At 40.6% G+C, this 72,089-nt stretch overlaps 1 protein-coding gene across 3 annotated transcripts; it reads right to left on the reverse strand.

The window, feature by feature from the left end:
- Positions 1-1,295: 1,295 nt before the first annotated feature.
- On the reverse strand, positions 1,296-37,624 carry RAB11FIP2 (RAB11 family interacting protein 2). 3 transcript variants are annotated; one of them, XM_084904520.1, is made up of 5 exons: positions 37,250-37,624; positions 31,385-31,827; positions 29,779-30,247; positions 11,142-11,187; positions 1,296-5,567 (listed from the first exon to the last, which is right to left on the reverse strand). In XM_084904520.1, exons 1-5 carry the CDS (start codon positions 37,597-37,599, stop codon positions 5,340-5,342), a joined length of 1,536 nt encoding a protein of 511 aa, XP_084760646.1. In that variant the 5' UTR covers positions 37,600-37,624; the 3' UTR covers positions 1,296-5,339. The 3 variants fall into 3 exon arrangements, with proteins under 3 accessions (XP_084760646.1, XP_084760648.1, XP_084760647.1); XM_084904521.1 differs by lacking the exons at positions 1,296-5,567; positions 11,142-11,187 and adding an exon at positions 28,954-29,073; XM_084904522.1 differs by lacking the exons at positions 29,779-30,247; positions 31,385-31,827 and having other exon boundaries at positions 37,250-37,620.
- Between the last annotated feature and the right edge of the window lie 34,465 nt (positions 37,625-72,089).

A 72,089-nucleotide genomic window follows, 5' to 3' on the forward strand; every position in this document is an offset into this window, starting at 1 on the left:
GTGTGCGATCCCTGCTCTGAGGTTGCAGCACAGATAAGGTAATTTGCTGGGAACTGCCCATAACCTGTGGTCTGTGTCACACACTTTACGCCCCTCACCAGTGCATAGTAGACTATAACGCTATAACAGCGTCAATCTTCCTCTGTTCTAATTTATTAAATAAATAAATCCTTTGCAAACTTTGGAACTGGAATGAAAACAAACGGGACCATAGCTGCCATGTGTCCACCACACCCCTAATTGAAAAGCTCTGCTAGAGAAATCTGTGTTCATGCCGCCCGGCATAAATTCTAACTTTGGAATATGCCTAACGAAGGATGAAGCCACTGAAACTTTCATTATCGAGTTGTAGGCTGGGAGAAGGAGAAGACAGAATTGAGTACTTCTAATTCACGTCATGAAAGGCATAGAACTCTGTGCCAAGAATGTGAAAGTATGACCCCTGTGCCATCATGGAGCATCATTTGGGGAGGAAATGCAGAATGCTGGGCGTCCAGGCACAGGCCCACTACCATGAAAAGGGCACAGAAAATTTCTGGGGCAGGTCGAGGGTTAAAACAAAACCTACTGAAAATGGTCATTCTCAAAGAACAACTCTCTACTTCCAAACTGTTCCTGATACCTTCGTCTCAGTAGACTGAGGAGAAATAGTCATGTGTGCCAGGGGTAGGGAGGAAAGGAACAATGTGGAGACATACTGAGGAAGTGAAGGGTAAATTGCATGGACCCTCCACATTTGAGAGCAATCAGAGACCAGGAAGGTGTCCAGCCTGCAGAGACACCCCTTGTTCCAAATGCATAGGATTTATGTCCAAGGCTATCACATATGGAGCACACCTCATAATGTAGAACACAACCGCCTAATACACTGCAGCCCCCCCCCCCCCCACACACACACACCCCCACACCCTAGTCCGCGTCCTTAGGTTCCTGTTTCCCTCGGATAGACAGGTGTATATCTAGACGCTTATCAAGAAAACACTGGGCATAGGCCTTCGCCTATATATAAAACTCCAAATGTTACTTTCTGCCAAACTTGAGCTCTATCCCTAGGAGGGGACATTGTATACACAGAGAGCATTCACACTTTTGATGACTGTCCACTCTAAGGTACTCGGACCCTAGGCTCTGAATTTCCAGAACTATCTGTATAGTGAATGGGTGTGTGGGTCTTACACAATACTTGCTGCAATGCGTCCAACAGGAGGCATCCTATCTTTAAAGGACAAGGACGACTGGTGTATAAATGCATACAGCACACTCTTTTATCTGCAATAAGAAATTAGACAACGGGATTAAGATTAAACACTTTAATCAACTATAATAAATCAATATATATTATACAAAAAGTCTGATCCATGCATCAGATTACATAAATTATACAACTGTCACATTATGCAAGGCTGACATACTTTTGAGTGTGTACCGGTAAAAATGTATACAAGTGACTAAGAGCATTTTACTTAACAAGTGTAATACTCTTCTGTGATAAATAATGCTTGTGTCTTTCAAATACCTGCTAAATATACACATTTCTCGATCTGCAGCATTCTTTTGTACCTCAAAATACAAACCATCTGGAAGCTTCAAAGATTTATAGGCCCAATGTATCATTTGTTACAGACTTCAATTCCATGGTAAGAGGGAATTTTTTTTTTTTGACAGAGAAATGAAATAAAATGCCAACTCGAGTTTAATGCTTGAAGAGCTTCTCCACTCCTTATTAAATACATCGGGAGACCCTCCAGATGCAGCTGAATTAGTTAAGGTGCTATCTACTGCATATTAAATACTTCCAATCGCCGCATCTGGATTATGAGTTATAAATCTGTGAAAATGGGGGCTTTCCAATGTGCGCTGACAGACCCTCGCATCTACCGTCACGAACCAGCAGCGCTGTGATCCTTTACCTCTTACTTCAAAGCGGCCAAGTGAGCGAGCATGCTTCATCCTTCACTTACACACGCACAGTGACACCTAGCATATCTACAAGACATATGAGCACACGGACATCAAAAGTTCCAGCCTCGCTCCCGGGCCCGAGGCCGGAGCTCTGCCTGAAAAGCCGGAGGAAGGGAAAAGCTCCAGTGTAACAAGTACGACATATATTAAAGCCGGTTCTTTTGTGTTTTCTTAGATTCTCCTTGAAGAGTAAGCATCCTCACGGGGGTGGTACGGGGGGGAAGGGAGAGGGATGAGGGCAGAGGAGCTGGTGAAGGCAGGAAAGCAGAGCTGTCACTAATGAGCTGGGTTTTACTTAGGTTTCCAGTCCTGAAACCCTTTTCAATACAAGGCAACATTTTCACAGCTGGAAAATTACAACTAAAGCTTCGTTTCCTGCCAAAAGCAATAGATGTAGTTATGTGTAATCTACGGGTAGCGCTACGTGCACGGGAGAATGGCAAAACTAGGCTCAAGGCAGAACAGAGCAGCCAAAAGCAATACTTAGACTCTCTCACGAATGGGTGACACGTCGCTTATATACAATTCTAACATATGGCCCCGCTAGCCAATGAGTGAAACGGAGGCCTAAGTGGAAGGACAGTATGTTCAATATCTTCAGAGCTGAATTTTAAAACTGGGAAACTGGTTATAAAATAAGGCTACTTTAAAAAGAATAAATATTTTAATTATATAACAGAAGTATATTAACTTAATATAGGTTTGAGATAAATATCAATTCTGTGTGTGTGTGTGTGTGTGTGTTTTTAAATCCTCTTATTGGTGGAAATGTTTTTGATCATGCATTCTAAGCATAAATATCCATTTGTAAGTCTATAGTGCTGTGCATTAGTTAATGAGTACATATATTTTATTTCAATTTCTAAGCTACTAACAAAATACACCATTAGAATGCTAAAGGTTACATTTTAGAAAAACAAACTAAGGTGACTTTTGGCCTTTCTACAATGCTAGCAAATAAAACTAATCTGCATGCACTTCTGCCCAAACGCAGGAAACACTGTTATGTTCGCTGGGAAGCTCATTTTCACTTTTTGTTTGTAGTTTATTATATTGACACATTATGAAAACAAATAACTTGCACCCTGGGTCATGAGGAAAACGTCATAAACATTCAAACAGAACACTTTTAGGCAGTGATAAATGCAGGATGTGTTTTCAATAGCATTCTCATCTCAGATTTAAAGATAAAAATATTGAGTCAGTTATAACCAAATTTCTCATGTGTGGATAAACCTAACTCTTAACAAAGAATGTCTCCTTAAAAATGAATCTCCTCATAAAAAGAATAGCAGTTACTTGAATCATACTTTTTACTGATCTCTATTCACATAAAACATATCCCCAATACAAAACTAATATCTTGGTTCATTCTGTAAGGAGCAAATTTGGCCAAAGCATATTAAAATATCTGTAAGTAATTAGTCATAATACTAAAAACACATGGATATTGATATTTTTAAAAAGTGTAAGAGTCTCAATTATACTAAAACACAAAATCAAATGCTAAGAATTTTGTAAATATTTATTAAATGTTAATTAAAATGGCACCATGTTAAAAATAATTATTAAGACTTCAAATGGAAAAGTAAAATTCTACACCAGATTTGGAGGTTTAGGAAAGATATATAAAAGAAGGAAAATGTTGGTAGAGCTATTTTACCTCCTCCGTTTCTTCATTTCAATAATTATTGAATTTTTATATTTGGGGAAAATTTTCACAATGTCAAAATGTATGCTCTTATAGAAAAACTAAAGAAACTCAGGAAATACAAATAACAGGAATTTTAGCTTATGAAATATAAACTTGGCCAAGTATTATCTGATTTAGGATATTAAAATAAGTGAAACAATTATATCTGTTTTGTATTTAACTTTCAAGTAAGTCTTAGACAAAAATGCACTCACTAAAAAAACTGAGAAATGTAGGTCTCCATATATGGTGTGTGTTTTTCATTTTAAACTCAGAAGAAACAGATTCAGTGTTTCGTAGTAAGTATTTTATATTGTAAGGTAAAAAACTAAGCAGTAATTAATATTTTTATAATCATTATTTTTCACTTTACATTTCAGAATAATTTTGTGCAACCATAGAAAGATGATTCATGGAAGTATTCAACATTTTGGGGAAGCAGACATAAAAAACGTGGACATATAATTTGGTGATAAATCAAGTCTTAAAGGGTAGACACAGATTAATGTGTAACGTCATGCTAATAAAGATCTGTTCTAAAAACTCACTCTTTAGTAACTGTTATTTTGGTTCAAGACCCAAATGCAACCATCTGTTCTATTATTTATGGAACTTGAAACCAAGCCTAAATCTTTATTCCGAGAATCTGCCCACTGTTTTGGGTTATCGGGCGTCAGATGATCACCTATTTTCACCCTCCAAGTTATCTTCAGCTTTAACTTCTTACTGTTTTCTTGGCTAGTGTTTTATAGGCATTCAGAATGGCAACAAAACAAATGCCATCAGCTTATCTCCTGCTTAGAGCTTAGACAAAACTTAAACGTTACGCTGAAAAACGAATTCGAGAAATCCATGCTGTTGTGGAGTTAACGGACTTTCCTAAAATGCGTCATTCTTTACAAGGCCTTGGAGCACTGCTTCTGGATAAAGAGCAAAACCAGACGCTGGAGTAACAGAGCAGCAGCTCATTTTGAAACCAAGGCGAAGACTCCATAGTGACTTGGAGCAGCTTCCCTGACACACATGTAATACTGCAGAATACACACATGTAATACTGCAGAAGCGAAGACGCTTCGTTGAGCGCACATATATCTCCCAGTTAAACTGGTATCCTCGCTTTAGAGGAAACCGATTGATTTTAAATGTCCTAAAAACACATGTAGATGTGAGGTATATGCACGTATTTTATATGCAAAGATACATGAACTTACATTCATGTACATACGTGTGTGTGTATAAAATATGGACTGTTGGTGAAATAGTGTTTATGATGAGCAGTATTCCTGCAGCTAAATCGTCTACAAATTGAATGCTCAAGAACCAACCACAGCATCCATTCTCACAATGTCAAAGTCATGAGAAATCTTCCTGAGGAGTGAGCCATGAGCTTCTGAAGACATCCCGGGGCCCCAGGCAGGGGAGGGGCTGGCCAGCACCCGTGAGTCCCCAGGAGCTGCTTACTTATCTGCCATCTGGCCCTTTCCCTTCCAAGTTCTAATTCTTGAACGCCCTTCAAAGGTCACTCTGACACTCCCCGCTCATATTTACAAGGAAAACACCTTTTCCCAAAGGACGAGCACGGACTGAAACCTGAAAGTGCAGGCTCTTCCCGTCACCAGTCTTTCCTTTTCTTCCTCTTTCTCCCCCTTCCTTCCCCAGCCATGCGGGCGGCACCCAGGGCCCGTTAGCTGTCGGAGAACTTGCCAGCCTTCCGCGACGGCTCGTAGGGCACGCGGAGGATGCTGGGCGTCTCCTCCATGACCCGCACGAGGAGGTTGTCGATGTAGTCCTCCAGCTCCCGGACGTGCGTGTCCTTCCGGCGCAGGAGCTCCTTGTGCTTCACCAGCTCCTGCAGGACCTCCTCGTAGCTCAGGCTGCGGTCCCCCGCCGTGGCATCGGAAGGGTTGCTGTCCTGGAACAGGAGAGAGCCGGCACCTTAGTTCTCAGGAACGAAATCACAATCCTTTTGACCTTCAGCTTTTGGTTTTCCTCTGGCGAGAACCGACGTGACAGTCCCCAGAACGGCCAGCCGGCTCTGAGGCCAGCACTGGGCCAGAGGCATCAAAGCCTTATTCTAATTCTAAATTCTTCTACAACGATTTTTTACAGTGTGGACAATGTCCGAATAAAAGAGACAGACATACAACTTAAGACTAAGATAAAATGTTCTATAATAAATATAACTGAAAGAGGTAAAAATTGAAATATCTAAGAATTAACTGGGAGGAACTATAGGAAGCTGTTGAAAACCATACATTTGGACATTAGTTTAATTCTCATCAAATTGCTCCGGCTGAACTGTAGTTTAATGCTATGGCTTTCACCTTATTGAATTTGGGCATAACAACAGCAAGACCAAATCTGCTTCTTGCTATGAAATGAAGGCACTCGGAATTAAATCTTCTAAGATGCTCCTATGGGAGTAACTTCTGATTTTAGAGGCAAACTAAATAACTAGTTCATTTCTATCTCATAGTAGCAATGCCTATATACCTTATTTTATTTCCCTTTGTGCCTCTTTATCAGGAAACTCAGAGTTCAACTATGATCACGTTAATATTTAGTATCAGTGCATCTCATTCTCTTCCATTTCACTATTGATTTACTTGGTGAAAGTTATTCCATTAATGAAAATTCTTTTTACATTAATGTATAAATATAACAAAGAAAAAGGCATTGACCTAATTTTCATTACAAAGCATTCTAATATTAAAAATATATATTTCTCAGGAATTTAATAAAATACGTTGTCATTTATTTATAGTGGATAGTAATTAGATTTTTCATTATGTAAAATATAATTCCCAAACATAAATTAGTATTTTTATGTCTTTTTATACATAGCTCTATCACTAGACTCAACAAATTAAAATGGTTTTCATCACTTTCATTCAAAACATTTCCATTTGGCTTTAAGAAAAAAAAATACTGGGAAATTGGTCTTGCTCTTTCAGACCACAGAATATAAGCTATTCAGTGGGAAACAGAATGGGGGCAATGAATGCAGAAAGGCTTTTTCCTTTTTTAATAGACATTAAATTTGTCTTTGCTCATTTTCAGGATCCGCTTTAACTTGCTATGTGTTAGAAGTTCTCATGAGTAAAGCCAAAGTGTAACTTTTCCCCTCTTCCCACAGGCACCAAGACTGCCAACACCAAAAACCAAGCTGAGTACAGGCATCGATTTGATGGGGATGTTATCCAACCACGCTTTCTCCTCCGGGATAACAACACAAGTCCAGGCAGGAGAAACTCTTCCAGCCCCTCGGGATCTCGGGTTCTGGGGAGAAGATCCAGCTCGCACCAGGTGAAAATGCAAACCGTGCATCTCAAGAGGTGGCTCTTTGTTCCAGGGAAGAAGGCTGGAGGCATGGGGTCAAACAGGCCATCAGTACAGAAGGGCGGGTAAGTAAGGCACAGGACGGGGAGCTGAGAGGCTGAAATGGCAGGTTCCCAGCAGACCATCGAGGATGATCAGTGCTGTCAGTAGGACTTGTAGGTTTACTGCTGCAGGAGCTAGGACGCCTTGGAAGGTTTCCGTAGGCAAGAAAAATATGATGCAAGTCATGTTCGAGGACAATGAAGATGGCAGCAGTGGGAAAACCACTTGGAGGGGCTGAGCTTAGTGATAAAGTATTGAAATATCACGACAAGATACCGATGAGGGCCTCCACCAGATCAACAGAATGAGTAGGGAGGCTGCCCAGGGGAAGTGAGTTTAAGTTCTGTAAGATATATTTAAAGCACCCGATTTTGTTTTAACATTAGAAACTGGGAAGATACAACTTCATGCATTATGTTATATACTAGCTTTGTCTCTAAAAACATTTCATAATGTTACTCTGCAACAGTTAAAGGACAATCTGTTAATCTACTTTTATTCTCTGCTCTCTCAGGTGAATTAATCTTTTTTAAGATTAAGTCTCAATGCACACATCTCTCATGTATTGAATAGTTTATTTAACTGGTCATGAGTAGAGATATAAAACATTATTATAATTTCCTAGCCACATTCTTATTAAATAATTATTATATTAAGCAGGTTTCTATAGGAAAGATACACTGGAGAGGTAAGTATATATCTTTTTAATTTATTAAAAATAAGCTAAAATTCCTCACTTCAGCCTGAATAATTTTGCACAAATGAGACAGAGACCAATCTAGCTCTCACTTTCCTTACTTGACAAATGAGTTGTTCTCCAAGGTCCCTTTTAACTCTAAAATGTTCTAGTTTACATAGTGGCATTTCTGAACTGCATTTTTAAAAAGTAATACCACCCAACTAATGTGATTTCATCTTTCTAATAAAATATTTACTGGAAAATAGGGATTCTGGGGAGAACTGCAGGAATTCATGAAATTAAGCTAAATGGGATTCATTACTGATTGGTTGACTCTTACATTTTTCTTAATTTAACTTAAGAATCACATGTTTGAGTCTCTCTAATCTTAATCAAATTATACTGACTTCTACAAACTAATTAAGCAATGAACATAGTTAGAAAATCACTTATATTGTTACATTGAGCACTATACCAGTAATACCAGATAATATAGCTAATTTTTTTTAATATTTCTCTAAAACAATGATGAAAAATGTCAAAATATTCTTATTTTGACATAGTCTAGATTTTATTCCATGACATAAATCTATCTAACAATTCAGTCTCAAAATAATGAGTTATTATCCTGGAATAGTATTACACTATACAGTCACAATCTAAAATATACAGATCCATTACTCATTTCGTTCCCCTACAGCCTTCTAATACTGTGCACAGGCAGGCTTCCTGCAGATACACTTCTGACCTTTTCCATAAATTTCCCGTTTGTCCTTTTATGTGAAAACGTTACCCCAAGTTTCTGCCTCAGGTTTTCAGGCAGAAAAACATCTTAGAAACATATGTTCTACAAACTATATTCTGAAAAAGAATATAAAATAACTTAAAAGTTTTATGCTTAGTTCCAGATTTTATCCCATATTTGAAAAGCATGTAAATATTTTAATTTTAGGCATAAGATTCTTAAATTGATACACTCAATAAATATGCATCCTTGTTTGTTGATTTAATTCCAACAAAATAATAACAATTCATATTAATTCATATGTACAATAGGAAATTAAAATAAGGAAAAAATTATTTTGCTTGAAGTGGAAAACTCTCATGATAAAATAAATTATTGGTATAGACTCGAATAACCTACACGGGACTCCTAAGTACTCAACATTATTTCCTCCAGCAATCCATACAGACAGCACATATGTTTTTAAGATGTCTTCTTATATTGAAATGTAAATTTTTCTTCCTTCTTCCCCTTTCATGACCAATTCTTTTTCATTCACACCCAACCACTGTTAAAAATTTCCATATGCAGATATAAGAAATTAGGGGTTGGGTGAGAGAATAGAATTATCACATGAAGTCTCCTAATCGAAATCTTAAATAGCATAGTTGTGCAAAAGACTTTGAGAATCACTAGTGATCTATTTTTGCTTTACACAGTCCAGCCTTTTAAACTGGGAAATGTATATATATTTTTTACAATACTTAAATTTGAACAAAAGCAAATTACCAGGACTCAAAATAAACTGCAGATTTAAAGAAAGGTTGTCCTGGTAACCAAATATTGGTGGGGCACTAACTGACATCCAAGGCAACTGGAGGGGAGAGAGAGAGATAAGGGGAAGGCTTGGCATTCTCTGATCATCTCATTATTGTTCTAATGAGGAACTTTGCTCTGGGAATATCATCTCAGCTACTTTCACATCTTTTGTCCTCCTCCCTTCATCTCCCTTTCAGCTCTTAATTAGGACTTAAAGAGCTCACGCTGCCCTTTCAACTGGCTACCGCTCCTGTTTGAACACTGTGCTTTCACAGACAGGTGTTGGCACTAGCATATAAGACATACAAACTTAATTACAAAATACTATGTCCAGAAGGGGGAAAAATAACGTGGCGGATGGCTATTATCGGAGAACTTAATGTAAATTACTTCAAACATCTTCTAATCTTCAACATAAAAATTGTTCAAATACTTTTCATCAAAAAGCGATCAGTCTGAGGATGGGTTCCTTCTCCTAATTGTATCTTGCAGTAAATTAACAACACCTAAGTAATCCTTTAACTGTCCTTCAGAATAGTTAGTATTCCAGAGAAAAATAATCACACATCAAGGATTCTTTTATCACTTTTAAATCCTTTAACTAAAACAATTTTCACATTTTATTCCTTTAAAGTATTCTAAGGATGCTTTTACAGCAATAAATTACAAGATTTGGAGAAATACATTTACAAGCACAGAGAAATTGTAATTAAGGTTACTTAATAAACAATAGCTACACGTGAAATCGATTTTTTGATGTTTGCATTTTGCTTGAGATTAAGTAACTTGCCTGATAGAATTCATTTTACTATTTGATCAAAGGCTCACTTCAAATATTCTGACATTTCTCGCCAGACTGCATCTTATAAAGACTGGAGTATTTATGAAGCATAAAAACTTACAAATCATTTACATAAAATGGCAAGAACACAGCACAAAGCTTCTATAATGTTTTCTATGGTTTTAAAGAAATAACTACACTTAGAATGGTTTGTACACTACCATAGCTATTTCTGGGCATAGATTATCATAGAAAATTGTGATATGTTATTGCTTTAAAAAATTCTTCTTATACATCTGGATCACACACATTAAGGGCAGATGGTTCAAAGAGCAACCACCAGCCTCTTGGAGAAAAGGCTCCGCTTCTGTTATTCAATGAGAACTTAGCTTTCTACCAAGCACACGTGCCCGCATTTTGGTACAGTAACCTCTTCCTTAGGTTTAATATATCAATATTTAGATTTGACTGAAGATGCAATCGGACTCTGAACAGAGAGCCAAAACTGGATTTCAAATAACCGAGCAAGAAGTTAAGACACCTGAATATCTTTGCCGAGCATGTAAGCTGACACAGCTGGTGGCTACACCGCGCCTGCTAGTATGGATGGTTTTGTTCCCTCTGGGAAGGTTAGTGTCTTAACGGTTCTTGCAAATGCACTCCTGGCTAACGGCACTGCCCGCCAGGATGCAAGATTGCTGAACATTAATAAGCGGTATTCTTCTTTCTTCAATATCTGTCCCGACAACAAACCGTTTTCTCCACATGCTCGTATTTCCTAACAATAACGTTGACCTTGCCACACAGCTTTGATATTAATTTTAAAAGTCTGCAAACAAAATATGTATCTTCTAAGCAGGCTTCAATTATTGTACAATTATGTTTATCTGAAGTTCCATTAATTGTATAAAAGTCACACCCTATCATATATTAAAAATAAAGACTGGGTTTTGCTTTTCTTCTTTCTCCCCAAATTATCACACTAAGCTATCATCGGCAGGTAACAGGGATTCGAGGGGACGGAGCCTTTCTGGAAACGTGTGCCTGGCAGAAGGCTGGCTGTGGCTTGCTTTCTGCCTCTCTCACCCCCTCTGCGACTCACCGGGATTTTCCTGAGGTCTTCACTGCTTGTCGGATTCACATGAAAACTGAGCAATAAAAGACAAAACAGAAATGTTAAAAATGTATCATAGTCCACGTGGGAGGAAACATAAAAACAGGACATTTTTAACCAACATTTCAGTAACCGTTTCTAAAGTCCTAAATCACTCGGATGAGTGAAATTTAATCCAGGATGTAGAGGAAAACCAGTATTTAAACAACATCCGAAAGCAGCTACAATTTTAAGCTCTGAAGGAAAACCCTTCAGTCATTATCAGAACTGAAAAACTTCACCTCCAAATATGCAGTTTCTAAACATCTTTAAACACGAACATTTTACCCAGTGAGATATTTTATAAAACTAAATTTCAGAGTATTATTATTCATTTTATATTCACACTCACCTTAGTCCTCCTGATATAGAATGATGGAGAATTAAATAAATTTAGAATGGAAAGATTGTAGCATAGAATAGACAAAGCAAAGTTGGCAAAAAAAAAAAAAAATCTATAGCTATTAAAGCAAGTATCTTTTAAATTTTTAAATATCAGGCTATCAGTAGAATACATTCAGAGTGCTAGGAACCATTTCTATCGTGAATGTGATGTCTAAGGAGCTGATCTTCAAAATTCAAATACCCAAATGGACTCCCCCCCCAAAAAAAGTTTCCTCTATCCAGAGGGTAAGAAAATACAGGCTCAGAGCTATCATCACTTTCTCCTCTGCAACATGTCCATTAGGAAGGGCACTGCACCAAAAAGAAGCCAAACTTCAAAGCCATCTGATGAGTCAATATTTCATCATTGCTATTCAAGTTTAATTTTTACCCGGCACTTAAGAGTATTAGCCTCGCTAACCACTACAAAGCGCGACTGTCCGAGGATCCTTTTTATACCTCCCCCAAAAGACCTTACAGTAAAATATATTTTTCATGTTATCTGTGCTTTATCAGCCAAATCGTTGGGATCCTTTGAAGAAATTCACTTTCGAAACTTTGGACTGTGTGCACGCAGTCTGGACCCTGGATGACACCACCGGAAGAGAATCTGTTATGACAGGTACGCAGCCCCCGCTGGAAAGCTGCAGAGCAGACAGCACGGACAGCCACCTCAAAGGAATCCCTCAGGGCCAAGGTTTCCCTTGTTATGACTAAGGTCCGTATGCTCGCTTCCAGACCTGTGGCTGGCCTTCTCGAGCTGGACTCGTGTGGGTAAATGGAGCGTTTCAGGAGCGCTGGGTGATTTGGTGGAAAGACTGGAATATGTTTTAAATATCTCCAATGCACATGTACAGGCAGAGGCGGCTGACTCATTTCCTGTATCTCCTCACTTTCACTGTGTCCTATATGGTCCCAGGCTACACCAGGGTACCGGCAAAGTCTCAGGAGCCTGGCAAAAAGAGCGGCTTAAAAGAAAACGACAACAAAGCCCAGAAAGACATTACCATGGAGAACTCCTCCGCCCCGGGGCCATGGTAGCAGCTGCTAACACATGGGGTTCCCGTCCTCTCGGATTCTCAACCCAATGTGGTCAACGTCAGGGCTCAGTGGGACGAAGCTCTCCTTTCGCCATTCTCTCACGGCGGCTGTCTTCCAACAGCCTCTCTCCCCATCGGACTGACCATCGCCGGGACAAAACACCCGACACCCAGCTTTCACAGGACAGAGAAGTGGATACAAGTAGAGAAGCGGCGGAGGGCCCTGGGACCAGGAGATGTGGGTTCAAATCCTGCTTCTGCCCTGTAATTGCTGTGTGACCTTGAGCAAGTTTCTTCACTCTGATTGTCTAGGTCCCTCTCTCTGTAAAATGGAGATCTACCATACGAGACCACTGTGAAGACTGATTTAGTTATTAACATGTCATACACTTAGCTCAGTGACTGGCAGACAGGACATGCCCAACACATTATTTTATTTAATGAATATTTACATAGCACTCGAACTGTGTCAACTACTGTTCTAAGCACTTCCCAAAAACTAACTCATTTAATCTGCACAACCCTTAAGGTAGGTTGTACATTCAGAGAAATTGAAGGGCAGTTTCAAGTTCTCGCCAGTTTGTTTTTATATCAATATTTGTTCTACAAAATAAATCAAGAGTGGATGTTAGAGGAGAGATGCTAATGATTCCTTAAGACATATTTCAGTCTAATTTCAAAACTTAAAATTAGTTTACTTAAAAAATTGTTTCAATGTGGAAATACCAGAGTTCACTCAGAAAATAGAAATACGGGTGTTATATCTATTGTGATGTAACGATCTCCATTTTTAAAACGAGGACACGAGCGCTACAAAGAGGTGTGGTGACTTGCGTGTGGTCACAGCTGGCAATGGTGGCGTGTCTGGCGCTGGGGCCTGTCCTCCCTGTGGCACAGGCACGGCTCCGCCCTGCCCACAGTGAGCACGTTACACGGGGAAGCCCTGAACCTACTGGCCACGGGGGCTAACCAGAGAGTGCCCCTCCCATCATTCTGGGCAGGTCATGTCCATCGAGCTGCCCCCGAGGGGGGCTGGGGACAGCACCTGCAAAGTGGCCTTTGCAGACCATGTACCGGGAAGAAGTGCCCTGTGGCAGCACTGGGTGGAGGAAGGCCTGCGTTAACGGAGAAGTAGGATTTTCAGTGGCATGAAAGATGGGGTTGGCAGGCCAGAGAGGGGGGGACTCTCAAAACAGAGGGCACAGCCTGGGGCTGCCGGGAAGAACATCAAAGAGACTGGAACACAAGGCAGCAGGGGGGGAGCCCTTGAAGGGTTTGACACAAAGATGGATCAGGCTCTTAGCCCTGATCCATCGGGCGACAGACAACGTTTCGTACTTTCAGTCTTCTTTGGTAAATGTTATTTAAACATTTCACGGGTAGCAGCATTATCCAACCCATTACACCCTTGAAGAATAAACAACATTGAGACTGTATAAATTGCATTATGCCTCTTGAAGAAATCAGTCAACCAAGAAACAGAAATACTGGTGATAGATTTATCGGGATAAGGGTTTTTAAGAAACAGACATGTAGGACAAAGATTTTCTCAAAAATCACAAAATGTCTGATGACTGTGGCCTCTGGAACTAGAGGGAAACTCAGTGACAGCCCGGAGCACGTCTGAGGATTATTAGATCCAACTGAACAGGTCGCCGCGGGAAGGGAAGAGCGTGCCGGGTGCAGCGAGCCCCGCTCTTTCCCGTCCTACCTGCCTGTAACCGGAGCCCCTGCCCCTCAGCACTCCCATGAGGGTCTGAGCTCAGGGCCATTGTGTGGGGCATTGTCTCACGTCTAAAGGCAGAACCCGTCCCTTGTGGCCGGCTTTGTAGTCACACACTGATGTGTCACACACATGACGGACCAGGGCATTCACGCTGCTTTTTTTGATCCTTCCTTCTGGGGGAAAAAGAGTTAACGGAACTGGACTGAATTAGCTTGGTGAAAAATAAAATGTCTCTATTTACTGAAGTGTGGCACCACTTTGTGATCTCTCTCCCTTTGGACTGCTGTCCTCATGTCACACGAGATACTGAATAATACAGCCTGACTGCTCATCTGAGCTGCTGACAGGTTAAGGAACATGGTGTTCTCAATCAGGTAGAAAATGAACTTGGACATGCTCACACCGAGAGAACTTCAGGCAAAGTTAAACTTCACAATTAAGAGGAATTATTTTAGGAATCAGAGCTCAAGGAGTTTGAGGGTAGGATGGAATTTTAAAGTAACTATTAAGCTGATACAGATATTTTAAATTCATATTTTAAAAAGATTTTTAAACTAAGAAAATGCTTTACCTTAACATTCTCAAGTTTTTAAGTAAAAACTTATTTTTCACTCTGTGATATTTCCAAATTTAAATGATTTTGAAATTAACAGTACTGGTGTATATCTTAAGGAATCATTAATATCTCTCCTATAACATCTATTGATTTATTTTGCAGAATAAATACTGAGTAGAGACATAAGTAAACGGGTGAGAATTTGAAACTGTCCTTCGATTTTCACTATGGACTAGTTTCCTACCGACAGGTCAGGAAAGCAAGCCGAGCTCGAAAGTGGTGAGACTGGCCACTGCAGAAAGCACGGCCGCATTTGGCAACGATCAGAGTCTTTCTGTGTCGCTTCTCTTCTCCTCTAAAAACATAAATACAAATACGATCATTTGGAACAAGAATTCCGAAGGCAGGGAAGGGACTAATGAGAGTGAAAGGAGTATGAAGCGCACGTCAAGATAAAAATAAAAACCCACAGAGGAACAAAGGCCTAATAAAACAGATTCAGTCTGGTTAGAGTAAGACGATGCAGACTGTGCAGGTCCCCGGCCGGAGGAGTGAAGGCCTCAATGAGCAGTCGCAGTAAGAACGGGAGCTCTCTGGAGGCATTTCAGAACAAGTATTGTTCCAGAATGCCCCTTTCTAGGCCCCATAAAGGCAGGTGCACTTTGGTCTACAAACCTGATCCGCTGTGTATTTAATAAGGGGATTCATGTTATTTGAAAACTCCAGGAGGCGTCCCACCTGGCCGGGGGACGCTGAGGGGAAGGAGCGGGAGGACCGTTAAGCACTAGTCGTTCCTTGTTGTGTATGGGGTAAGTATAACTTAAAACATCACAGAGGAACTCCTGACATTAATTATGTTCAAAGGGGAGTATCCCATTGATCTTCCTGTTTCACTCAGAGAGTGGGCTCTGGAGACCCCAGGCTTCACTCTGGTGACAAATGTAGCGGGGGGAGGGGTATAAACAGAACTGGAATAGGACATAACAGCACCTTTAATGAGTCTGAAAAGAGGGAAAGGAAAACGCCCCACTGACACTGAAGCAAGGGAGAATAAAAAAGACACTAGGCCCAACAGCAACCGGTATTTATTGGACTTTTAACTGTGGTACCTACCAGGTGTCTTCCTGAGCACTTTATATTTTAATGTTAACTCCATCCCAGGAGGTGTTACTTTTTACTTCCATTTACGTAAGACCAAACAGGCACAGAAAAGTTAAGAAGCTTACTCCAGGTAACACGGTTATTAAGTTTTCAAAGGAACAGTAATCAATAGGCTTTATAATATACTAGAGGCCTGGTGCATGAATTCATGCACAGGTGTGGTCTCTCAACCTGGCTGGTGATGGGGGCCAATCAGGGCTGGCCGGCTGGCGGAAGGACCATGAGAGGTTGGCTGTGGGAGTGCACTGACCACCAGGGGGCAGCTCCTGCTTTGAGCGTCAGCCCCCTGGTGGTTAGTGTGCATCATAGCTACCGGCCGGTCGTCTGGTCATAATGGTCACTTAGGCTTTTATATATATAGATAAAGGTGGACACATGTCATACGTTTAAAATATACAAGAATCACAAAATATACAAGAATCCTAATGTAAACTATGGGCTGTGTATAATTATAATGTGTCAATATAGGTCAATCAATTGTGACAAATGCATCACTCTAGTGGGGGATGTTAATAATGGGGGAGGCTATGCAGGTGTGAGGGTAGGAATACATGGGGAATCTCTGTACCTTCCACTCAATTTTGTTGTAACCTAAAACTGCTCTAATTTTTTTTCCCCCTTAAACTTTGCCTTTTGTGGCTCTGGCCAGATGCCTCGATCGACCTGTATACCTAAACTATAAACTCCTTGAAGAAGGAATGATATCTCATTAACCTTTTCAGTCCTGGCACGTGACAGTTAGAGCATCATGACAGATGCTTAACTAAGGTGTGCTGACGAAATGAAGAGACAGTGCTTAGTAAAAATGTGTAAAGCTGAGCTAAGAGTTGACTGAGTAAATCAATGGAAGGTCGATAAAAGTTTCAACAACAGATATAAAGTGGCCAGAAGAGAGGAAATGATTTTTTCTGAAAATTAACTATTACTTACTGTATATCTAGGCCTGATAATATATTAATTTTTTTCGGTACTTTTTAAGATAGGAAGAATTGTTCTGATACAACTGCCAATATGAATTGAAAGGTGACACCAATAAAGTCAACTCAACTATCCAGTTTATCCCATTACGCCAACCAGGTCCACCAGTTTAGGTATCTGACCGCAATACCAATCAACTTGAGATTTTTCTGGAAAATAGTAAAAACATTTATTCCATAGAAGTTCAATAAAGTTTAAAGAAGTGAAAGTTCAAAAATATTCTTTAGTGATCCTCTTCATAAAAACCCAAAGAAATAAAGTGTCCAAAGAGAATTTCCACTAGTAAATACAACCTTTCACGTGTTTTAATTAGGTTTATTTCGCATGCAGGCAGGGCTTACGAGGCAAGGTGCAACTCCATATTGCCATTTTTATGGAACAAAGAAAGAAGTCAGTACCAAATCAAATTAATGATATAGATTAAAGTACTATAATCTATATCTCTTGGGTCTGGGCAAGCATACTAAACACATGAATAGCAAAACAGAACCTAATATGTCTATGGGGATCAACAGAAATTGACTTATTAATAGTCTCACAGGACATCTCTCAAGAGATCTCACAGACAAGACAATTAGTGACTGTGGTCAGTGACACCAAAGATCGTGGACAGCAGATCCAGACCCAGCTGCTTTTCTGTCTTAACAGGAACAAATACATTCATTGGACTAAAATGTTGACCAGGTCCTAAAATGTAATGATATCAGATATTTATGAAATTATCGATAAAGCATTATATTCAATCAAGTTTAACTTACTATTTTAAATGTAATCAACCAAACAATTCACAAACTGTCCAACATAAGTAAGCCCTATGAGTTCCAACAGGGGCATGTACATTGGTTGCGGGCACATCCCCGGTGGGGTGTGTGCAAGAGGCAGCTGGTCGATGTTTCTCTCTCATAGATGTTTCTAGCTCTCTATCTCTCTCCCTTCCTCTCTGTAAAAAATCAATAAAATATATTAAAAAAAAAAAAAACTACACTTCTCATTTTTGTCTTTTGCACCCTAATACATGAGATTACACCTGCAACAAACATAAAATTTCCTTGACGTCTCAAATTTGACTTAAAACTTCAGGTACATTTTTGCATTTTTCACTCTTAACTACAACATATGCCTTTCTCTTGATTAAAAAAAAAAAAAAAATCGTTCTCCCAGGCCTTTAGGAATACTGTCACTCTGAGAAGCTAGGCTGTATCCATCCCGCTGCTCTGAGTAGACCCTGGGCCACTGCCTGCCACAGGTCCACTAGTCTATTTGGGGTTGTGGATGGGGATGGAGGTGGGAATCAAGTTGTTTATTTTAGAAACAAAACTGTAAAACTGGAGAGGTGTGATGAGAACAAGGCACCAGGCCCCTAACAGGGCCAGACCCCGCACAGACCCAGGCCAACCCAGTGCCCTCATCAGCTTTCTCCTGAGGAAAGAATGAGGACAGCCTGAGAAGAGGTAACGCTTCCATGAGGGCACGAATAGGCAAGTTGCCCCTGGGTCCTGCTGGACTCGGTACAAAAGGGAGGGGGCCCACAATGCCACTGGCCAAGAGCACCCCAAGCTGGCTCTGTACCTGAGACAAGGCCAAGTTCCGCTGTCCTCTTTTACAATTTAATCTGAGCTCAGCGAGTGAGTTTAGGAAATAGTCAGCAAGCAAGTTTAAGACAAAGCCAAAGCTTAGGAATCTCCCACACACTGTCCTTCCTCCCTTACTCGTGCTATGCAGGAATTTCTGAACACAGGAATTTATAGCATTATAGTAGGTATAATACCTATGCTTGTATAGTAACAAAATAAATTTTCTACATTACTAAATTCCATGTAGTTTGGTTTATTTCATCAAAGATTATTACTAAACATGTATCTTGAAAGAAACAAGAAAATCTATCAAGTGTATTTTTTTCCTCCAATGTATATCCTTTATTGGTCAGCTCCTAAATTCCACTTGCATTTACCTTTTTTAAAGTTGAGAATATCTTGTTACTAATAATTTCACTAAACGTAAAGTGATTCTGTAGATGCTGTGCAGTAAAATGACAGCGAGAGCCACTGTCCCAGACTCACCCTGTGGCAAACGCTGCCCCCGACACAGTGCTCATGCCCCTGCATCACACCAAGGTAGCTTTATCCCAGGTGACGCTGAACAATGAGGCTCAAACGGTGAGTAAGACCACCCCGCTAGTCAACAGTCTCAAATCCAGACTGATTCCAAAACCTGAATATTCTATTACTTTTTTTTGTCATGTTTTACTGTAAAATCCATGGGTGGAAGAATAGATCTTCTGAATCAAATATTAAATTATGAATGATTTACATTTTTTATTTAGTGTGGGCATTTTATTTTAAAATAATTTATATGAAAAAATATATAAAATGTACACCTCCAGTAAACAAAAGATGTGATTAGCCTGAACACCCCCGTTCCCACACCAGGCTCCGTAACAAAGAGGTCTCAGCACAGAGCGGGCAGGGCACCCCCTAATTGGCTCCGTGGTCGCCTAAAGTAGCAAACATGCTTCCCTGGGGAATGACTGGCATAGGGTATATATAGCTCCATGACTCCAAGAGAGAAGAGACAGTGAAGTCACTCAGTGGTTGGTAAAGAGCACAGTATAAGAGCAGTCCCTATTTATAAAACCTTCCTTCACAATTTTAATGTGCGGCCACCAGTTCTCCATGAACCATCGCTTCAACCGACTCACCCCAGCCCTAACAGAGCTTGAGATACGTGTTTGTTAAAACATCTCTAAAAACTGGAAATGCGAATTAAGTTTTATTCCAGGCCAAGCTGATTCATGTAATTGCTATTAAAGAGGTATTAGCACTTTTGTCAGAAAGAGTTCTAAGCTTAAAATATATATAAACTACATAAAAACATGTATTTGATGTATACTTAATATGTAATAAATATTTATATACCTTAATATTTATATATTTCTATTTAATTACTGTTACGTAATAATACTATACTATATTATATGTAACGCATCAAATCAAAGAGCCCTAATTTATCTTTAAAATTTAAGTTCAAGGATTAAAGGTCCAGATCCTAACATTCTTAAACACTAGACAAACGCAAAAAAGAAAAATCATTTCATAATCAAGTTAACCGCTTTATTTTTTATTTTTTATTTTTATTATTATTTTTTTAACCGCTTTATTTTCTACCAGCAGCGGCTTTAGAACAGCCTGACCATAGGAAACACTCCTGCCATGTATTACAGATATGGTGCCGGTACTTGTTTTTCTAAAGGTAAAGCTTATTGTTAGGAAGAAAAGTAATCACAGGTGATATGGTTATGGAGCCCAAAAGGAAATGTTCTGAACGCCGAAGCAGGGGCCTGGGAAGGCGGGGTGGGGTACACACAAGTCATTCTCTTGGTGAGAAACTAACAAGAGAGGTCCAACACGGCATTGGGCAAAGCCAAACCCCTGGAGAGAAATGCATGCAGTGATTACAATGCGAAGGTGAACACACTTTAAATGCATTGCATCCATTAGCAATTACAGAAATTTGCATTCTTCTGTTCAAAGAAGCCGAAGTGTGCTTCAACTATTAAAAACCAACCTCTCCAGAGCTATTACCATGTTGATATTAGCTTAACTTGTCTCAATCAACTGAAAACATATAATTCCTATTTTCTAAAAACAAAAAACAAAACAAAAACACACACACACACACACACACACACAACCTCTAAACAAGAGGACATCTCATTAAAAACAAAACACGCGAACCTCTCCATCAAGATTAAAATGCCAAGTTTGATTCAAAAGGCTACAGACCTGACATCGCTGTAATAATCTTTACAATGCTGGGTTCCACCAAATGTAGGGCATCAGTGGAGGACACACATCACTGGAATAACCCTCCTTGTTTCTTCTCCTTTACCTACATCCTCTCCTCCCTCCACACATGCACCCAAAAGTAGAATGGTTAAGGCCTGTTTTAGCCCAGAAAAATATCCCAGAGATGTTTTCTTCTTTTCCATCCTCACTGCTAAGGGACCGCCATCAGCTTTCACCTCAGCCATCACACTAATTTCCTAACTCGTTTTCCTGCCCCAAGTCCTTCACTCTCCCCTCCACTCCTGTCCCCAGCAGATCCCCCTTGCTACAGGGCTATCTGTAAGATATTACTTTGATCACATTACAATCCAATTTAAAAACCTTTCATGGTTCCCCAATACCTATATAGTGTCTAATCCTTAGCAAAGAATTCAGACCTAATATTTACATGCCTGCTTCCATGAGCTCTAAGAGCAGGATTTCAATCTTCATAACCTCTAGTTTCCATGCATATAGTAAATATTTTAAAACTAATGAAAATGAAAACATTATCACCAAATCTGAGGTTGGAAAAAAAATCATGTTGCTGGACTACCCTAGCCACACTGTGAGGAAGCAAGAGAATAGAGTAGAAGGCCTGCAAGGGCTTTCTTTATATACTTAAGTCTTTATCTATCTATCTATCTATCTATCTATCTATATAAAAGCCTAAGCGAGCATTACGACTGGACAACTGGTCTGTAGCTATGATGCGCACTGACCACCAGGGGACAGATGCTCATTGTAGGAGCTGCCCCCTGGTGGTCAGTGCACTCCCATAGCCAACCTGCTGCAGCCAGCCAACCTCCTGCAGAACCCCTATCCCCAACCCCAATCAGGATTGGGCGGGATGGCCCCAATTGGCCCCTATTGCGGCCAGACTGAGGGACCCCATCCAAGAACGAATTTGTGGACCGGGCCTCTAGTAGAATATAAAATGTTTATAATAATAAGGGTTTGCCGATGTAGATGTTTTCTGAATCAAAACTCGATTCACACCCCAACATTTCAAATTCACACAGGAAATAACTAGATCAAATATTTGAAATTGGGACAAACAAGTCTCAGACTTGAAGGTACCACAGGAGCACGCCTGGAGGAGCCGTGCGTACTGTGAAAAACCAATGTCTGAAGGGTAGTCTCTGTTCAGTCCTGGATCCTGACAGCTTTCACGTGGATAAGAAAAGGAAGGTTAACTTGGAATAGGCAATTTTAAACAGCGGGCCAGAGGGAAAAAATAGAACAATAAATATCCAAAACAATGTACAATAGAATCATATAATTTTTGTCTTTCCAATGTATTATTCTTAAAATCCAAATGTTCACTAATGACAATTAACAAAGATTATTAATCTACTCATAAGAAGCTTTCCTGTTTGTTGGATTTGACACAGAAATAATCTTGTCAAAAAATATATTAAAAATTACATATTGATTCACAAGACTTGGTGAGCTGGGGTCACTGGAATATAATTTTAATACTTTCCTATCAGAAACCTCAGGAGCACTTCCACGCCATATCTTGTATTTGATCATATCATAACAACCTGTTCTCTTTAACTATTGGACTCACTATGTGTTATCCTGTGTCCAGTACCTAAGAGCTCGTTAATTACCTAAACTATATCTCCATAGGTCTTGTTAATTACCCGTCTCCTGTCTCAGAGGACCTTGTTAATAACTTGTACAGTCTCTCTAAAGAGGTCCTAACAACACATTAAAATTAAAGATGCTTTTCTTTTAGCACCTGTCAAGCGCTGTAAATTGAGAAATTTTCACATCAGTTTATTAGCCTACAGTAGTTTTTGTGGATTTTTTTTTTTTTTTTGGCTTGTTTTCTTCTCTCACAGAGTCTTTCTGCATCTGTCTCTCAGCTCAAAATAACAACTTAGCAAAGTTTGTCTTTTTTGTTCTAGAGCTTTTTTTGTTTTCAATTTTTACGTCTATAAATATCAATTTGCATTAGTGAGTTAGCCAAAGGACGGCATGGTAGGTATCTGCAAATTAACCCATTGGGAGATGTGCCAATTAATGAGACTATTATAATGAGTATTAGGACCACAAAGGACCACAAAGTTTCAAGTAGTATCTGGGGAGTTAACATAAAGTTCTAGTTAGTGGGAACTAATCACACTGCATGCTTCATGTTGCCAGTCATGGCTTCATGGGATACATTCTGTAAATCCCCGGGCATTAATGGATTAATGGATCTAAAAAATCATCTCAAAGTTTTTATTTTCTACCTCATAAATAAGGCTACAAATTTTCAGTTGTGTAAAAGATTTACAGCCTGCCATGAATGTCAGGCCAATTTTTTCCAATATTAGACAAATAGGAACAAAAATATTGCTATTAAAATAAACCTTGTATGTCTTAAGGTTTATTATGCCAAAGACAGAGCTTTAAACTTATACAAGAAAAGAATCTCCATAAGGAGCACTATAAAAAGAAGGTTTTAAAACTAAGAATAGAATCTTTTCTTTAGGATCATTTGTTTACTATAACTTTTAAAACATAAGCTTACAGTAAACAGTCATCATTTTTTTATGGACATGCTATATAACTTTATAACAATGGTTACTTACTTTAAGCCTATGGTGATTTTTTTTTTTTTTGAAAATTAAAAACACATTTAAATGCAGTCTAGGTAACCAATTTTTATAGCTTCTAAGAAATGTTTGATAAAACCATAGACAGGAATTGGCTAGAGAAGGAAAAAAGGAAAGGAAGAAAGAAGAGAAAGAGGGAAGTAGGTCAACCTGACCCCAAAGGTCAAAGGCATACTTGTCATGCAAAACGGTAAAATATCAGTGATAAATACGAGGTCTTGATCTGGGACACTATTTCTGTACTGCCCTAAAAAATAACTGATCGGCCTAGCTCATCAGCTAAGTAGATGTGTTTGTGCACAACAAACACTGCATATGGAAATAGATGCATATGTGCTCTGATAAAATCAATAATTCTAAAATAATATTATAAAACATACCACTAAGTTATCATAGAGCAACTAAGAGTTTGCTACGTGGTACTTACAACACAGTGAGGTGGAAAAGAATGTTCTTTGTGCCAGTCACAAACAGAGGGATATTCCCAAACAAAATTATCTGGTAAAAATATCTCCCATAAGTTCGAGCTCTCCAATAAGCTTCTCCTCTAACATTAAATATTAGCGCATCTCTCACGGTATGCCTATGTTACTAACTGCATTATTTAAATTTCAGGAGAAGATATACACAACCAATTTTCTCCTATATTAATTAATTCCCTTAACCAGGTCTTCTGCAGCCCCTCCTGAATTCTGAGAAATAATTCACCAGTCGATGTCATCAATATTTAATAGTCGGACATTTCTGCCCGGCCTTCAATGCCTCCTATAACTCAGATGTTCCTTAGCTATTCGGCCAAAGCTCACACTCCTCTCCGCTTCCCTGGTTTCGCCAAGCTGATCTTACCGTGCCCTCTCCCTCAGTGAGACCCTGTGAGCAAAGCTAGTGTGCCCAAGTTGTCTGTTCAGTTGTGAGGACACAAACAGTCCTGATTCCTATTCATCATTACGTACTTGTGAAACAGATGATTTAATTTAGATCAGCAATGTTTACAACTGAGAACCAGTGGGAAGTTTTTAAAATGTTGATTTTTATTTCAGACCCATTCACTAAAGATTCTAATTCAGTCTGAGGTAGGACCCCAACAAGTCGTAGTTTTTAAAAATCCCCAGAACTCTTGGTGCTTAGCACTGAGGACACGCCCTGCTCTGGATTCTATGGGCACTAAAGACTCAGCCCAACTCAGAAGCTTATATACTTAGCTTAGGAAGACTAAGACCCAGACACAATAAACAACATGGTGCAACAATTATGTCCTCCAGGATCAGCAGAAATCCAAAGAAGGGAAACATCACATTACTGATCAAGAACAAGTATAGGAATTGCAGAGTTTTTAGCATCAAGGATAGACAGGCTTGAGGAAAGGCGGGAGTGAGGAGGTAGAACCACCACCAGAGGACTTGTATGCATGCAGATGAGCAAAACCAATGGACACAGACAGTGGGGGAGGGGGCCGGGAAGGGGACGGGGGAGGAGATGGTGAGGGAGAGGTCAATAGGGGGGAAAGGAGACTAATGCAATACTTTAAACAATAATGATTGATTTTTTTTTTTAAAGAGTACATTCTACCACTGAGCCAAAGAATGGAGATGGGGAGGCTTACAGGGCCTCAGGGTAGAGAGGTAAGAACATTAACTTCCCAAGAACAGAGAGGACAAACAGTAGAAGTTGTACAGTTGAGAAAAGCCTAAAATACAGTAAGTCTTGAAAAACAGAAAGCAGAGTTTGGTGTTGCAAATGAGTGGTCCTTAGCTTTTTTGAAGGAGGCTTTCTTGAACAGAAAAGGTACGGTGACTCCTGTGCCCTACGTGCTAAATAGTAATAACACTAAGTGCTATAATAAATAAATAAAAATTGCAGTAATTTAATGCTCTGAGAGATCATCATTCAGGCAGGGCGCGATGGGTGTCCTTGGTTAGTGGCCTTCCATGCACTCAGGGACGCAGCTTGCTCCTATCTTATGAATCTGCCCTTCTCAAAGGTATCCCTTCAGCTAGCACAGGCCTCAGCAAACTATTTCTGTTAAAAAAATAATAAATATTTTTAATAAGATGCAGACCAAACAGTCTATACTATTCAACTAGCATAAGAGTAGCCATAAACTACTACCCTGTTTCCCCGAAAATAAGACAGTGTCTTATATTAATTTTTTCTCCCAAAGTTGCGCTAGATCTTATTTTCAGGGGATGTCTTATCTTTCCATGCGCTAGGTCTTATTTTCGGAGGATGTCTTATTTTCGGGGAAACACGGTAGGCGATATGTGCTCCAAGAAAACGTTATTCCCAGAAACAGGTAGCAAGTCAGCTGGGGGCCCCGAGTCTGGTTTGCCAACCAGTTTAGGTCTGGAGAGACAATATGGACGAGTGTGGAGGAGATGTTCATGGACAAGCCCTGGAAATACTGTACATCTCTTCCGCTAATTCTCCAAGAACCCAGAACTTGGTCACAGGTTCTTATCCAATGGGGTCTATTCTGTGTATTTGTTAAAAAGAAATATCTGGGATGTCATTTAGTGAACACACTGCCCACTTGCACGTTTCAGTGGAAAAACAGCGCAGTATTAAAGAAAAAAATGGGTGTGAACACATTATTGAAAATGGTATAACAAACATCTAGGTATATTTGTTTTTTTTTAAACGATATTCTGCTGATGCAAAAAAGCAGAGCTTTACAAACTGTAGGGTTAATCATATACCAAATTAGTTGATACTGATGATGCTAAACTACCTGTGATTTACAATGAAGAAGCAAGAGTAGAAGCAATTTTAAAACACAAACAACTCACTGTCAGTAAATGAGCTGATAATTCCAACTGTACTTTCATGTACCTGTGCACGTAGTAGGAGTTTTGCAGCACGCAGAAGGAGTTTTGCAGCATGCCAAGTGTTAGCATGCAGACTTCTTAGAACTGGCATCTGCAGCAAACAGAACTGCGAACTCCCCACCCCCAATTCAGCTTCCCCAGAGGCACAGCTAACCCGGATTTCTTAACTGGCTGCACTGAGGTCGGGCCAGGACTGAGCTTTGGCCAATGGGACATATGGGAAGCCTGCACACCACTGCCAGGCCCGGCACTAAGGATGTCCCACATGTGACCCTCCACTCTCTCCCCCTCTGCATGACCTGGAGGTCACGTATGGAAGGAGGGCTTCACCAGGAGGGGCCTGGCTCCTGAATTACTGTATGGAGCACAGCACACCTCTCATCCCAGCTTAGTGAACTAGGCTGTGACAACAATGAACAATAAAGCTCTGCTGTGATTAGCCACTATTGGTGGTACCCTATCCTAACTAACCCAGCGTTCCTAATAAACTCCAGAAATGTGCTGCTGAATGTTAAGTTTTCATAGTCCTCAGAAGCTCACTTAGGTTTTAATGATGTTTGGCTGTGCATAAACACGCACACATTTGCCTTCATGGGTCCACTTTCAGCCTATCAGAAAGATCTTCACAGCCCACGCTGAGCGGCAAGCAGGAGACTAGGGGAGTGGAAGTAGCCTTTTAGGAAATCCGTCTATTCCACTGTGTTGAGTTATTCTAAAGTGCTTTTCTAACACCTACTACCTACTAAACGTCATGCGGGAGATTAAGGACAGAAAGGTGAATGAAATGCAGGCACTGCCCTCAGATTGTTCATGGTGGTGGGAGGGGACAGAGGGACTGGTCTGGTAGGGAACGTGATGCCAGGGAAGGTCAGAGGAGTAGGGAAATTCTGCATCACTACCTCCCTCCAAGAGGAGAAGCCTCCAAGAGGGGCCTGAAGAGGATGGAGACTGAGTCACCTGTGGGAAAAGTGGTTCAAAGGGCCCTGTTCTCTGTTGAAGTAACCCCACAAAAACCCTAACTCATTTTCTTACCACTTCTATGCAAGACCATGGGATCTATTCCAGAAACAGAAGCAAAATACAGGATTTCTGTGATTTACAAGGTGATTTCTTCAGGTGGATTTTACTGACACTAAGAAATGAAAGCTCGAACTTCTGAGAAAGTATTTCTCGGTGCTTTAGAAATTTCTGGATTAAGAAACTTCTCCTGTTGTAATTGTATGCATTACTCACTCAGAGGTAACAGCACAGGTGAGCCAGCTGACCCAGAGAACAAACCCAGCACCACGGCCATAGACCTTACCCTAACTCTGTCCCCATTCCCACCCTAACTCTGTCCCCATTCCCACCCTAACTCTGTCCCCATTCCCACCCTAACTCTGACCCCATTCCCACCCTAACTCTGTCCCCATTCCCACAACGTCAGTCACAGGAGTCCAGGAAACTCTGCAGAGAGATCTCTTTAGCACTACTGAGAAAAATGCACAGCATGCGTCCTAGTGATGTGAGTCCATAGCTTCAAAAGGCACTTGTTGTAGATGCTAATGTGAGAAATCTAAAATGTCCCCTCTAACTGAGGGATGATACTGGACGATAAATAGGCATGTGCTGTTTTGTAAAGACAAAACTACCCCCACCCGTATTCTCCCAAATTCCCTTCCCCCAAATGTGAATGGCATGCTCTCCCTCGATCTGTTTATATTCAATCTTATTAACTAGAGCTACTCTATGGTAAATGTTCTAAATTTACCATAAAGGTGATTTTTGCCACAAAAAGAGTAACTTCCCAAAAGCCTGCAAATGTTTCTGTCCTCACAAAATATTAAGAGAATATAAAAAAGAGAAAGTCTTAAGATTTTAAAATCTATTGTTTTTTTTATATGCTTGCAATCATTTTATACATATAACGTGAAACAGCTCTAATTTTTAAAGAAAATGCATTAATACTGAAGTAACCCAAAAACAAAGCCTCAATCTGGCAAAATGCCACACTCACTTTTGAAACCAATGGCAGTCCATGTACTGGTCCAAGCGTAGGGCAAGTGAAGCTTTGAGGACACCTATCTTCCATAGGCTGCCATAATTCAAAACATTCTTCTACCATTTCCCATTTTCTTTCACTCTAACTTACCCACTCTCTAAGTTATCTTGGACAGTTGTTTTCAACAATCTTCTTCAAAAAAAGTTCAGTAAAAGAAGGGAAAAAAATGCAAATGGATTTCTATTTACCCCCATAATTTAGGACTTAATGCAATATGTAAAGTACACTATGTAAAATCCCAAAATAAAATATTTGAGAATAGCATATCAAAACTATTATTAAAATATTAATGCCATAAGATAAAAATGAATTTTTTCTCTATAGTCTATAAAGAAAAGTGACCAAGACTTTCTAAAGCCACAGCAAATACCCATTAATGAAAGAAAAGAAAATACACACTTCCCTCTGAAAGGTTTAAGTGCATGTTTCAATGATCTGTTCGATGATGGAGAGGTGGGAGAGCACCGCCTAAGGGGCTAACTGTCAATGCTGCAGTTTACATTTATTGTGGGACAAAATTAAGCACTGTTTAAATAAAATATGACACAGCAGTCTATACAACGTAACAGCAGCCACCATTATGGGTTCCCTATTTGGAGCCTGGCCTTGTACCTTATACTTTATTTATCACTTATCAGCACTCAGTCCTACCAAGCAGGAATTCTTTTGTTCCAAAGGCAGGGATGCTGAGGTTCACAGAGGTCACAGAGCTACTCTGCCAGGATTCCCACTCAGGTCTGCATACATGAGCGCCTCGGGGGAAAAATGCCATGTTACACAGCAAACATCCTACCATGCATTTCTATAATAAGTCACAATAGATTCATCTTATTCTTTATTTGAGATTCCTTAATTGGCTATTCCATCTTTCATTTCTGCACAATCCATAATCTTAAAGGTGTATAGTTCCAACTTGTACTAAGAAATGGAAAAAGTACCATTATACAACTGAGAACTCATGTTTTCCAAATCTAGTCTTCATTATAGTAATTATTTCTATGACTATAAATGGTTATATAGCTATTTTTTTATGTATTTATAGTGCCCAACAGGGGTCCCTGAATCCCAATAAACATTCACAAATAAAACGACTTCCACCCAGCCATTTGATGAGGACAGTTAACACCTATTATGAAAACCATTAATACCTAAGCCAGTATTTATTGCAGAATAAATAATAAACGGGCTGCTATTGGTCCCCTACTTCAAAATAAACTAGGGTAAGGAATAAGAATCTTTCATCCTTCCAAGATCAAAAGTTCAAATCCAAAGATGTTTGCAACATTGTCTGAATCCATAATTAATTAGAAAAATAAGATAAACATTTTTTTCAAGTAAAATAAAAGGACTTTGGAATATTCAAGTATTTTTTAGAAGGGTATTTGATTCTTTCAAGGACAATACTTCTCAAATAGCACAAACTTACCCCAGGCGAAGCTTACCGTGAAGATGGCATTAGATTTGAAGCCCTGAATTTTGTTGTAAACGGATTAGTTGACTCATAATCAAAATAGTCCTGACGATTTTCACTAAACGCATTAGGTGATTTCAAGTCACAGGGGCTCTCGGCTGCCCCATTGTTGAGTTTATCAGCCCTTCTGCTATCTTTCTTTCCGGTCACTCTTTCAAATAGGCTAACTTTCTCCCTTTTCTCTCTCTTATTTTCTTTTCTTGCTTCAATTGATTTTGAAAATAAAGTCATGCTGCTATCCCAGGATTCACAACTTTCTTCAAATGGATTTTTCTTCCTTGGCAGTGTTGCAAATTTTTGGGGTAAGGAAGCCGTCACGTTTGTAAATGGGTCGTTTTGTCTTCCGAAAGATGGGGCGCCTTCATCCACACTGCGGTCAGGCTGGTTCATTTTAGAGGTATCAAAGCTTAATGTTCTTCTGTGTGGAGATTTGAGACTTCCTGCAAATAATTTTGTAGTCAGTGCATAATCAGTGACACATTACCTCACACTGTGACACATCCTGTGTGCACACTGCTGCTTTTAGAAGGAGCGCAATTAGCTATTTAAAGCTTTAACCTTTAAAATAACCAAAGAAAACAACCCAAAAATGCTATGATATAGCAATCTAGAGTATGTAGGCTAATAATAATTAGTATATTGCTAGACAATCAGAAATTTACTCAGCTCAGAAAGAAAAATAACAAACTAGAATGTCAAAGCTTAGAGGTTCTGCTTGTCAGGATAGTGCTGTAATTCTCAAAGACTTTTTTTTCATCCTTAGTATTAAATTTACTTTCTTTCTTATGAACATAAGTTTTTTCCTAGAAACGTTCTGATTAAATGGAATATTCACTTATGCTTCAGGTTTTCCAGACAGGAGAAGCAACAGAAAAAATGAAGCCAAGCCCTGGCCCGTAGCTCAGTTGATTAGAGGGTTGTCCCTACACACCAAGGTTTCGGGTTTGATCCCTCGTCAGGGCACATACAAGAATCAACCAATGAACGCATCAACAAGCAGAACAACAAATCAATGTTTCTCTCTCTCTCTCTCCCCCTTCCCCTCTCTCTCTATAATCATTCCATCAATAAAAAATTATTTTAAAAAGTTGAAACCAGTTTGGCTCAGTGGATAGAGCCTCGGCCTGTGGACTGAAAGGTCCCAGGTTCCATTCCGGTCAAGGGCATGTACATTGGTTGCGGGCACATCCCAGGTAGGGGGTGTGCAGGAGGCAGCTGATCGATGTTCCTCTCTCATCAATGTTTCTAAGTCTCTATTCCTCTCGGTAAAAAAATCAATAAAAAATATATTTTAAAAAAATTATTTTAAAAAATGAAGCCAGGCCATGAAAAGTGACTGGGTCTCATTTTCTTATCATCACCTAATACTGAATGCAGACAGGCTCTGTCCTTAATAAAATTACCAATTTTGAGGATTGTAGGTATTCAATAAACAGCTGATCACTACCTTTAGAAAACACTACCAAGAAACTGTAATTTTTATTTTTTAGTTTTAGAAGTTAAACTTTAAACAACTAAAGAGGGTTTCAGTTGTTTAAAGGGCACTGCGGATGCCCTTAGCAAGAACGCTCACTCACCACTCTCGGGCACGGCTCCGAAGGGCTCTGCCTGGCGGCCGAGGAGATGCGCTGGCCCCGCCGGGCCAGGCTTCAGCTTCTCCGCCGACACATGGGCCCCCATTAGGTCAGACATCGAGTGCGCAGAGGAGAGCCGCTGAGGCCCCAGAAGGAAAGGCTTTTTCGGTTTAGATTTCAGCTGCATCTCACCACTGGAAAACTCGGCATTGGCATCCGTCACATGGGAACTTGGAATGATTGCAGAAGACGTATCGGAGAATGTCCCATCGTTTTTTCTACCTTTCATCTTATCTTTTAATTTTGCAAAAGGCGATCTGGTTTTGTCCTTCATGGATAAGTCAAACATGCTTGCTGTCATATTGTTCCTCATGAACTGGATATTGACCTTTATCTCACCCCTGTTTTTGGCTCTTTTTCCTTGTTTGGATTCTAATCTAAACCACCTTAAAGAGAAGGAAAAACTGGGTTGTAACATGTAACGATAAGAGGACATCAAGCGTGGCTACATACAAATATCTTCTCGGGCAAAGCTAGTGCCCACGAAGCTATGTAATGGAGGAGATTTGTCCCAGAGAGTACTACTGGTTTTACTCACTGTCAGTTATTACAACTTACCACCATCTCTGGGATGTGATGTATACTGAAGAAGTAGGTTTTCAGTAAGTTTGAGAAGGATTTCAGATAAACTTTTCTTTCATGATTTGAAAATCATTCACATAAAAGATTCTTACCATTGAGAGCTGTTATGTTTCCAGCTGGGGTAAGTGTTGCTAAGGGCCTAAAAACGTTTTTTTAAAATTAAAAGACATTCAAGTACAGACTTTGAAAGAATTCATTGATACAAACCATTTTGAGGCACTATAAAAATGCTAATGGCCACATTTTTTAATAAAGTAATAAACATTTAGTTCCATCCCCAAATTTCTTCCATAAAGACGATTAAAGTAATTTTGTTAATATTGGAGCCCACTACATGTGACTTTTTAATCATGAAAATTGCATATGATGTAATTTAGATTAATATATAATGGCCAAAGCCTTTTCCTGAATAAAAAATGCAAAATGAATAAAAGGCAGGAAGTGACAAATAGTAATAAATCTCATAAAGAGTTTCTAAAGAAAAAACAAAGCCTAAATACTTCCTGCTGGAATCTTTGTTTCATTTACTATTGCTACTGTGACAATACTGAATAAAAATTATTTTAATTGGAGCCAAATCTTATGCTGTTAGGCAGCTCGCTGTGTGACATTGCCCACTGTTACATGATGTATAAGAAACAGAGTTTATTTTGCTTTTGTCCACAGTATTTTTGTCCATGAGAAAGTCTCCAGTTGTCAGTGTCACAAGTGATCATTCTGTAGGGCAAACAGCCAACAAACTGCAAAATCCAGTCGAGAAGACAGTCTCGACAATGTTTTCACATTAATGAACAATGAAGCATAATATGCATTCCTGCACACGGGTTATTATTTAAACACAGCTCTGATCAAGTGTAACAAATTTTCCTAGGTACAAAGGAGCTCTGGTCTAATTTCACATTAGTGCTTTCTCTCACTGTTGCTAACAGGATGTGCCAGAAGAAGGTATATTTCCTGTACCGCACGGGAAGACTGGTCTTTCCAGGCAGGAGAGAAAACGGGCACAGAACCTCCATACCAGCTACACTTTAGCAGGTAACATGCAAGAGAAATCTTTTCTTAGTTAACGTGAAGCAATCCAGTCAATTAAGATCTAGCTTCACCCAAACAAGCAACTTTTAAAATAAAAGAATATCTCATAATAGAAAGCATCAACCTGATACCCTAAAGCAGTGGTCGGCAAACTCATTAGTCAACAGAGCGGCAAACCGCGGCTCGAGAGCCGCATGTGCTGACCACTGCACTAAACTGAGAAAATCCTTTTATCTGAGGCAAATGGCAAAATCTGAAGATGCCGAGGTTGGACCTGACAGCAATAAACTCTGGAAAACAGAATCTTGAACACACCTGGGCACTCGAAAAGTCTGGAAATGAGACAAGGTTATATATCCAGTTACTAACTTAGAATTTGGAAAATAGAATCATTTTCAATGGGGGAGGAACACTTCTGGTGAATGATACTGCAGAAATATTCAGCAACATCTCAGGCTTGACAGAAAACAGGTGAATACACTTTGTTAGAAATATACCAAAACAAGGCAAAAAGAAACCAAGAATGTAGGATTTCCACATGCGTAACAAGTCAAAGCAAACGGAGAAAAAAGTAAAACAATAACCCAATAAATAAAAGGTGGTAAAGGTAATCAAAATTCATAGAATTTTACTAATAAGCCAAGTAAATCTTCTACTTTAACATCCTTATTTCAGAGATGATTAAAATGAGGCACAGAGAATATAAGTAACGTCCAATGTCAAGTTCAAGTCAATAAAGAAAATATCCAAAGCTGATGAATAACATCTGCACGAAAACAGAAGTTCTCCCATATTTGATGAACCATATATGCTAATAAGATTAAAACCACAGCTGGTCATATGTTACAGGCACTCTATTTAATCAACAGCCAACGAAGGCAATGCATTCTACACCAGAGTGTAAGCTCCATGCAGGCAGCTCAGCTCACCTTGCACTAAATAAATGTCCACTGACTTATTTCTAGGACTGTATTTTAAAGCAACCAAGCTGTAATACACTGTGTGCGTATGTCTATGTGTGTGTGTGTGTGTGTTGCATTGTTTTGCTTTTTTGTGGGGAACACTAACGACTTGGATGAGCTTTAAAGAATAAAGCAAGTCAGTGCTTGAATACAACCTGTAAATACTAGTATTGTCTTTCCCAGTTTCCTCCCGAAAATACTGCAAAGAACTGGAACTATACTAATTTAAAACCCAGGCATGACAAATAACTAGAGGTGCTTTGTTTTGAAAGGGAAGTCTTAATGAGACCTTCAAAAATCGCCCCCGAGATAAAACTTGTTTTCCCAGGCTTCTAACAGACAAAATGAAGACATAGCATTTGGGGCTTAGTGGATTAATGGCTGATTTTTTTTTTTTTTTTTCACCTCTTGAGTGCTGGATTTAAACTGTATATGGCCTCTGTTCAATTTTTAGTGGGCACGGGTCCATGTTCAAAAAGCACCACACATGTGGGAACTATTCCCAAGCAATTGGTGCTGTGTGGTCAGAAATGGGACGAGATTGGCAGTGAGGGTGCCAGAGGCCAGGGCGCAGGTGCACTGCAGAGACACACACCAAAGTCCTAAAAACGGCATGTGTTTGAGTCATACCCAACTCTGGGGACTCTGATTGTTATTACTTTTCATGAGCATTAAAAAAAAAAAGTCAACATCACCCACTTCTGTTGTAAAAAAAAAAGAAAAAAAAATTAAATCAATAGATATTACATAACAGCATGAACAATTTTACCATTCTATTATTAAACATTGTATTATTTCCTTAAATCTCGTGCCAGAACCAACCCAGACACCCATGAAAGGGGGAGGCACAGTTCTTTTTCCAGGCTCCGCTCAAAGTGTTCTGCCACAGGCCCCTTCCCACAGCCCTCCTTTAAAAAAAAAAAAAAGGTATTTAACTTCAAGGTATGAAAAGAAGTAAAATAATCGTCTTAGCTATCACACTTCTTTGCCCATCACGACACAACTGGAAGACAAGCTGTAAATACTTGTCCTCAGTGTCAGAAGTAAAGAGTGTCAGACCAGCAGTTTCATGGGACTTCTAGCTCAGCTGGTAACCTTCATCCTTCAGACCAGTTTTCTAAAAAGCACTTGGGAATAGCTGACAAGGCTCAGCAATGTGCAGAATATTAAACATCTTTCTTGCAATACACCAGTGACTCAAGTCTGTCTCTCACTGTGCCACAGGCACAGCTGTGCTGCAAAAGGAAACTATTAAATATATTAAAAACCAAGAAATATTACCAATAAAAGATACCTCATCTAATATGTAGTCCCTGTTTATCCACAAAGAAAGAAAATGGTAGGGGTTTAATAACATGAAAATCGCTTCGAATGCAATAACAACGCAAGCCCTGTTGATAACGTTTTAAAGTGTTTCCCCAAAAAAGTTCTAACCCATTTTATATAGTAGCCAACAGAGAATTTCCTCAGGGCGGCCTCAGTATGACTGTTTACAGCGAAATGGTTTAGAATTGTGATGTTGCCAAAAATAAGGAGTAAAGCAAAGAGAAAGTTTAAAAGCTTATTTCATCCTCAGAATCTCTGGGTTCACAGTGGGGCCTCCTCTCCCTTGGAAAATGTACATTTGAGGGAGGCCTGTAACACAGCATTCATCGCAGAAGTACTGTCAATGCAGTGAGAACAATATACTTCCAAGTTCACTCAAAACACCTTGAATATTATACAGTGGCATCCAAAACTGGTCATGTGAAACAAGTTATTTGATAATTATCCATTTTCAATTTAAATTGGAGAAATCCCTGAGAGGAAACTAAATGCCACTTGGTAGGTATCAAACAGTTTTATTAAAATCACTGACATATACTCAACCTTATACTTTTAAATGCCCTTTCCCTCACAATGTTTTCATATCCTTACCTAGTCTAAATATTTACCTTTGTTTGTCTTACATGCCTAGTATTTCTTATCTCTCCACCCTTTTACCCTGTGCATTCAGTCTTAGGTCCAGATCTGATGGAAAACTTTTTAAAATTAAAATTAAAATTCCAATCAAGAAAAGCTTGAAGAAATGCATAGAAAAACAAAAACAAAAACAAAAAACAAGGGGTGGTCACTTTAAAATAAGAAATTAACCTGTCAAGAAAGTTATCATTATGCAAAAGTTTCTAAAAGCATAACTAAATTTTAGTTATCACTGAAATAAACAGCAAAGCTACTTTGGAAATTTCAATTCCTCTCATAAATTCAACCTATACTGGTCTCTTATTAATTCCATCAATTATAATGTTTTCTCAGAACAGAAAAGTTGTGTTGGAGGAAGGGGTGAAATACCGAGCTCTGAAAAACAAACTACTTTTCAATGTGAGACCTAACACCCTAGCGTTAACTCATATCATGGTTTTTAAAATTAGAATATACTTAGCCTGAGCTAAAGTCATCTATCAAAGGCCACATTTTCATTGGAGATATCATTACACCATCTCATCACAAGAATGGAATCACTGTCTCCAATCTGACGTTCGCTCTGATCTAAACGCACTGGTTTTGCAGAAGTAACTCTGCAGTGACACAGCAGCTCCAAGAAGACTGGAAGTTCAAAGGAAAATGCTGGTGTGTTCGAGTTGAGGATGTGTGCACATACTTTCAAAACTCTTTCTCTGTGAACAGCTTCAGGCACCATCGAGACGTGGGTAACCTGAAAAAGCGGTTGCGTTCCAATAAAGGCCCCTGTGGTTACAATGCTGAAATGACGTACTGAGCGCTCAGTGTGATCCTGTCTCTCTCACAGCCTCAGAGGCCAACCTTCTATGTGACCTCATACTGGCAGATTCGGTTTTCCGCTATTCCGTTTCCTGGAAATGTGTAGTGTTTAAAGACAGCCATTTACACACGTGCTGTTTGAGCCGGTCAACACTGCGACCCAGTCTTCTCATAAGAAACCATGTCCATCGACTTACAGTCCAGTGCAAAGTATTCAACTGTTTAAGGTGAGTACTGGGAACAAATGAGAGGAAGGGACCACCTGAAGACTCCATTTAAAAGAAAAAAATGTTTCTTCTCCAGGGCTATTTTTAACTTCCCAGCCATGCAGCTGGGGCGCTTAAAACTGGGTCACATCCTCCTCCAAAGAAAACCAACGCCCCACAGAGACCAATAATTTCCAAGAACAGAAAAAAAATCCATCCATACACAGCGAAGCGCCCCCAAAGTCAAAGCAAATGACGTCACTTACTCGGTTTTCCTCCTTTGTTTGTCCTCAAAGACGTCATTGAGGTTGACTGCCACCTGCCCCAGGAACTTGTCCAGCCCCACCAGGGACCGGTGCATCACCACCAGGAGGAGGACGAGCTTGTCGGGGCTGCCCCGCACCAGCAGGCCGGGCAGCTCGAAGGAGGCCTCCTCCCTCCAGACCGGCTCCAGGCTCTTCTCGGCCACGGACGTGGAGTACTTCTCCTTGCCCAGCTGGATGATGGTGTACGTGTCATTGGTGCCGCTCTTGCCCTTCGGCCTGAGGCCCCTGGCCTGGAGCACGGTGACCTGCACGTGGGTCGGGAACCACTTCTGGGCTTGCTCGGACAGCATCCCTGGCTCCCCCGGCCCCCCGTTTCCCCCAGCGCAGGCGGCGGGGCCCGGTCACCGCATCCCTAAGGGCACTGGGCGGCCCGGCTTCCCGGGGGGCTGAGGGCCAGGGGCCGCCCCTCCCGGGGGGCAGCCCGGGGGCGGGGACGCGGCCGCGCTGGGGGCGCCCTGTCCTCAGAGGCGCAGGGGCCCAGCATCCCCGGCCCCGGCCGCACCTTCACGCCCCGCCGGCCCCGGGGACGGGCCCTCGGCGGCGGCGGCGGCGGCGGCGGCGGCGGCGGCGGCGGCGGCGGCGGCGGCGGCGGCTCCCGGGCCTGCGGGCAGGTGAGGCCGGGCCTCCGGGGCGCGGGCGGAGGGCTGCGGAGGGGGAGGCGCCCCGCCCGGCCCGGTCCGCAGCCCCGGCCCCGCCCGCCTCCTCCGGGCCAGGCGGCCCCTCGCGCCCCCCGTCCGCCCGCCCCGGGCTCGCCCCCGGCCCGCCGGGCTCCTCCTCCTCGGACCCCGGTAATACGAACCGCCCGCGGCCGGGAGGCCTCGCTCCCTCTCGCAGCCTCTCCCGCCTCCGCCTCCCGCGCTCGGCTCCTCCCCGCGGCGGGGCGGGCGGGGCGGGGCGCGGCGGGCGGAGCGGGCCCGGGGCCGGCGGCGGGCACCGGGGCGGCGGGCACCGGGCTCGGCCGGGCCGGGCCGGCGGCTCCGGGCAGCGGACGGGCGGTGGGGGCGGCGGCACTTCCGGGTGCCCCTCTCCACGCTGCGCCCGGGGACGCGACGGGGCGGGGCCGGGCGGGGTCGGGGGTCAGCGCCGCCCTGGTTGCCGTGGCGACCGAGGGCGCGCGGAGCCCGCTGGCTTCCCAGGCGGGACGCTCCGGGGCTGGGTCCTCCGGGCCGCCGGCCGCCGCGCTGGGCTCCGGGGACTCGGGGCCGCCCCTGGGAGCCCGGCCAGATGCAGAGAGACCCCGTTTCCGTCTTTGGGAGCCGTCTTTGCTGTGTCCCGGATACCTTGTGCCTGGCACAGAGCCGACCTTCCATAAACAGGGATGGAATGAATCAGTCCCCAACTGAAAACAGTTTTCTCAACCGCTTATCCCCTCTTCTTCTTCTGAAATAAAATAAAATAAAATAATAAAATAAAAGGCTGTTAATGGATTGGAATGATTCCCCTCCTCTTCCTCACCCCCCCCCACACACACACACACACACACGCACACAAGGAAAGTGAGAGAGGGGTGCAGATAATTCCGAAACTAACACAGGGATGAATAAAGATAACTGGAGGGGAGGCATTGGGCTGGAGTCATCAGGCCTGTTTCCGGCCACCATCCGTCTGTGTCGCCTTGGTCCAGTCATTTCCCCTCCCCGAGCCTCAGTTTTTTGTTTTCATTTTGATTAAGGTATTACATGTGTACATATATTCCCACTGTCCCCCCCACTCCCATACATGCCCTCACCCCCAGCCAGTGTCTTGCGTCCATTGGTTATGCTTATATGCATGCATACAAGTCCTTCAGTTGATCGCTTATCTCCCCCATCCCTCCACAACCTTCCCTCTGTAATTTGACAGTCTGTTTGATGCTTTACTGCCTCTATATCTATCTTCTCGTTCATCGGGTTATAATGTTCTTTATTATCCATAAATGAGTGAGATTGTGTGGTGTTTTTCTTTCATTGACTGGCTTATTTCACTCAGCATAATGCTCTCCAGTTCCATCCAGGCTGAGCTTCGGTTTCTGTGTGGATAATAAGAAAATTCATGTCTAAGACTCCATTGTGACTCTGTGGACTCAATGTCAAAAGGATCCTGTGGGACACTCGTAGTCTGGTAGACTATCCGGTTTCTGAAGTCAAGCCCAGAGACCATTCTGGTCACATACCATCAACTAAGAAAAGCCAACAGCTTCGCCAAAAGCACAAACAATGCCTTAGCTGCTCCTAAGGGCAAGGCCTGAGCCCCGCCCCACCTCACCCCTCGCTCCCTGCCCCATATCCCCCATCGGCTGCTGGAATGAAGTGGACTTTGTTAAGAAAATGGGGATATGTTAACACTGTGCTTTTCCCACACCAGCCTGATCTATGGGTAACGGCTGATGAGTCAGGAGCCTTGCTTGATGTTTTAGCTCTGCCAGGAAGTCAGGATCTAGTCCTTGGTGGCCACTCAGCTTCCTGAGGCAAGGAATTTAGGTAGACAAAATAGCTGGTGCAGAGCTGGGAAAAGTATTCTGAGATAATGTATGTTTCCTAGCATAGTATGGCACATATTATACTTCTAAATTTCCCTTTGCCCACCCATTTCTCAATTATGAGAGACTTTTTTATACTACCTTTATCGTTTTTGTTTCCATTCATGTCTTATTTTCCCAGAGAAAGTCTAAGTCCTTTGGGTTGCCTCGTGTACCCAGGATCAATCACTTCACAGAGCTAGCTAGCAGTAGGCACTCGGTTTGTTGAATGACTATGCTTTTTCTTTCTTTGACTAATTTTGAGAGTAAAACAATATGATAGATGTGCATACAATTTTCCAACTTAAAATGGCTATAAAAGTAATCAGTTTTGTGCTTATTACTTTCAGGCACCGTTTAAAAGTTTTTCATTTAAGGAATTCATTTATGTTCTCCATGGTTTTTTTGTTTGTTTGTTTGTTTGTTTTTGTTTTAGCATCATCATGTCTACAGATTACTAGCTGCAGTACATGAAACTCTAAAAAACTGAAGATCTTTTCATTAAGTATTTTTTGAATGAAGGTATGTTAGGGTCCAGTGTACTATGTGTGACAGAAAAGCAACCAGATAGTTTAAAAACCTTTGAGGGGTAAGAAGGGGACACATTTGCATAAATAACACAGGCCTCAAAGACCACCGAGATTCCAGCATATTCTTTCAGGGACCCACTGGCGTTTATTAAATTTCCTTTTCTTATTGGAATCTTTAGTGCTGTTTACACACAGTGGCTGGTGTGAGTTCTGCATGAAGTAGGCACTTCAAAAAGGGCCAATGGATTCATCTTTACTACCAAGATCTTCAGCAAACCCAACTTGAATAACCCTGAGCTAGACACCACCAAGAATGGGAAGACCTGGTTTTAGGCCATTCTAATAAAAGTTTGCCGTAAAAATGTACAAAGAGAGGCAGAATTTCCCATCATCAAGAGCCAGTATCTGAAAAGGTATGGCAAACAGAACAAAATCATCATATCATGAGTATAGCATCTGGACCCCAGAGTGGGCAGTTGTCAATTTTAATGAAAAACCTTCTTTAGGAATTTTTAATTTTTAGAGCGTGCATTGGTATAGTCAAACGGTGGAACTTCAGCCAGCACCCCCAGAGAGAAGACACTGGATACTTGAGACCTACAAAAACGCAGTAGGCATCAGGAAAACAAATTTAGTGAAGTGGGGAATTTTTATCCATTGCGTTTTACAAGTCTTCTTGTCTCTATTAAAGGTCGTAATTAAATAAACAATCGGCAATTAGTTATAATAGAGGATGTGTGCTTCTAAAGAGCTCACATTGTTTGGTAAGCTTGATTAATGATTATAAGCCTGTTTACAAGTATCGGTTCACTCATCTCTGAAATGTAGCCATCTCTGGGGTGGAAGTTGGCAGTGGTAGTTCACAGCAACACAATAACATACTGCAACACGATTTAGGGAATACTCTGAAGGCAAGGGCTGACCAACTGGGATTATGTCTCTTCCTGTAACACCTACATTTCTTCTCCGTTTTCCTAAAACCTGGCCAAAGCCAAAACTGTTTAGTTTTACTCTCTGGCAAGCTCGGGAGATATGAATTCATGTTTGCAAGCCAGAAAAAGAAAAGAGTATATTTTGGCCCTAGGGAAGGAAATCAACAACTAAAGAGCTAAATAGAATTCAGGATTGTATTGTAAAAGTGAAGTGGTTTCCTTTAACAAAGTGGGTTGTTCTTTTAAATTATTATTTGTTAAGAGAGTAAAAGCAGGTTCGTTGAGTCCAATATCTCACTGGCTCTTAGTGAAAATCATGGCAGCTACATAAGATCTGGAATCAAGCATCAGACAGGACGGAAGAGGGAGAGAGAGAGAGAGAAAGAGACATCAATGATGAGAGAAAATCACTTATCAGCTGTCTCCTGCACCCTCCCTACTGGTGATAGAGCCTACAACCTAGGCATGTGCCCTTGGCTGGAATCAAACCCAGGACCCTTAATTGAGTTAAGGGTCTGCAGGCCGATGCTCTATCCACTGAGCCAAACCAGCTAGGGCACTTCTGTGTTTCTTATTGCTAGTAATGCCCAGTACCCTATAGCCTTCCTCCTGGTTTCAGGCAGCAGCTAGTAGAACCAGACTTACTGCCCGGGGTCCATTCTCAGCTTTGCCATTTCAAGATAGAGAGTAGGGAGGAAGGAAATAAATGCCAAATTTAATGCAAAGAATAAAGAATTTTGGAAGAACCCAATTGATCAAGAGCTGGACCTGACAAAGATTTCACTGGCCATGGAAAAGGAAAAGGAAAAGGCGATTGGTGCAGATCAAGCTTGTTGGATATTTTTGACTGTCTTCAAGACCTCTCCTCTCCCTTCCCATGAGAATTGGGCAAATTGTTCATAGCACCTCCAGCTTGATTTGGGCCTCCGAAAGCAGTTACCACTTGTATCTTGTTTCCCAAGAGGGACTTTAAAAGTGAGCAAGGTCCCACAGCTCCCCAGTGCCATGCGCCATGCTGGTTTGGAGCAGCAACAGAAGCAGCAGACTAGCAGGTCAGGGGACTCCAGGCAAAGGTCTGAGGCAATTTTCTGAACCTCCTGTCATCAGAGAGACACCAGAGAAACCTCTGAGAATTTCACCTTCCCCAGAAAGGTGTGCAAATGACTAAGAAACCACTGGACAGACCCACACGATCTGCTATGTCAGAATTGCGCAGATCTGTTTCGCATACATGCATCAAGGGCCAGGGACCAATCATGCCGTGACTCAAATTTCAAGGTCAAGCTTCCTTTAGCAACAAAATGCATTCTACCTCTCAGCCGAAATGAAATAAAGGGTTCAGAATTCACTACATGTAAGCTCTGCGGTGTGATAGAAGCCCACATGACTCCAAGTATTTCTTTCTACATCCTATTCATGTCCGTGGATGTTTTTCTTTCAGTGGTTAGACTAATAATGACTGCAAATTATAATTGCTAATATTCTCTAGAGGAGAAGGCTTTTAAATCACCTTCCAGCATTAATACCTATTAAAAAACAAAACAAAACAAAACAAAAAAACCAACAACACAACACTAAGCTGCGTTTGGAATTTCCTGGATTCTTCTGTTTGTCATGCAAATACCCAGTTCTGCTCTTTTTATGATAATATGAAATAAAGTAGTTTCTCATAGTAACATTGTAAATCATTTGCTTTCTATTACATGCAGCTGGTTTTGTTGCTGTAATGATTTTCTGTGAGTGCATATTGCAGAACCCATAAGATGCAATGTGATAGTCCTTTATTCAGAATTTATATGCAATTCTTGTTTGCCCAGAAATAATGAGACAATTTGGAGATACACTCATTTATTGTAATGCACTTCTTTTTAATGGGTATTTACATTTGGGGGGAATCTAAATTTCTAAAAATGACATGCCATCTCTTTCGGTTATATGGACTCGCGTTTTCATTGCACTGAAAACTCAGGATGAAAATCAGAAACAGCTGAGGTAGTTACTCGGGTGCCTTCCTCCAGCTTATTCAAAAGAACATAGGATGAACGGTAAGAATTAAGTAAACCACAAATTATTTTGGAGTGTCTGGTTTCTATTATAACTAAATTTTTCACTGCTGGTTGTTTTTTCAAAAATATTGCCTGTATTTTTTGATATTCATTCCTATGATCTAATGTAAATGATGTCCTACCAGTTTAATGTATTATTTATTCATAATTACATTTTTTATTACACTCATATGCTATAAATATTTCTCACTCTGCTCTTCTGGACCGCCTCCAAAGAGCAAGAGTCTCCAAACATGTCTGGAAAATGTTATTGAGAGAACTATCCCATCGTTGCTTTGGCATAGAACTAATTTCACACCTTGGGGAAAGCCCATCCCGAACAGCAAAGAAGCATCTATTTGTAAGACGCCAACTTAAAGATTATTTAATAAGAAGCAACAACAAAATGTCAAGACGGAGTGTCACTCTGGCATCAAATTTTCCTTCCTGACCGGTCTGGACAAGAATTTCAAAATTCTCGATATTAAATTTGCATGAGTTTATAGTTTGATGAAATCAAAGTAGGTAAGTTTTTGGTTTCGGAGTACAAATGTTTATAAACCTTTTCTTATAGACTTCAAAATGGTAAATGTATCCAATATTTATTATTTCATTTTTCTTTGCAAAGGTAGCATCACCCACACAATGCATTGCATATAATAGGGAAGAAAGGAAATTAAAAGTCTATGGGCCACATATTTTATTTATTTTTAAAATATAGTTTTATTGATTTTTAGAGGGAGAGAGAGAAACATCAATAATGAGAGAGAATCATTGTTCGGCTGCCTCCTGCTCACCCCCTACTGGGGATCGAGCCTGCAACCTGGACATATGCCCTCACCTGGAATTGAACCCTGATCTCCTGGTTCATGGGTCTATGCTCAACCACTGAGCTACACTGACCAGGCTTCATAATATATATATATATATATATATATATATATATATATATATATATATATATATATATTGGATTTCAGAGAGGAAGGGAGGAAAGAGAGATAGGAACATCAATGATGAGAGAGAATCATTGATTGGCTGCCTCCTGCACGCCCCACACTGGTGATTGAGCTGGCAACCTGGGCATATGCCCTGACCGGGAATCAAACTGTACCTCCTGGCTCATATGTTAATGCTCAACCACTGAGCCACACCGATGGGCACGCCACATATTTTTGAAGTATGTTTCATTCTCACTATCATGTTCTGTTCTATTCTCATGTTTCTCAATGGTTCCATGTGGCTCCTATGAAGGAGCATAAAGTTTTTAAGAGAGTGCAGAACAGGGCCACTCTGTACCAAGAAAGGTTTTGGAGGCAGGAACTGATGGAGAGGGTCAACCTCTTTGCATTGGACATCAGCATGATGCTGACTATGCCAAGAGAAAGCCATGTTGCCATGACTGGTTTGGCTCAGTGGATAGAGCATCGGCCTGCGGACTGAAGAGTCCCATGTTTGATTCCGGTCAAGAGCATGTACCCTGGTTGCAGGCATATCCCCAGTAGGGGGTGTGCAGGAGGCAGCTGATCAATGTTTCTCTCTCAATGATGTTTCTAACTCTCTATCCCTCTCCCTTCCTTTCTGTAAAAAATCAATAATATATATTAAAGAGAGAGAGAGAGAGAGAGAAAGCCATGAGCACCCTCCACACTGGGGACACCATATCAGTGGACATAGGGACATATGAAACCTGTCAAAGCAACAAAGTGGGAAAGAACCTCTCCACACCCCTGACTAGTAACAAACGTTAGGTCTATTAGGGATTGGGGTCAGCCCCCACCACAGTCCCCTCCCACCCCTTCCTCACCTCCATGCAAAGAGAAGGCCAATCCACCTCCCAATCCCAAATCCCTTGAACCCTAGAGGTGAAGTAGGGCTGGGTGGAGCTCTGAAGAAGATGGGAACTGAACTGAACTATAAGCCAGTCCAGGGAGGTTTGTGTGTTAATTCCAGGGTGACCAGAATATTAGGAAACATGCTGAAGCTATTCTAACAGGATATGTCAACTATTAGTGTCTTCAAAAACCCACCAGAAGAACCTTTGGGTCCAGCCAAGACAAGTTTCTTAGACCTACTGCGTGCGATAAGTGAGAACACCACATTGACAGTCTCAGTTGGGAAAGGGTAGTAGGGCCTGGGTTGCTGACGTTGAGGGGGTGATGCAAGGCAAGAGTGGGGGTCATTTGGGTGACACGTTAAGCACTTGGTGACATAACAGCTTTGCATACTGGTGCCTGCAAACGCAAGTCTAGGGTCTTGGTGTGAATCTTGTTGAGCAAGCTGCTGGTCTTGATCAGTAAGCTATTGAGTCTTACCTCAGAACAATTGTTTTCTAGATCAAACACCCAAGTTCTTTTGCATGATCTCAGTGTTTCTAACACCAGGACAGCAATGGTCTCAATATTACTTATCTTAAGGGCCCCGTTCTCAAATTAGAAAGGTACACTGTCCCAAAACAGCGTTACAAGCACTGTCTGTCCACAACTGGACCAAACTAAAACGATTTATGTTTACATCCCACTTCATTGAGATTCTGAAATAAACAAAGCACACTATATTACTATCCTCGTTTGAAATTGGGAGCTCAAAAGAGGTTAAAAATGTGTCCAAGATCACAAATCTAATCGTCGGAGGAGTCAAGATTCAAGCCTAGCTCTGTGTAAGGGCCTCCCGGCTAAGATATTGGCCACTGCACTGTTCAGCTGGAGGGGTGCTGTCTGACTTTGGAATCTCGCTGTTTCCCACTGTACCACACTATTTCCAAAGAAGGTAGAGCTTAGCCATTTTTCTCAGCTGAGTTTCAGTCTGTTTTTTCCTTTAGTGATTAAAACAAGACCATGGTGTTTAATTACATGTTTCTTGCACAGTTCTTTATTTATGTCTTTTCACTTAGATAACATTGAACTAAGCCAAACCTGCCTCTTGCATTTCTTTAGTATCTTCCAGCACTTAGTAGGACCCCAATACTACAGTGAACTGAGTTTAAATTTTTGCCATTGCTCAGCTATCTCCACTACAGAGTTTTAGTTACTACTTTAGACACAACTGTGTCTTACAAAGACACAACTCTGCCAATTATTTGTTGTGAAAATGAGCAAACATTTCCCAAAATGTTCCAGCAAGCGTATCACTCCCACAAACAGATTTTTCACTGGAAAGCTTTTCTCTGATATTCAAAACCTTAAAAATCTGTACATATATGTAAACAGGTAATATGCAAATTAGGCCAGGATGCTGTAACGCAGGGGTCTTCAAACTTTTTAAAGTGGGGACCAGATCACGGTCCCTCAGAGAGCTGGAGGGCCGGACTATATGAACTACTAATTCCTACTGTAACACCTTGGCTGCACTCACTGCCCAAAAAACTTGGCGGGCAGGATCAGACTCCCCTGGGGGCTGCATGTGGCCCGCGGGCCGTAGTTTGAAGACCCCTGCTGTAACGGGTCATGACCGGACAGGAGGAGGTTGCATGTGCAGATGAGGCCCAGAGCAGAGATGGAGACAGAGACGGGGGCCAGCCCGAGCTGGTACAATGGCTCCAGCAGCCCAGAGTGGATACAGGTAGGAGGGCGGGGGGGAGGGGGGGCTGGGGCAGGAGTCAGGTGTGGGTCCTGGCTGCCCACAGCACCAGTCAGGCCTGACTCCTACCATGGGCCAAGGGGCACTTCCTTGCATGATTTCAATCATGCACTGGGCCTCTAGTGTGTGTGTGTGTGTGTGTATATATATATAAAATTGCGTCTCAGCTGTATCAGAACTAAAGATAAAACTACAAAACTACAGAAACATTTATAAAACAAAGACCAACTGGCTTTTCAGCTGCAAAACATAGGGTGAATTTTGTTCTCCTATACCAGTGGTCAGCAAACTCATTAGTCAACAGAGCCAAATATCAACAGTACAATGATGGAAATTTCTTTTGAGAGCCAAATTTTTTAAACTCAAACTCTATAGGTAGGTGCATTGTTATTAACTTCATTAGGGTACTCCTGAGCTGGCCTTTGCTAAAAATTAAGGGGTCAAGAGCAGCATGTGGCTCTTGAGCTGCAGTTTGCCGACCACTGTCCTATACTAACCAGAGGTGTTTGTTCCAGGCCCCTGCCCTGTGGGACTAGGACAACAATTTAGGGGGTGGTGGAGGTGTTCCCCCTATATACTAAAATCAAACTGACAAAAAAATCCCATCTCTTTTATCACAGAGAGTGGGGTGGGAAAGGAGGGGGTGGGGTGGGGCGGGGGATGGGGCAGCACTTGTTTTTCTTAGAACATTCTTCAAAAAGATGGCCTTTCAGTACTTGTTACCCGCCCCTGCTCACCTCCACAGATTTCACGTTGACCTTTTATTCTTTAAGGTTACCACAATATCTATTATGTAACTTGATTTTTCACCTGGATCCACATGTTGGCAATAGGGACCTTATGTAATGTTATTTCTTAAAGGCCCCACCTTCATGTCGGGGCAGCCAGCGCTATAACCATTTTGAGGAAAAGTACTCGCTTTCCATAGATGTTGAATCATTGGAACGTGGAGGAAGCGAACTGGAAGTGGCCAGTGGTCATTGAGCACTTTTGCTTTTAGTGGTTTATTTGGAACCTTCGAGAAACAGATTCTGTTGTCAGCATTTGATGGAGACCACGGACTACTTTTCCTTTGAGGCAGTAGTTCAAGATGGCATTGAGGAATGAGTGGGTACATCTGCCCAGATAAAAACTTCAGCACAAACGGGGATGGGATGCATTTGAGACCCCAAGAAACCACTTGTTCTTTTCCCAGTGGAAATCAGCAAGCAGAATGAAAGGGAGAACTAGTGATTATTTTGGATATAAACGCTTTCATTTGCAATCACCCAGGTAATGAGTGCATTCCCTTTGTCTGGGTGGTTGAAATTGAAGCACTTCTTTGACCTACTTAGCAAACAGCTTTAGTATCCATTTTACTAAGTGAAGGGACTCCATGTCAGGTATCCAGGGAATTCAGAAAGTGTCTGGTCGTACATGAGGATGATTTTCAACCTTGACGTTCGCAGGGACAGCTCTTTTTCTGACAGGTAAGGCAGGCTACCCCTACCCCACTCCCACCCCAGCCCCCCACACACACACACTGCTGAGACTAAATGACTTCAGCCTTCCCTCTCATTTCCTCTTATTTCTTCTCTCTTCTTTGGTCTTTACTCTCCTACACTGACCCTTTACATCTGCTACAAACTCATTGTTTTACTGTTTGGAGTTCAGAATGCTTTGAGTGGTACAGACAGAACATTTCATTGTGTGATAAGGAAATTTCCACTTTTATGCAAGGACATGTTCAAGTGGCTGCCTGCAGGTGTTTTCATCGTTTCTTTCTTGTCTGTTACCTCCTTGGGAACTTCTCTTTCCCAACTTTATCCTTAAAAATATAAACCAGCCCTTCCTGGTGTGGCTCAGTGAATAGAGCGGACTGACGGGTTTGGGGTTCTATCCAGTCAAGGGCACATGCTCCAATTGAGGGCTCGATCCCCAATAGGAGGCTTGCAGGAGGCAGCTGATCAATGATTCTCATCATTGATGTTTCTCTCTCTTTCTCTCCCTCTCCCTTCCTCTCTGAAATCAATAAAAATATATTAAAATATTTAGATATACTTATATATTATCCAAAGTTACTTGTTCTAGCTGAGCTTTGTGTAAGGACTTTTCATTGCAACACCCTGCAGGTCAACTGAATGTCACAACCCCTTTTCAGGTGAGATGCCTGGGACTGTCTGAATACAGAAGCTCTGCAGAAAACTCTTTCTCTATCTTTTTAAGAAGGATTTGATGACTCAGAAGAAAGCAAGACGTACCTGGATTCTGAGGAAGGTCACCTACCCCTCAGCTTTTATCTCTGTTTGTTTTCGGGGAGTTGGCCTCTAGCGAGATAACAATTCTTGCCCTTGTCTTGCCACTCAAGTGTCTGGTACTGGATCCTTGTATTTTGCCTTCTCAGTGCCCGCTCTTTGCTTCTGTCTTCTTGTTTTGACCTTGGTTTACCAACCCCATGAACTGGGGCAGCACAGACCTATAGGAGAGACTAGCTATACCCCTCAGGCCCTGGGCTGCCTGCTCCCGACACTACCTCCGCCAGCCCAGGCCCAGGAACAGAGAGCAAACACTCTCACCTGGTTAGCATCTTCCCTCGGGGACCCAGAGTTCAGTTCAAGTAGGTTAAAGCATTACATTTGTCAATTTGTAAAGGATCAAGTTGTGAAAAGAAGGGCAATCTTGTTCTTGGAGACTTTATTAGCCAGTAAATGCAATATGATACATTTATAGGAGCGAAGACCCAGGTTTTCTGAGCTTCACAGAACCAGAAAGATGTGTTTATTTCATAGAGTTTATGGAATGGCTGCAGCATAGGTACATTTTTACAAGGCACTCCAGTGACTTGAGTTATTCATAAAGTACAAATGGGCAAGGAATACCTACAGGTCCAAGTATAATTTATATACATATTTACCTAATTAAATGCAAACAACCAAAGCCATATGCTTTTAATTTTTGGTTTAATTCTTCAGCTCTGTTGTTGCTTTTTTTTTTTATGTGAAAAGAAGGTGAATTAACTTTCTAAAAAATAGAAATGTTGCTCAGAAGCTGGTATCACGCTAGATTGCACCAATGGCGGCAAACACTTGTATCAATAAAAGTGACTTGAGGTCACATTCAAAAGTCCTTTCCTGGGACAAAATAAATCAGAATGATATGGTAAAACCTTTACAGCTTGTTATCGTTTTGCTAAGAAAACAGAGCTACTGAACCTTTTATATGCGGAAGCTGAATATAGGCAAGCAAGGGTTTCAGGTGAAGCCAAATGCTGGAAGCTATACTTTGACACAGGTCTTCTATTAATCTTGTTATTGTTGTTATTGCATTCTGGTTCTTTCTCCAATCCATTCATGCTATTTTATGGCTTTTTGAAAAGAGACCTTCTCGGGGGGGCGGGGGTGGGGGAGAGAGTGTACTTTTTAAGACTGGTGTGAAGGGCAGTACCAACTATGTAGGAAAGGTAGAGTATAAATAGCAGGGATAGAAAATTGTTGGATAAGTAGGCAGATAGATAGATAGATAGATAGATAGATAGATAGATAGATAGATAGATAGATATTACAACTTTTCTTTTGATTTTGAATCTCTCCTTTACATTTATCATGTGCTAGAAAATTAGGTGACTTAGCAAAAAATTTGCAAGGAAGGACAGAAATTTTGGGAGTTGGTTTTAAAATTATTTAGTTGTGTGTTTTTTTGCCTGGTTGTGGTGGCTCAGGAATTGAGCCTCCAATTATTGAAATGTTTTGTTCTGTTTAGAATATGGTGCCACTTTATTTGTTTCTATTCTTGTGCATTCTCCATGCACAGGAGCCACCCTCTCACTCCGACATGACTCTCAGAGGGGTGGGAGGTGAAGCGCTGGTTGTGTATCCTTCAGCTTCCTGTCGATGTGTTTCACACATGTCTGTACCCATCTACATACATCTGTTGTTTGCTTACATCAGATCTCTATATATTGTTCTTCATTTTTTTTCCCACCCAATATAGCATGGGGCTCTTTTTAGGCAAGTACACACAAGTCAATGGCTACATAGAATTTTATAGCATGAATCTATTATAATCCAGGTCTCTGTTATAGTATCTTTTTTAATCCCATTGTTTTCCTATTATAAAATTCTACAGTGAATATAATTTTGTATTACTTTTTTAAAAGGGAGAATATTTTTTTAGGATAGTTTCCCAGAAATGGAATTGCTGGCTCAAATAGTAATCCTTTTAAAATTTTTATAGGTTTTGCTAAATTGTCTTCCAAAAGCTTATCTTTTCACTGCATTATGAGTGCCAATTTTCTCACATTCTTAAAAGCCCTAAGGATTACAAATAATGTTTTTGTTTCATCTTTCCAAGTGAGTGAGTGAACATTGATATTTTATTATTGTGTTGATCATGTATTTACTTAATTATGAGGCTAATTGAACATTTATCTCTGTGTGAATTGCCGATGCATATTTTGGCCATTTTTAATTTTCTTACTTCTGATTTGTTGAAGCTTTTTATACGTTTTGGATATTAATTCTCTGTCTGTTAAATGTATTGCAAATGTTTTCTCCCAGTCTGTTCCTTTTTTAAATACCTCATTTATTTCTGAATCCTGTTTGAGCATGTAAAATTATTGGTAACATTTAAACATTTCAAGAAAATTGGTAGTTAACATATTTCTTCAGTACCACATTAATTATTAATATTACTTAAGTAAATTTTAAATGTAAACTTGAATCTTATTATGTTCTGAAAGTTTGCTTAAAGTGACTTTGAATGTTTTTCTCTTTAACTGTTTTTCTTTCTATTAAAACACTGTCCACATTATTACTGTCACCTTTTGTCTATTTTTGACATGTGAAAATATACATGAAATATGAAAAGGTTATTTTAGCACCTGTGCACCCAGACCCTAAGGTGACCCTCACTGAACTCTGCTTTCTGATATTCATATCCTTGTCTAAGGTAAAGACATCCAGTATGCACATCTCTTGCCTGAGAATCTTATATTACAAAGCTGAAGAAGTCAAATGACTCATGACTCTTTGGAAAAGAGAACCAATGTCCAGGTGAGAAATAGGACGATTAGGAAGGCCTTGCGTACTTTTAGAAATCAAATTATAGGTAATGTATCTAAAACGCAAAGTCTATCATATGGGGTTAACAATAAAAGGTAGGTATTATTGTCATTATTTCATTTATTTTATCTCCCTTAACCTACAAGAAAACATTGAAAAGTCTTCATTATTATCCCTGTTTTTATAAGGTGGATACAAGGTAGGAAAAAATAAACACTCTCCATTAACCACAGAGCAGGGTGAGATTCCACTGTAGTCTTCTATTTTTAAGTCCTTTTCCCTGTGGCATAGCAGTCTCTGAGACTTAGAGGTCTTACCTCTTTACTCCCTTATCATTACAGTGATAAAGTAGAGCTATAATTTCCTTACTAATTTTTCTCTCGATCTTAGACAATGTATATTCTTTTCTATGCTATTATTTAGTAGCCTCCTAAGAAAATGGTGAAACATGTGGAAAGGTTACTATCTAAGATTTCTTCTTAACTCTGGATCTGCAAGGAAGAAAGATTTACTGACCCTTTTCTCAGACTCATCATCCATCTCCCATCACCTCCCCGCCTTTCAATTCCCTTTCCCCAGCTGTTATCCTATGGACTCGACTCAGGCACTAGGAATGAAAAGATGGAAGATGAGACCCCCTACTTGCCATGACTTCCAATTCATCAACAAGACCAACACCCACACAATTAACCGTAAGGCACAGAAAGAGATTCTATAATCTGGAAGCATGGAGAAGGAAGTGGGCACTGACAAGGCAATGGTTACACTTGTGACAGGACACTTGGAGTGGCGTTTGAGCTGGTTCTTGAAAGAAAAGGAAGAATGAGAAGCAAGGGTGTCTGGGCAACAGAAACAAAGGATGCCAACACTGCAAGTCATGACCAGTCCATCTGGGCATGGCCACTGGTCCAGCACACCAGCGCAGAGGGTCCCAGGAGGGAGTGAGCCAGAGAGACAGGGGAAAACGAGGCTACAAAGGATGTCTGCCTTGCTCAGGAGTTGGACTAAGCAGTTGGAGCTCCTCAAAGGATTTGAAGTAGAGATGTGATATAATCACATTTTTCCCTCCTAAAAATAAAGACCATTCTGGTGCTAGTGTGGAGAATGGATTAAAAGGGTAGGCGATTGGAACGTAGAAGATCACTAGAGAGGCCAACTTTTACCATGGCCTCTTCCCTCTAGGAAATAAACTCATCTACCTCCCAGGGAGGTTCAAATTGGGAATAAAAGGCTGAGCTCTTTTTTGTTATGAAAAACTAGAGATGGAAGTGGAGATGGCTCACCCCTTGCGTGCTTTCATTGAAATTTCTTACAGAAAGGACAGTTCTAAAACCAGCAAGTCGCTTAAGTTTGATTTTCTTTTACTCAGATAACTTTACTGGGACCTGTTGTATTCAATGGGCACTTGCAGGGGGAAATGGACAATCCATACTCTGAGGGAACTAATGAAATTAGCCTTTTACTTTTCAGGATAAATAGCCCTTCACTAAAGTGCTGAAAGAATGATTATTTTTTAAGCAGGAAAAAAAAATTAGAAGTAATTCATTAGTTTCAGTTAGAAAGCCTGGCTGTTGATTTCTTAGGACTTCGATGGCATTGAGTTTTCTTCTATTTCCGGGCATCTGCCTCTTTGTTTGAGCCACGTGAAAAGCAACTACCTCAAAAACCTAGCACTAACGGCTTAATTTGACAATTTGTAGATGGTATTCTTATATTACCCTTTAGGACCTTAATAATTAGTTTTCTTTAGTGCAGAATTAAAGCATTAAAGGTCATAAATTCCACAGTCACCTGTATCCATTTATTGCTAATTTATTATGAACCATATCATAAAACTTTCCTTGACATGGAGGCCTCTTCATAACTATAAATCTTTTTTCAACTGTTTAGATAACTTATGCTTAAGTTCAAGAAGAGACCTCTAGGAGCAAATATTTAAAACATCTATTTATTACACATTAAGGGAGCAGGGTGGGTAACCACGTGAGGTCACTGTGAAGGATTCATTTACATTCAGTATATTTATCACTTCAAACCTTTATAAAGATAAATTTGATCTCAAGAGGAAAAAATGTTAACTGTCAAGTAGCTGTTTTACTAAGTGCTTTAAAATGTCCAGCTGAATAAAGCTATCTCTCTAGTTAGTCCAGAACACACACACAAAATGTTTCCAGGGAGATTAAATGTGTCACGAGTAACCTCAGTTCAGCTTAAAAAACTTTTCCAACTTGAAGGTCATCTCTTCAGATGACAAATATATCGTCTCATGTGACTGAAAGGTTGTTTCAACTACGGAGATGCAAAGCAGCAAAAACCCACAGTTACCGAACACATTTGCTTTTCTGCTTTAATTTCTCACAGATATTGAATGCATTTGCCTTCCTGCATAAACTTCTATGTGGAAGCATATTTGCGGCATACATGCTTAGAAAGCGAGAGGAGATAATCAACTTGCTGGAAAACCAGTTTGTTGAATGAGCAATGTGCTAAAAATCAGAGTTTCCATGAACTTTGTTTAATACTATCAGTATGTGGAGAGTGGCTACAGCGTTCGGATAGGATCAAGCCTCGGACTGACTTATGGTAAAGCCACATACAAGTCCCAGCTTGGAGGGCAAAGCCCTCCCAGCACAATTACAGCCAAAAGGCTATGATTATAAGCTTGACCTTACAGTCTGACCCTGCAGTCCTAGGTAGCTAAGGGATGTGGGCTGCAGGGGTGGGGTGGGAAGGCGGGGCAGTGCAGCAAGTGCTGCCTAAACAAAGCTCGATAGACTTCAGAGATTCAGAGAATGTCAACAGCAGGAAAGAAGCAGATTTAAAATTCGCAAGAACATTGTAACATCTCGCCCTTGTTTTGCTTTGTGTGATCTGACTATAAGATAAAGCTCCAGCATACAGGCTGTGTGTGTCACTGTTTCCTCACCCAGGCACAGTGACCCACCTGGTCCCAAATATATTCTCTTGTCTGTCTTTAATCCTTCACCGCCTCTCCTCAAGTTCACCCCTGGCTGTGTTGAAAGGGGTTCATCAGAAACCGTAATGCATGAGATGGTTGTAACACTCTTGGGGATTTTCTCTTTCTTTCAAAGCTTTCATTTGGCTTTAATTTTTCTGCAGCTGCAGTGGTGAGCCCAATCAGAATATTGTAGGTTTTACCATACTCTGACTGTAGGAGATAAAAATATCCCGTATATTTCTTTTTCTTAATATATATTTTTTTTTATTTCAGAGAGGAAGGGAAAGTGAGAGGAAGATAAAATATCAGTGATGAGAGAGAATCATTGATCAGCTGCCTCCTGCACACCCCACATTGGGGATCGTGCCCACAACTCAGGCAATGTGCCCTGACTGGGAATCAAACCAAGACCTCTTGATTCATAGGTGGATGCTCAACAACTGAGCTATGCCAGCTGGGCTCCTTTATATTTCAATGACAAATGTAATCTTATTGACTGCCTTATGATTTACAAACAATAGCATGGGTTTTTCAGGCTGTGACAGGCTTCAACCAAGTCTCCAAACTATTGTCCTACTTGGGGAAGACCCACTTGAGATATCATGACCAGGTGACCAGTGATAATTGCTTCCCAGCTACTTCTCTCTTCTGCACCTATCTCTAGCCTATGTCCCATCCCAAGCAGGATTCACGGCAGCTTGCCTATTTAGATTAAAAAGCAAGAGAAAAGCAGCTGTGAGTCTTCCTCTGCAACCCATGCACAGACTTGAACTCCTCCTATTGCCATGTTACAGAAGAGCCTAGAAAACCCACAGCTGGGCCCGGCCGATATGGCTCAGAGGTTGAACAATGACCTACGAACTCGGAGGTCACAGTTCAATATCAGGTTAGGGCACATCCCTGGATTATGGGCTCTATCTCCAATGGGGGTGGAAGGAAGGGTGCAGGAGGCAGCAAATCAATGATTCGCTCTCTTCATTGATGTTTCTATCTCTCTCTTCCTTTCCCTTCATCTCTGAAATCAGTTAAAATATATATTCAAAAAAAGAAAGAAAGAAAACCCACAGCTGGCAATGAACTGCCACTCTATTACCCCAGAGGAAAGTGATTGACAGTCTAGAAGACAAAAATCTCATTTTGTTTTATATTGCTGAGCCCAATTTTAAGTAGTAAATGCTTCTAGAAAAAAAAATAGCAATGTTTTAAAAAGGGGCTTGTTTTATTATAAGGGAGGTACTGTGGCATTAAAGACAACTGTTGGCTTCAGGTTCATTCTTAGATAATTTAAACTTATCATGGCTCAGGGGACAAGGCTAAGTTAATAATATGAAGACATTTTTATCCACACGAGTCTGAATTGCCTTTGAAAACCCTGCTGTACACCTTATTATGAAAAACAGAGTTTCCACAAGGTTAATATTTATTTTCACAAAGGCTGATTTCTAAAATTATACTTTTTAAAACATTAATAATTGCCAGTGGTTTCAAAGTCTTCCTTTTATCAGGGAGCCAGGATCTTTTGGTTCCCTAGATCTGAGTCCGTATAAATTGTTTAGTTTTATTTGGTGCCACAGGGATTCCTGCAAACTTATCAGAAGCCTCCATTTAATACAGAAAAAGAGAGACTCAGACCATGTCAATATAATACTGTTAATGTTTTCCATGTTTGTGATTCCAAGGTCAAAGTCAAACCTCTTATTGTATTAATAATGGCAAAGCAAAAATAGGCTTTGTAGTTGTGAATTCATGATTTTACAAAATAATTTCCCTATGTTTTTATTAATTCAAGCCATCCACTGAAGCACTCAAGGATTCCATTGTGTATTCCAATGACCTATCTCATGTTGTACCTTTAGCTTTGGAAGACTATGAGAATGGATATGTGTGCGATTCTTTATAGTCATCGGCATGAGATATTGCTTTTGTCCAAAAGTTGTCAGCTTGTAATATTGCAAGTGAGATTTAGTAAAGCAAATGTTAGCTTAGCAGGGCAATAATCAAAATAATTATCTCTAATCATCATTTAAAGCATGCAATGTATTACAAAGCATGGCCATGTAATCTGGATTCTAACCAATCTGATCAGCAATAATCACTATTCTTTAAGTTTTTTTAAATTTTTATTAATTTTAGAAAAGAAGGGAGAGGGAAAGAGAGAGAAACATCAATGACGGGAGAGAATTATTGATCGGCTACCTCCTGCTCACCCCTCACCCCCCACTGGAGGTCAGGCCCGCCACCAGGGCATGTGCCCTTGACTGGAAATGAACCCAGGACCATCCAGTCAGCAGGCCGACCCTTTAGCCACTGAGCCAAACCAGCTAGGACCAATATTCAATATTCTAATAATTAAAAAAAACTCCAAGGAAAACTGAGCCTAGTCTCACCACACCTTTTCAAGAGCAGACTGAGCTCCTGTCTCATTTTTCAAGAGGCCTTCACTTGACCAGAGCTTACCTCAGGGACCCAGCTGGCATGGATGTCCATCTCAGGTGACTGGGAGTGACAATGCAGTGACTTGGCAGCTACATTTTCTACCTGAGGGCCTCACGCTTCCATAATTCCCACCTGCCACCTTTCCCACTTTACACTTGATCCCAGTTAAACTTGATGGGAATAGGAATTCCAAGTGCAACTGAAGATGCTCAAAGCTCCCTGTTCTGAGTGTCAGGCATGGCCTGTTTGCCTCTCAAAGGGGCAAGTTCATCTTCCTGATATATCCCTGAGAAATGCATCCCCACCAAGCCAAACCCACCTCTTCTACTTAAGAGAGAAGGGGGAAGATACTAACCACAATGAAGCATGCCTCCCCCACCACTCACACACACTTACACACACATACACAAGCTATCATATTGCTGGTCATTCAATACAAAGTAGGAAAAAAAAAAGGTCTTGAGACAAAACTGTCTTCTTGGAAACATGTTCTGATCAGTTGACATTCTGCAGTTTTACATTTTTTGAACAGGGGACTCCAAGGTATAGTTCATAACATATTTTAGCCTAGCAACATTTCAAGAAAAATAACCACCTTTTAAGAAGTGTCTTTAGAGTGAAGCAGGTTCATTTTTCTGAGGAACAAAACCCCTCCTGGGCATTTTTGAATGTTTCATTCAAGACTGAGATGAATCCAGCAGAAGTCTGACAGATGTGATTGTCATAGTGTACTGGGACCAAAATCATCTTGAGTACTGTGAACTGAATGCTAAAATAAAATCTGAAAACTCTTTCTCTCCATGAAGTACCCTTCTCCAAATCCCCAAGGCATTTGTTTTGTGAAATCCTAAGTGGAGACACATTTTGGTGCCATAATTTCAAACAAACCATCTCTTTTTGAACTCTGCAGCCTTGATGCATTAACGCAATAGCATATCACATTCACAAAATTTCAGATAAACCACGTACAAGCTATAAAAACAACCCATAAAGAGGTCTTAATTTCCCCCACATTTCATTGCCTTTTCCCCACACCACTTTAAGAAAGCCCAGCTTGGTATCTCTTTGGTAAGAGAAGTTGCTGAGGATACATATATATTGTAGTTGGCCATCCAAATATTGTTATGGGTCCTGCCAACTGAATCTATTTACAATTTAATGTTGGTTAGCTTCCCAGGCACCCTGACAAGCAAAGTGAAGTAATCTTACCCATATTTACCATTTTGTGAGGCAGAGTTGAGTAGGCAGTAGAAACTAAACACTCCAAAAAAAAAAAAAAAATGAATGATTAGGTTAAAATTAGGGTGCAGTATCTTCATATAAAAACTCTGTCGCACCCATTTTCTGGCAACTCTCTTTTGAGATAGAAAGAAGCAAATGAAGAAGTATTATTGTTCTAAGCCCTGAATTTTGCCTAAACTAATATGCTCAAAGCAGTTAAACACTACCATATTGCTTTCTAAAGTCAACGTAAAATATTTCCGTTCAATAAAGTTTATCTATTGAAAATGCCAGATGATAATTTGGATAAATATGATTGTCTTTGTGTTGTTAAATTTACTTATTGAAAATAGCACCGGAATAAATAAACTGAAAATAGCCCAGAATAATTGCAAAGAACAGTGTGAGAACCCAGGATAATTCCTCTTCAGACACGTACCCAAATGTTTTATTATGGAACAAATGCTTTGTAAATATATTACAGAAGCTGAAAATTTTTTAAAAAATAAATAAAAGGGCATCCTTTAGGGGGAAAGGTGAAAATCTCTAAGAGGTAGAGAAAAAAAATGATTTATTCTGTTTTTCTAGCATCACTAGTTTCCAGGTGTTCACCTTTTGATCCGTCTACAGGCAATGATTTTCTGAAGTGGTTTCTGATGGTGTCTGACATCATTATAGTACTCTTGAACAATCTTGTAATGTGCTAAACTACACCAAATTAAGTGAGTTAGTGGCCAAAAAAAGGAGTCCAATAGGCCTATGAGTATCATGAGTGTTTTGCTTACTACTTGTTGCCTCTTATCTTTACGGCTCCAAGGGAAGAAATGAAGTTTTTTGACTCTCAAAGACCTCAAGTGGAGAGAGGATTTGGTGAAGAGCTGTAACAGATCAGGGATAAGTATGAATGGATTCAACAGTCAAGCATGTGGATGTTTACAAGTTGCCAGATTTTATCCTTTTTACTCAGTCATGGGTTAATTCATTCATTCATTCATTCATTTATTCAATCACCAAGTATCTATTGAAGCACAACTCTTGGTCCAATATGTTATGTGGAACATAAAGATGAGAGGTATCTTGATCTTGGACTTTAAGAGTTCATAGTCAATAAGAGAGAAGTCATACATAAATGAATTGACTCAAAGATAGAATAATGTGTTGACTTGTACAGTGGTGTTATGTATGAGTTCACAAGAGGGACCAATTTCTTCTAGCTAGGGTAATCAAAAAAGATTCATTTATACATCCATTAATTTAACACATATACTTAGGGACTATTGTAAGATACAGATAAAAAGGCCATTAAAATTCATTTATCTGATCATTCAACAAATAAATATGAATAGGCTTGGGGCTGCATTACTCCAGTCTCTGCCTTCTCCTGTGTGCCTCTGTTTTCTCTTCTTCTATCTCTTAAAAGGACATTTATAATGGGTTAGGGCCCGTTCAGATAATCTGAGATGATCACATCTCAAAATCCTTAGCTTGATTACTTCTGAAAAGACCTCCTTTTCTCCCAATCAAGATCATGTTTACAGCTTCTGAGGGTTAGAATGTGAAGATCTCTTTTGGGGGCCTACCATTCAACCTACTCTAGACAGTGCTAAGTAAAAAAAAGCCTCTTAACACATCTAAATGGAAATGTCAGATGAGAACTGGATAGAAGTTAGAGCTGAAGGTAGAGATCAGGTCTGGAGATAATACATTCTGGAGTCATCAACATATAAATGTCTGACACTGTCCAGGGAGAGGTGAACAGAGAGCATAGAAGACAACTGAAGACTCCAACATTAGAGATTTGGTAGAGAAGCTGAGGAGGTCATAGGAGCTGACAGTGACTTACTTCTGCAGCCTCGAATGTCAACGGGGTGGGAGATGAAACTTCATAAGCAAGGACCAGAAGTCAAAAAGTGTCAGGCCATGTTTAAGGAACAATGAGTAGTTGCTTCATTTAGAATAATTTGGTTTACAGAGCTACTATTTATGCAGAACTTTTGGTAAACTTCATTGGATAGCAGCTTATAATCAGAATGTTTTAAAAGAAAAGAAGGCAGAATAAAACCTGTGGCAATTACATCCTGGTGCATACCAAACTGTTGTCCAACTGCAAACAGCAGATGGCAAGGCTTGCAAAACAACTTACCACTTTTTGACTGAAAGTGTGAGGCAGTGGTCGGCAAACTCATTAGTCAACAGAGCCAAATATCAACAGTACAATGATTGAAATTCCTTTTGAGAGCCAAATTTTTTAAACATAAACTATATAGGTAGGTACATTGTTATTAACTTAATTAGGATACTCCTAAGCTGACCTTTGCTAAAAACTCAAAGGACCAAAGAGCAGCATGTGGCTCTCGAGCCACAGTTTGCAGACCACTGGTGTGAGGCATTAGATGACTAAATTTGGACAAAATACGCTACTATTAAGGGGAATATATCCTTTACCTATAGCACCCAGGTTGTCTAATGTCATTTCTCCAAACAGGCTAATTACTCATTTCTCCATATTGCCATAATTCCTTAGGGTATTAATTATTGAACCTTAATGAGAATAATAAAGAAAATTCTTTTTTAAGTTTTAAAAATTAAAAGGAGAAGGGAAAATCCAAGCTTCTCTAACATCTTAACTATTTTTCAAAAAGCCTCTAGCAGGTGATAGATGTGATAGGCCATATCCAATTCTTTCATACTGTCCGTCAAATGTTCCACTGCTTGTGGACACATCTGTCTTGTATTTGTTTTCATTCAGGGACTATTGCATCCTCAGCATGGTTCAGAAATACAAGTCAACTTACATGCCTTGCAGAGCTGCAATTCTTGTCAAAAATAGACACATTGGCTCAAGATCCACAGTCTGATAAGAGGCAAATTCCTCGTGCTGCTAGGTTGGGTGTGTTCCCTGAGTTTGGGTGCTTATTGGTCATCTGGGGGAGGACATGATTGCTGACCAGCCATGGTGATGCCTCTGAAGGAGGTTGTGCTTTCAAACTGCCCTCTCTCCTCCCCTTTTCTCTCCCTACCTCACGTCCCTGTTTAACTCAGCAAGTCAGTTATCCACCAGGGCTCTTAAAGTAGCTTTACCACATTTCCTCTTCCGCTCAGTCCTCTCAAGGCAGGAAATACAAATGGATGTAGAATAGTGTTAATTCATCCTGGGGTTGATGCTTGATGGGACCCTGGCACCTTCCATTAGAAAATCTAAGAGGAAGCTTCTGGGGTCTTTAGCAGTTGAGTCAGAGGTTCTGGAAAAATAGGAAATACCAAGAGCCACGGTAAACTTTGAACACTTCTCCAATAGTAAGAAGCACAAATCCAAGCTTCTCTAACATCTTAACTATTTTCAAAATCATTTTCAAAGCATTGAGTAGAAATCATTGTAGCAGTAGCATGTCTGTGTATATCCACCATGGAAGTTCTTAGAACTTCTACATACTGGAAAGTTATTGCAATTTGTTGTGCTTTATAGGCTGGGACGGCTCTCTTTACCTTCTCCAAGGCCCTGGAGAACAGAGGGTGATCCTTTTTCAATGAGGAATCAAATCTGTGGATCACTCAGTATGAAATACCAATCTGAGTAACTCGAGTATCCAGCATTTCTGTTCTTCCCGACCCTGGATCTGGGAAAGTACCTCAGTTTCCCATGTGATTTCTCTCTGCAGCTAGAGCACTTCTGTATATTTTCACTTGGTAATATAAACTACTTTTGAGGCATGAAAGTAATTTTTCAAGGCAAACTGTCTACTGTTGTTTCAAAGCACCCTCGGGGAAAGCACACATAGCTCGTGCTTCTTCCTGCCAGAACTTTCTGTACAGATAACTCCAAGATCTCTATTGTTGACATCAATCTAATTTTGTTTATGGGTTCAGTTTGACTGAGAGATGGATACTTGGTTTTTTTTCTGCTGTTCTATTCCTATACCTCATACACCAAAGGCATTTTTCTAAAACAGTCAATATCTGCATAGAGTTTTGTTTGTCATTCAACTGGACTAATTGAAAAAATGCTACTTGTTACTTGCCCTCTTACTGTTAGCTGGCTTTATTGTTAGTCATGGAGAAAATGTCTTTATCTAGAATTTTTGTAAAAAAGAAAGAGAGGAAGAATATTATAGGTAGATATACATATAGATATATAGATATACTAGATATTCATATCCATTTAAAAAATATATTTTATTGATAGTTTACAGAGAGGAGGAAGGGAGAGAGATAGAGAGCCAGAAATGTCGATGAGAGAGAAACATCTACCAGCTGCCTCTTGCACACCCCCTACCGGGGATGTGCCCGCAACCAATGTACATGCCTTTGACCGGAATTGAACCTGGGACCCTTCAGTCCGCAGACCGACGCTCTACCACTGAGCCAAACCAGTTTCCGCGAGATGTTCATATCCATTTTAAAGCCTTAACACTGGAGGTGACTTTAGGGATTAATATTGCAAATGGGAAATTGAATCCTACAGAATTTAAATTATTTTTCCAATGCCATAGAACTAACTGGTCATAAAGTGATAATGACGACCCAGGCCTCCCAACTCTGTCCCAGGACTGCTTTTCTCCTTACAGTTTTCTAAAATGTATGAGCAGTGCAAATGGAAATAGATGACTTAACTTTCTGATTAGCCTCCTTAAAGTGGTGCCTCGCATAACGAACGCCTCGCACAGCGAACTTTGGACAGGTTTTTCATGAAACCATCGGAAAAAGCAGAAAATGGATGAAGATGTGCAAGATTCGGTAGACTCTACTTAGTCTGTCTTAAAATTTAAAAAATGTGTGTTTTTTTAAAAAAAAATTACGTTTTTAGATGTATCTAAATAAAAATATGTCATCTTAGCATATTTTTTTTATGTCATCTTAGCATATTTTATGCTACAGAACGAATTATTTTTTTTAACATGTATTGTTATGGGAAAACACGTTTCACATAACGAACTTTTCGCATAACAAGCTTGCTCCTGGAACAAATTAAGTTCGTTGTGTGAGGCACCACTGTATCATCAAACTGCTAGATCAATAAAGATACAGGCATTCATTCCCATAATTACCCCTTTCCATTCATCCCTGCTTTTGAATATGTCAAAGAAATGTCTTCTGCATCTATCCAACTGTGGCTTTTGTTTCTTAGGTAATAGTGATAATAATATGCATGGTTTAGAATGTAAGATATCTGAGATCTGGGAAGACTTCTCTTTTTGGTAAGAAAAGGATAATTATTTTTGATATCTACACTAACAAAAGAGAAACACACAAATTGGCGGTCATTCTGCAACACCCACCAGCCAATCAGGAGTGAATATGCAAATTACCCTGCCAAAAATGGCAGCGGCCCCACCTCCCAGCTGATCCAGGCCCCTCTGGGCAGCATGCATGCAGGTGTAGAGCAGCCCAGTGGGAGTGAGAGTCGGGGGGGGGGGGGGGGGCCGCACAGAGGGAGCTACAGGAGCAGTGCTCCAGCTGGAGCAAAGACTGCAGCCAGAGCAAAGGTCTGGGTTCCAAGTGTGGGAGGAAAACCAGTGCCGGCAGCCAGGGGAAGGAAGGCCTATTGCATGAATCTTCATGCAGCTGGCCTTCAGTCTTCTAATAACAGTTAACATGACTCATGGCACACTAGCATTAATGACTACTTCACCATATCATCCAAATATTTAATTTTCTTTTCAGGAACAGGGCACATTGACATCCATTTTAGCCATATCAAAAACCTTTCCATGATTCTGAATGGAACCAAGCTCGATTTTCCTCAGCGGGACAGAGAGTTGACAAGTATTTAACAGATGGAGAGTAATAGAGAGAGGAAAGGGAGTGAGGACACCCTCAAAGCTCAGAAGCAAACTCCCTGGAGAGACAGAAAGAATGTCCATGGACAACCATCAGGTTGGATTTACTTACCAAGCAGAAGAAAAGGGCCATTTGAATTCAAGGGACCTTCTACTCCTAGGAACATCTCTTCAAGTCCTAGGATGTATGGTGATTGTGAATTTAAAGATCTTGGTAGCTATGTTCTCGGATGGTGTGAGCTTTGTTCATACGAGGCTGTCTTTGTGGTTGCTGGGGACTTTCCAGAGAATGCGGTATTCAGGAATTTCAGTGAGTCTTATCTGTACTCCCATGAAAGAACAGATTATGATTGTTTCTTTAGGCGTATATGTTACATCCTTCTAAAAATAAACTAGTGGATTTCCTGTTATGTAAAACATATATATTAAAAAGAAAGGAAAATCCTGCCTCCAGCTAACATTTTTCTATTCATTCTTCTTGTATTTTTTCTAGGCATTCGTTTCTTAACTTATACACTAATGAATTCCTCAAAAAGGCAACTTATCATAAAACTATGCTCTTCTTTAGGAATAATTAAATCTATATTTTATGAAATACATAACTTGTATAATCAAAATAAACACTAACTCCCCCCAAAACACACACACACACACACACACACACACACACACACACACACACTGGTATAGAATTAGATTTTGGAACTAGCCTTAGAAATAGTTATAACAGAAAAACTAGAGCTCATTTCAGCACAAGACTCCTTTTCTCATTTTGTGAACAAAGAAGCACTTTACACATCAGTAATTTTTCTGAAAGACATTTCTTGCCCTCATATGTCTCTATGTACCTTTCCACTCTTTTCTCACAGGTCAAAAATGCTGACTCATGTATAGTGTGGAGCCCAGAAATGGGCATTTCATAATGAGCAGCCCTGCCATTCCTGAGGAAGCTGAAGTCAGAGAGGCACTAGCCAGAGGAAATACGCCCCTAATTCTTTTTAGCAACAGAAAAGTGGCAGAAAAATAAAAATGCTCATTGCCACTGAGTTTGCCACTTGTTCTTAGCCACAAGGCCGAGAAGTGATGTGCCACTGAGTTTTAAATACTGTTTCTCCTAAAAGGAAAACAGAATTTTGTTCAAGCACAAGAAGTGTGTATACACAGTAAGGAATTCTGTTTATACAGGAAAAAAACAACTAGTTGAAAAGCAACACTTCAGAGCCAAAATGGGTTTTTGTGGGCTTTTTTGCCGATGTCTTCAACAATTTGATATTTTCCCGTAATGTTGAGTGAATTAAGAAAGTAGCCGCATATTAAGTCCTTTACAAGACTGCTGGATTGTACACTTCAAAAAAAAATTTATTTCAGAGAGGAGGAGATAGAAACATCAATAATGAGAGAGGATCATTTATTGGCTGCCTCCTGCACGCCCCCTATTGAGGATCAATCTTGCAACCTGGGCATGTGCCCTTGACTGGAATTGAACCTGGGGCCTTTCAGTCTGCAGGCCAATGTTAGGGCTGGATTGCACATTTTCAGCTCAGAGCTATGGCCTCTGGTGAGCCAGATGGTATCCCTTAACTGGAGAGGTCCTTGATTGGTTCATTGAGAGCCTGATATACCATTTACAACTCTGAAGAGCATGTTCTAAAGGCCAAATTGGAAGCTGCCTGCCATTTTGGAGATTCCCTCTAAAACATTTTCAATACCTAAAGCATGTTTTAAAGTCCTTAGGAAGGAGGTAAAGTGATGGCCCTTAGGTCTTCAGGGGCCCCCATGACTGCAGCCTCAGTAAGACCTGAAGTAGGTCTGGTCCATGATGGTGGGAGAGGAAGCCTCTTCAGACTGGGCTTTCCGGCACACTTTCCCACGCTTCTTGGACTCAGAGTGTGGCTCTTGTCCTGTCCCTTTGGCACTTGGTGGCCTCACCCCATTTAGTTCACCTCGGACTTAGAAATCCAGAGAATGCGAGCCCTGTCATTTGCTCTCAGTCCTGCTTGTCTGTAACCTTGGCCACTTCGATTGCCGCAGCCTGTCTGCAGAATGATGGCAACCATAGCAACAGCAACAGCAAAGGAGGAAATGGCGCACAGCATGCTTATCCTGTGTCAGGCACTAACCACTTGCATGTACTAGTATCTCCTCATTTAATTCCTACAACAGCCGGATGAGGCAGATCCTATTCATATCCTCATTTTGCAGATGATGAAAATGAAGCATGGGCCAATGAAGAAATTTGCCAAAGATCAAATAAGTAGTGAGAAGCAAAGTTGGCGGATGAACCCCAAGAGGCCATGCTGTTCTCTGCCTCTCTATGCTGTCATCATCCGGTATTCAACGAAGTAACAATAAGTAGGCCATATATGCGTGTAGCTATAAAGATTAATCTATACGATCTTCACAAGAACTGTATAATCGCTGTGATGATCCCATTTTTTAAACAATACAATAACGCTGCACCATGCTCTAATTATTTTAGGCAGCCCGGTAGTGAGCAACCTTGTAAATATTTACTTATGCTGATATTCTTCCTATAACTGAGGAAATTTTTATATCCAGCTGTGAGGTGTTACTGGAGACTAAGATTTCTCAACTTTCCTCCTTGATTTTGTTTGATTACAGCTTTACAATGACTGTTTAAAGCCCCCTAAGGTAACCCATTAGAAAGAGTGCGCCTCTTCACACAGGAGAACTGAATGCCATTCGGTGCCTTCAAAGAAATTTGGGACAGATGTGTTTTTTCTTCTCCTTCTTCAGCGAACCCAGAAGATGAAAAATGTATTTTATTTCTTGTGAAATGCATTTTCCTGTTGATCTCAGTATGTGGGACTGTCAAAGCTTATAAGTTTGGCAGTGTTCTAACATGGCCATTCTGTTCCCCTTTAGAAACTTATTAAATCTATATTTTTTTTATGAAAAACAGAATGTGGGAGTTTGGTTTTTTTGTGTGTTTTTTTTTTTCATCTTTTGACATTTACTTGTTGGTTGGTGTTTTTAAGTCATGCTAGATTTCAAACCAGGATGACAAAACATCCAAGACTTAAGTGTTTCCAAAGCCTCTTTGTGAGGGGGAGGCACCGTGAATGACAAAGCCTGGCACGTCCGTACAATGTTTGATCTGGGTATCAGCAGCGATTTCAGAGCCGCTAACTAAGTCCTTTAGGTTGACGTAGGTTTCTCAGGAGGGAAAATGAATAGATTATATTTTATCCCCAAGGTTTCTTATACAACCATGCTACTAAATTGCAGTGTAAGGTTCAAGGTATTTTTAAAAGTTTGGGTGTGGTCGAGCTTGGAGGCAGGTGGGCCAACTGGGTGGCATTTCCAGTTTCCTTCTGGGCCTAGGGTCCTACGAGGCTTTCCCCGGAACCCATGAAGCTCCACTGGCCTGCCAATAGCACCACCCCTGAAACCACGAGGGCTCCTCACCAGAGTTCAGTCTCCTTTGCCATATCAGGCCCTGTCAAGCCCTAATGTTAATATCTCAGCTTTGCCTGATACAGTAGATGTTTTAAAGAGCTTCAGAGTTGACATTCGTGTGTCTCAGTGTTTTGGAAAAGTTATTCTATTTTCTCCATACAGAAGCGCAGTGCATTTGTGCACAGGTGGGGTCCCTTAGTCTGGCCAGTGATTGGGGCTGATTGGGGCTGTCTCACCCAGTCCTGATTGGGCTGATTGGGGCCGGCTCACCAGGGGGAGGGATCATGGGAGGTTCACCAGCCATGGGAGGTTGGCTGTGGGAGCGCACTGACCACCAGAGGGGCAGCTCTTATATTCAGCATCTGCCCTCTGGTGGTCAGTGCACATCATAGTGACAGGTCAACCGGTCATCCAGTTGTAAGGGCTGCTTGGGCATTATATATATATATATATATATATATATATATATATATATATATATATATATATATAATTATTATTATTATATTGGGTGATTGGGTTTTACTTCCTCTAAGATTGTTTGTTGAGGCTTCATGTTCATTCCCCTCTGATCACTCACTGCATTTTTGCATTTGCTAAGAAGCTTTCTGCAGGAGCAGAAATGACTACTTTCTATCTTTGGCTCATTTCAACGTTCTTCTTGTTGAAATATTGTGATTTAAGAATATTCACCTTTAAATATTGTGATTTCAGAATTATGATTATTTATCTAACATACATTAACCAAATCTTATGATGGCTGATAAGAATTAATATGCATCACACATCCTAAAGTGAAACTCAGCATTAATTATGGCTCCCACATTGTAGTTCACCTCTTCAACCTGCTAGTCTGACAGGGCACAATCTTGGGAGAAGCATGGAAAGAGAGAGGAGAAAGAATTCTCTATAGATATGCATGAACATTCATATGATGAAAAGAAAAAGGGAGTTCAATAAGCATTTTCCTATATACCCTACACTTTAATAGGCTGAATTTTCTCGTGCCCCATTATTTTGATGTTGGGTGCAGTAGAAATAACTATTCTACAGACAGCTCACAATAGAGTGGCCAATAACTACAGTTACATAGGATGCTTTTACAACATTTTCCCAGAACCCATAACTTGAATAAAAAGCTCTTTTTTTTTTCTTCTTTGCTCCACTGTGATGAGAACAGTTTGTTTGACTCATACCAAACCAAATCAAGCATTTCTGTGGGCACAAAGAGGAATGTGGAGCAAAGGAAGATTTTCTTCCTTAAAAAGAATATGTGCATGAACAACAAAATTGCTTGAAATTTCACAACATCCTTCCCATTAAACATTGAAGGCAGATTCGGGTCAGTCCAATTTCCTTTACAGATATTTGACTTTAAAAAGCACCCATTCAACTTTTAAAAATAGATTTGTGTGAAATGATATATTTAAAAAAGGGCATGGTCTACAAGTCATGATGAGTTTCAACTCATGTTTAACCTCCGTCTTCATCTTTAAGAGATGCAAATTGCCTTCTGGCAGCGGAGGACCTGTCAGGTCCCCGTTTCTCCAAATCACCCCCTAAAGATGTTTCCATTAGACACTCAGAGTGACGCTGAAATAAGCGAGTCTCTTCAAAAGGCTGGCTGCCCCCTATGTAGGAAAATAGAAGTCACTGGGAGAAATGTTTAAAAACACTAACGGATTGATATATGGTTGTTTTTCAGCTCAACCCTGCGGGGACATTTTAGGCTTTCACGTGACTGATTCTGATACCTCTGTGGCTGACTTTAAGAGGGACAGCAAAACTCTTCCTAAGTGATCTGGGGGTCATACGCTTTCAGTTTTCCAAGATCACAGATCTGTGACTGCACTTGTTCAAGGAATGCCATGTATTTGCTTTTCCTTTCAAGAAGGTAATGTTACAAATGTATTTTAGATGTGATTTGATGTGAAACTCAATCATTCTTTGCATGCATTCGAGAACTGCAGATTCTGGTGTTAGAGTCAGCGGGATTCTCTGTTCCCTTGTCCTTGAAACAAGGAAAATATCTTGCCTCCTTCTCACAAGCCTGCTGTGAGCACTAAAATTGTGAGAAGTCAGGTAACTGAGGTGTGGATTGAGTCCTTGACGGTTATCTGGGTCTCACTCCCCACTCAACCTTGCAAGAACCCTGATGAAGAAAGGAGACAGGTCACCTTTATTATTCCTAACTCATAGACAAGGAAACCAACACTTAGCAAGGATAAATCTTTTGCCCAACATCAAAGAGTTCGTATGCACAAGAACCAAGATGGAATCTCAATGCTTTTGACTCAACAGGAAACTGTTGCTGCCACAGTGGCTGATGCCAGAAGTATCGGAGGAGAGGAAAATTCGGTGCTTATTAGATCCAAACATAATCTTGAGTAGGATTTAATCCACACTCCCATTCGGCAGATGAGGAACCAAGGAACAGAGAGGACAAAATGTCATATTCTAGGTCAGCAATTTTCAACCTTTTTCATCTCATGGCACATAAACTAATTTCTAAAATTCTGCAGTTCAATACAATTATACTATATTTTTGGCCAATCCAACAACAAAAAAATAGTTATAATTGGGATTCATTTACACTGGATGGCTATTGTGTTGGCTGTTGTCATTTTTTTTTTAAATTTGACAATCGAAGGGAAAAGATATCAATACCTAAATAGTCAGGTATTGCATATTTTAAGAAATCTTGCAGTACCCCAGTTGAAACTTGCTGCTCTAGGTCAATCACACACTTAGCTGAAGAACCAGGACTGGAATCATCCACCGGTACTTTTCCACCACTCCATGCTATTTTGGCAAATGATCAAGTCAGAATTTTGATTCTCAAATTTGACATTTTTTTTTAGAGTACATAGATTTCTAGAAATGGAAAAATTAGAATTGTCTCAATTTCCTCCCAAGTGCTGACCCCCACATAGAAGGACAGACCGCATGGCCTACAGTCTGTCTATTTTAGAAAGTGTGTATAATAACCCTCTATCACCTAATATGAATGCTGCTGTGAATTTTAATTACTATTCATTAAGGGCACAGATGTGGTTTGTTAAATGAAATGCTCTAAATTAATTTTATGATGTCGGTTATAAAGAACCAAAAAACTCTCAAAAACCCAACTATTTTGGTCAATGCTGATTCTATATTACTATTATTATTAACAACATTATACTAGATATCATATCAAATCATATATAATAATATTATATATAGCGTGTAGTATATGTCATAATAATATTAATACACAATATTAATAATTATGCTGTATTGTATCTCTGGATTATCTTTAAATCTGAGTTTTAAAATATTTACTATTGAAGGAAGACAGTGTATCTTTTTGATGAATTCTAAAGTTTATGTCAAATGTAAAGGCTGCACAGAATTACCTCCTTGGAAATAATTATCTCCAGAGGGAAAGATGCAATAGCCTTACCAAATTTCCTTCCTTCTCATCACTGGCATCAAATATTTAGAGAAATATTTTTCCTCTGAACTACTTTACTCTGATTAGCTCAAAGTCTCTATTGTAGGCTCTTTCAAATACCTTACAAAGGCCAGCTCTAGAGAGACAATGAAGGTCTGAATAAACTTAGAGTGACTTACGATGGATCTATACACACACGCACATGCAAATACATGCACAGCCTGATACAACACTTTGGAGGATTTGGTATACTCTTGAATAATATTTTATGTGCATCTCTCTTTAGGGGAATACCTACTCATAAATAGGATAAGCAAGCAAAAATCAGATTCCTAGAAACACAAGACTGATTAACTTAGAAACAGTGAATGCTGAAGATGGAAGGGACTGTAGAGATCATTTCATTCAAATGATCTGACTCAGGAGACTCAGGCCCGAAGGAAAGGACTTGCCCAAGGCCACTCAGCTCATCAGTGGAAGCCAGGTCTTCTGAATCCTGATCCAGGGCCCTTTCCCCAAGACCAGCAGGATGACTGGTCATTGCAATGACCTGGTTGATTCATTTTGTTCTTCTCACCACTGAAATGGCTGCGGTAAGATTCTTTCCTGCCCCCATCTGCTGACCTGATAGGTTTGGAACATGAAGAAGCCCCAAAGCTGCCCTGTCCTGACAATCCCTACAGAACACCTTTTGCCCCAGAGAGCTCCTTGGAAACCTCCATAAAAGCACTGAGGTCTTAGTAGCCACTTTGCAAATGACTTTCCCAACACAGAGCTGAGAGGTGGTGAAAGACAGGCGAGGTGCTGGGCAGAAACGGAAGGCTGACTATTTCTAATAGATGCTGGGGAACGCTGGGCAATTTCTGCTGATAGGTACTCAGTCTCAGAATCATCAGGAGGACGTTGTCTCTA

Source organism: Pipistrellus hanaki (assembly GCF_964339955.1).
Source record: "Pipistrellus hanaki genome assembly, chromosome: 14".
In the NCBI taxonomy this organism is placed as follows: domain Eukaryota; kingdom Metazoa; phylum Chordata; class Mammalia; order Chiroptera; family Vespertilionidae; genus Pipistrellus; species Pipistrellus hanaki.

What these genes read in the sequence shown, in the direction of transcription:
- RAB11FIP2 (XM_084904520.1), bottom strand. Translation starts at nt 37,599, where the DNA reads ATGCTGTCCGAGCAAGCCCAGAAGTGGTTCCCGACCCACGTGCAGGTC. An exon ending in AAACAAAGGAGGAAAACCGA is followed by an intron (nt 31,828 to 37,249) that starts GTAAGTGACGTC and finishes CTTCTCTTTAAG; the next exon opens with GTGGTTTAGATTAGAATCCA. An exon ending in CGGAGCCGTGCCCGAGAGTG is followed by an intron (nt 30,248 to 31,384) that starts GTGAGTGAGCGT and finishes AATTATTTGCAG; the next exon opens with GAAGTCTCAAATCTCCACAC.